This window comes from Phaenicophaeus curvirostris, chromosome 1, assembly GCF_032191515.1.
Source record: "Phaenicophaeus curvirostris isolate KB17595 chromosome 1, BPBGC_Pcur_1.0, whole genome shotgun sequence".
Lineage (NCBI taxonomy): Eukaryota > Metazoa > Chordata > Aves > Cuculiformes > Cuculidae > Phaenicophaeus > Phaenicophaeus curvirostris.
Window position 1 is genome coordinate 17,154,944 of NC_091392.1, and position 72,089 is coordinate 17,227,032.

Consider the following 72,089-nt stretch of genomic DNA (forward strand, 5'->3'; position numbering starts at 1 on the left):
CTGATTTTTAGATATTTCTTAGTCTTTCTTGTCAACTTTTGCTGTCATCGTGTGTTGACAAAGCAAACGAATGTACATCTGATTGCCTTTAATATTACTTTTTGTACATTTCTGCTCATTTACCTTCCATAAATAGGAAAAGTTTAGATTTCATTAAGCTAGATTCTTAAGATTCTAACCAGCACCTGGAGATGCTTAGTTTGGAGCTGATGTAATGTTTCTTTAATGTTTTCTGCCCACAATTTCTTCTTTATTCTTTCAGTTTTAACATCACTTTAAACTAATTTTTCTAAGTGCAGTCCCTTCTGTTTGCTAATTACTGAAAAAGTCCCAGTACCCAGTTACTCAAGAAAAAAACTTGCAGGTGATGCATATATACAGTGTTTCTAATAAGGCCATAAATAATACGAACCAGATTACATATTACCTTAACTCAAAATTCACTGCTACTCTGGATTAATTAAAAAATTGTGTGGCATTGAGGCTTTACAATAACCACTGTCAGATACTATTCAAAGCCTAATTTTGAAATCGCCCACTTGCAGTTACTACCTTTTTATATAGGCTGTGTGAAAGGACAGTCCTCAAATTATGGTATCTCTGCACTCTATGGACTTTCATTTTGATCCTAACTCTTACACATCTTAGTTTCCAACAGTCTGTTCAGTTCTGGACATGACTGGCTGAATATTTTCAAATTAGTGTTATTTAAAGCTTTGTTTGAACCATTGCCCTTGTCCTTCTAGTGGATTATGCAGTTATAACAATTAAAAAGCCCAGTAGAAATCTTAACTAACGTTTACTGCACAGCATTTCATCATTAGTTTGAAGAAATTGGAAGAATCTCTTCTATTTTATTCTTTTAAGTATTTGTGGAAATGAAAAATTACTTGCATAATAGATTTCATCAATGACCCAGTTAACAACAACTTCACTTGTAGAAAACCTCAGCTAAGATTTCAACTGAGGAAAATTCATCAGTTTCTCAAAAGAAGTGGAAAGTTTGACAACAGGGCATCTTATCTTTGCCAACATCCTGAAACTATACTTCAAGTGAAATTTGAATTTTAATTTTACACTGTAGTGGAACCTATAACACAAAGTGGCCTCAGAGTCTCCAAATACGCCATTGCCTTTTGCAATGTTCTTTAAACTACAACATATTCGAGTCACTGACTTTTTACTTTTTAAATGTTATGTCTTGTCAAAAGCTCTGCTTGTATTCTAGTGGAGCTAATAAATGATAATTTCACAAATCTCTTCTAATGCCATGCATTTATTTCTGATTAGAAATGAATGTAGTATTAATAAGAAAGTTTTAAATGGAAAACCATCATGGTTTAAATGTGAAGGAAACAAAGCTTAACACTTTTGCATGATGCAAGTGTACTGCGTCTGCTTCCTAAAGGTGATTAAATATTTGCAGTGCAGCCTTTGAATGTTGCTTAGATTCTGAAAATATAAGAAGTGTTAAGCCTCACCTACAGTTCACCTTCTTTTGCTGATTCTTATTACAGTAAATGGCATTTTCACACATCTTAGTAATTTTCAAAGGTCATTTTATTGGCTCAAAATATATGCATTACAGAAATACATTATGTAATCCATTTGCATTTGTTCTGTAGTTAATAACAGTCCCATCTACTTACACTTTACTTAAAATGCATATGTATGGCATAGCAAATGATTAGGCCAAGATCTTCAATTAGGGGTGTATGAAATATGGCACATTGCCAAAGTCTATTAGGATTTTTTGTGGCAGCTTGTTAAATGGTGACAGAGAGATGAAAAATGTGGCAGCAACAACACTGAGAAAAAAAGAATAAATAATTTGCAATACAATTTCTTTTCTCTTACATAGGTGAGATGTTATTAAATACTCTGCAATTTCCAGCTACTGACTCACAGCAGCATTAGTCCTTGTGCTAAAACATTCCACTTTAAGGTTTTTGGCTTAATAAATACTAGAATAAGCACTTAGAATGAAATAATCCTAAGGAAAAGAATATATATCATAAGAATCTAAGGAAATTCTTCAGAAAAAGAACACTTATATTTAAACCCGTAATAAAATGACAAGAGCAAAGAGAATAAAAACGCAAGCTAACATTTTTTTCTTTGCTTTGTAAACTTTTCCCTGTTAGAGGGCTTGGCTTTTCATTTTCCAAGTGGAAGTGCATTCATTATTTATTACTATAAAATCTCACTAAAAAAACCTAGATACTTGATGCTAGTTGTCATTTGTTAATGTAGGAAAATAACAGAGCGTAAAATATCCATGATTTGTAGTAAACTAAAGCAGGTACAGGAGGAACATTAAATTCTTGTATTTTCTGTGGACAGCAAAGCTTGTGCTTTGTGTAAATATTCCTTGAGTCAGGTTTTACTTAAAGATGCCATCTTTTGATTAATGGAAGTTCTTAATCAGAGACTTAATTTCATTTTTTTTTTTTGCGTTAGTCCATTGTTGTCTAAAGGCAGATATGAGCATATGCTCAATTACTGTAATGTACTGGAATCTTACTTGTGTTTCATGCTGCGAAGTGGAAGAAATCATATGAGATTAGTGGATGTAACTGACTAATGTTTAAATTGCAATAGATATTTTTTAATGAGAAGTTGAGCTGGAACACTGTTTTTCTTTGCTTCAAGATGCTTTTCAAAATCTCAGAGGACTGCTTGTTGTTAGCATTCCTCATTTGTATTGTAATTCTAGCGGCTACCAAAGGCACTTTGACTCTTTTTGTGTCTTTTCCTTGAGCAGTTTTTGAACACTACTGAAACAGAAAATGTAAAATAAGCCAGAATTTTCCGTAAGTTCTGACTGAGCTCTGTGCTATGTTTTCACTCTATCTTAAAAAGAAAACAGGGGGGAGGGGAGAAGGATGAAATAGACCCATGTAAAGAAGGTCACTTTTAGGGTATAATAGCTACATATTTTTTTAAGTTCCCACTGGGAAAGTTCAGAAACTAGAAACACAACAAGTCCAGCTTGGACTCATTCATGTTTAATGGGACAAACTTCAGAATGGTTGATGAAGCATTCATGTAAACCCCTCAGGCAGTTCATAATTGGCTATGTTAAGTGAATCTGAATATATTTTGAAGAGACAATAAACACTCAATGCCTTGAAAAAAATCTGGCTGAACTTCTAAAAATTCACCAGGGTATTTTTGAAAGTTTGTGTTTCTGCAGAATGATTGCTATAAAACCTTAGCATAATTATAGTGAAAATCACTGCTATGAACAGTGAAACTCATTCAGCTGAGCTATAAGCTGTGCGGAAGTGAGCTAAGACCTATACAACAAGATACAGTCATTTGCTTCCTGAACTGTTTAAATGTTTTTATTTAGAAAATATTATTAAAATATCAGTAACCAAGAGAGGAGAATCTAAGACCAGAATCTAAGATTTGTCTCTGATGAGTATCTAATGAGTAGATTAAATTCACGTTTCTTGCTCTTTGCTCTTGACTGCCCAATCGATAGACTAAATCATCCATTCCTTTATGTTCACATTTCTTGCACTTCTGACTACCAAACTGGGCAGCTTTAACATGAGGAGAAAAGGCATGGAATATTTGCCAAAGCCTACAGCCTGATGGCTACAGCTCCTGCCCAAGATACCACAGTCACGGCAATGCATGCTAATTGCGAGGCTACAAAGCATTGTTTGTCCTCAGCTCTCAAAAAATAAAAGGCCTTGCCCATCCGGTCATCAATACACGGAACAGAGGTCTCAGCTTTTGGAGAAGGGAATACACAGTGTGTGTTTCATTTCAACTAACTTCTGAAGAACCTGAGTTCAGATGTTTGCATCTAAATGCATCTTCTCAAGGTTCTTGGCAGATGGTGGAAAAAGAACAGGCAAAATCATCATGGGTGAGTCACACCCATTTGTGCCATTTTCACTTCCTTAATTGTAAAAGCAGCTTCTGTGATTTTAACTCAGATATATCTACACTGTAGATTTGACCAATTTTTTACTACTGTTACGGGCTGTCTTCAATGTCTTAACTTCCAGAGAAGTATTTAAGTGTTGGACAGCCAAACTTTCTGCCTGCCTTTCCAGAAATGCGTAAGTCATTATTGGCAATGAAAGAACCCTAAATACCCAGCTTGTGTGCTGTGGTGCACCTATGGGATCTGGGCACTTGAACATGGAGTTTAATTCTAGTACCAGTAATTGGAACTGTAAGAAGATAGTCTGAATAATTCCTCCTATTGTTGTACTTTACTGTCTGATTGGAAAAGTTGGCAGAAACAAAGGGTATAGATAGTCTGCAGTGTCTTAAAGGATTATTTGATCAAGTTTAGTCAATATTTTACTGCATGAGCAGTTGTACTATGGTTCTCCTAAAGAGTTGATGGGGCAGTATTTGAAACACACTTTTCCCCATCAGCTGTTTCAAGTCAGCAGAATTCTATCCATGGATGCAGAGAGTATTTCCCAAACCCTGGAAGAGAAGGGAAGCAGCATTTCCAAACTATTCTGGCATTGCATACAAATAAAAACTAGTGGAATTAGATCAGAGCTTTTGTACTTGGTGTGAGTCTAAGTTATTTGAAAAGTTCCATGGGGTATTGCAGCTCTTACTCTGATGGTCATCTAAATAATTATAGTACCATCATATAAGTAAAATTTAAGGGAAAGTTTTACCAGTAGACAATGCTGTTTTAATAATGTAGAACAACATAGATTAACCAATTGTTTGTGGTTTAAAGAATGGGTAAATATGTGCATTTTAGGGAATATTTGATGAAAGTTTATTATGCTTACCTTCAAATTATGAACAATATCACCACTTTGTTGTAACAGCTCCACATTCTGAGTTTTGCCTTCCCAGGTTTAGTTCTTGATTTTCTGACTACAGGATATCGTCAGTGTGCTAAGTGCAATGCAGTGGGGAAGCACAAGGTTAACTTTAATATTTGAAATATTTACCACACTATGGTGAAACAGCAGGAGCAGGGAAAGTTTGTTTTGGTAATTGGAGAATATATAGATAATTAACAAGATACTGTAATGATCTGATCTAATGATTGCAATCAGTCATGTGTGTTGTATTTGCTCTCATTTTCAATATCTTTAAAATTTGTGCCGTTGATTTTGACCATTCGCTCCATTTAAGAGGAATGCTGCATGGTCCTATTCATGAACTAAACAGTAATTGTCATCCAGTGTCCAGGAGAAGAAAAAAAAAGTAAACTCCTACTTATGCAGTTTATGAAATAGTTTGAGTTGCTGCAAAATAGTTATTCTCTGATTAATGTAGCTGCTGAAGCAGAGTAGATATAGATGATTATGAACTTCATGCATTAAATAATTATCCAGTTTTTCAGTGTGAATCAGGTCTTAATATGATATATGAATAAAAATAGTTCAAGAGAATCGGCATAAGCTTGGATTGTGCATTGAGTCTGCTGCTGTTTAAGAGCTCTGTCATTGATTTTAAGAGGTGTTAATGGGTGATGCAAACTTGCCATATATTTCTGGCAGTCTTCTCTTGATCTTGCTGGACTGCCAGGCCTGGGCTCAATGGCAGGAGTTTCCCATATAACTAACTGCCCTCTCCAATTATTTCAGTGGAAGACCACTTAAGATCATTTATATTTTTGCTTCATGTGTTAGCCTTCATAATTTCAGCTAAGCTCAGTAAAGGGTTTTAGGTGCTAAAGGAGCTCTTACACTGAAATAAGAAAAACTCAGTACCGTATTCCAGAAAACATTCAACTTGATTACCTTCCAAATGCAGCTTTGCCTAAAGTGCTATGTATTAATTTTTTCTCATATCAGTTCCATAGGCTCTAACAATCTGCCTTGATTTTTTTTTCACAGAAATGTGCCAGTTTTAACATAGTGCTGAACTGTTAATCAGTATCACCCACTGTGGGGATTCAGAATTTGTAAGTTATCCACCTTTATTACCAGAAAGGTTCAATTCAGCTGGTTTGCTCTGATCAGATTGCTATTGCTGCCTTCCTCCTAAAAATATACCAAAGAGCTGCCACCTCGCTTTTAGAAGTAACTTAGCAATTAAAGAAAAAAGCAGAAAAAAGGGCCCTGAATTTAAATTCTGCCTCTGCCTGGAGTGATTAAAACCCATAATATTGACCTTCAAGAATATCATTCTCCCCCCAAACCAAGATTAGACTGCATTGTTCCTTACCCTTTCTTTGATGTCTGTCCACATTCAAAGCAGAGTTAAAATACTAATAGGTTTAGAAAGAGTCTGTAAGAGTGAGAGTCTCTGGCTTAGTGATTAGGATACAGACTGGACAGCAGAGAATCAAAGAGAATTGGTATGCATTTATTTCAGACTACTCTTGAACAGAGCACATACAAAGGTGTGCTGTATATCATCCTATTTAATTCTTCTGCTTCCTTTGTACCCCAGTGAATTCTGAGGTGCTCTGTGTATCTTGGACCACTTATAAAAGAAGGAATAGAGACTACAGATTAACATAGCATTGGAGGAATTAGGTGGAGAAAGGATATTAAAGACCTTGTGTAATGGTTACTAGGGAAGACAAACATTGTAACTCAAAATGTCCCTGCTTCCTTCTTCCACTAGCTTTTATTTGCTGCGAATGACATCATATGGTATGGAATATCCCTATGGTCAGTAGGGATCAGTTTTCTCAATTGTGTTGAGTCCCATCCCATCACCCTCCCCTTCCCAGCTTCTTATGCAGCCACAGCCTATTCACTGGTGGAATCATGTGAGAGGCAGAAAAGCCCTTGACTCTGTGTAAGCAGGGCTCAGCAGTAACAAAAATATCCCTGTGTTATCACACTGTTTCCAGCACAAATCCAAAACGTAGCACCATAATAGCTACTATGACAAAAATTAACTCTATCCTGGTCAAAACTAGCGGAGAGAGTTAGATGATTTGAATTTGTAATTGAAACATATTAATGCAGGCTTATATACTGAATACATAAAACTCTCCACTGAAAAAAGGTGGTTTTGGTAAGGATCCAATGATATCCTTATCATTAGAATCAGACAACAGGGAAAAGGTTCTCTTAATGCTACTAAGTATTTAGCTTTATGGAAATTTAGGCAGAAAAAATTTAGGCTTCAGCAGTTTGCTTAGTATAAGTACACTACTGATGTCTAGTTTTTGGTACTGAGTTTTATGCAGAAGAGGCTCTGGTTAATTAGGGAATAAGCATAAGATACAGTAATGATTTTGGTTGGAACTTTGGGATTAGATGCTACTGTTATCTTGTAATCAGCTATTTTGGTTAACAGCCTGTAACATTAAATTGCAATAAGAACACAACCATGGTGAAGATGCTGTACACAGCTGATGCAGATTTAAATGAATGTTTTGTATAGCCAGCAAGGAGAGATTCATTAAAGCGTTAATTGATATTATTTGAAAATGACTGTAAAATGAAAGTATAAATTAGAAAAAAAACAGTGGTTTAAAACGCATATTAAAAGGGTAGCACTTTGGAGCATGGTATTACTTGAGGCCAGAATATTGTCTTAATTGGGCTAAGTAAACAAGGTCTGAGCATGGAACAAGACAGAAAGCTGCTGACAGATTTTTCTTTGTGAAAGTGCTTAATTTTAATATTATCCATAGAAGAACAGAGTGCGTTTGTCAGATTCTGCTGAAATAAACTTCCAGCTTCTTAGAATAAATTCAGAGTGACTAGACAGAGTCAAACCCAGCCACAGTCAGATGTGTTGAACAGGTCTTATCTAATCTACTCATCAGCACAGGCTCAGCATTTCAGGGAAATATCACACACTTCTGTTTACAGTCCTTGCTTCAGGGGGAAAAAAAACATTTAATTTGTGTATTTTAAAACAAGCCAAGATCAAAATGCTTTATTGGGTTATAAGCGACACGCTATTAACTGGCAATCAGTGGACTACAGATTCTGGATCAGTATCAGTAACATAACAGATAGACTCCAAATATGAATCACAAATGTTGATAAACTCATTCATGTTTTGGAAAGTGCTTTCAATTGCTAACCCTGTAGGGTTCTAGTACATGTACACACACACGTACACACACAGAGTCGCATGCACCCACTCTCCCTCAGACCCCATGCCCCCGGGCTGAGGCAGGAACTCCAGCTCCAGGGGCACCCCTGTGGTCCCCCTACCACCTCGGAGGAGGCAGCGCTTACCCCCTGCCCATTACAGATCTTCAGAGTTTTCATACCACTTTTCAAGTTTACTCCTTTATTCAAGTTGTCTTGGTAATCTCCTGGTAACTGCTTAAACCATTTGATGATTATCATCATCTTCTTCTTTAGCATTATTAATTTTGGTTAAATGCCACCCAAAACATTTAAGTGTATCATTTCAACATTCCTATACATGTTAAGTCATAATGTTAATACATGAACAGCGGCTGCTACCCAGGCCATTTTGCCAAGGGTGGTCTATGGAAGCAACTCATGGCCCTGAGCAGTGCTCGTCACAGGTGGAAAGCGTTATAAGAATTGGGTCAGTAGCAATACAGTATAAGTACTGCTAGTACTAGTTCCTTAGCCAGGCAGTAGGTTTTAAAGAGCAATAAGCCTTTCTGAGTCATAGATGCTAGGGCTGGATAAAATTGAATAAATCTTCTAAGCCATTCCTCTACTAGCACTGAAATGATCCCCAGAGTACACTATGTTGTATTTTCTAAGACTTTGACCAGCATACCTTTAATGCATCATGCAGTGTGCCCTCTTGTCTGTATTTTGTTTATTTTTTATATTTATTTTGTATTCACGTCCTAACACGAAAAGAAGACAATAGTTGATTTTTGAAAATTCCTGGTAAAGCCTGCTGTTCTCAGGTGTCCTCTTGACATGACTACAGAACACAATCCAACAGTAAAACAAATGCCACGAATAATGTTTCATCTAAGGTGCAACCCTGGCATAAGATGAAAGAAAATGCCTGCTGGCAATAGACTGTTAGTACAGGGACAACATCTGAAGAATCTTGAGCAGAACACCTGTAACAGTTAAATATTTCCCCAGTATGATATATGAAAACCATTTCTAGGAATTTAGAATTCTTTAGAATTATCTACCTGAAAGAGACTGAGAGACAAATAAAAAAATATAATAATATAGCAGTCAACAAGTAGAAATTCAAACATTGAAGAAATTGTTCTTGTGACTGCATGTGCAGCTTTTCTAACTGCACACGAAATGTGGATAGATGCCCAAATGGAAGTGCTGTGTATACTCTAAGTCTCCTCTGGGCACTGCTCTACCTTTGGACAGGGAGACTCTGGCTTTTATCTTCTCATTCTCACCTACTGCACAATCAAATATTCTGTACTTGACACAGCATGGCTTTGAATCGGAAGAGCCTGCTCCAGCTGAGGCTAGCAGAAGACCAGCTTGGGATTTCAAAGACAGCAGGGTAAGTTCACAAAAAGATAAGAGACTTGAGTGTATACAATTTTGGCATCAAGTGTGCTGATTTGTTGTGAGATTTGGTGCTACGAGTGTTAGGATATATAGCAGAGGACAAATAATTACATATGGAAAGTCCTGCAATCCACATACTTGTTGATTTGGATTTTTTTTTTTCTGGAAAGTAAATGCTTCTCCTATTATCTTCTTTTATTCATGAGGAGTGATTTCAGTTCCCTTCTCTATTAAAAAATCAGCAGGGTATCACTACGATTTCTGAGTTGATTCAGAAATAAATGCTATTTTTCTGTGAGGAAAGGAATATTCTCTGAGTATTTGACTCAAGATTATGTTACTAAAAAGTGAAATAAAATGAAAAGCCAGTGTAATTCTTTGTCTCTCTTTTTCTTTCTCTTTTTTTTCCTTCCTCCAAGGAAGAAAGCTTAAGAAAAACATACAGTTTGATTTAAAAAAAAATACTGTTGCTTTTCTAACCTCTTGGAAATAGTGCATTTATTTTGAAAAAAAAAACCCTGCAACTTGAAATCCAAATGGAGCATACCCAGGTCTCCCATCTCCCCTAGCCCAAAGTCCCCCACCAAGCCACAGAGGAAGGCATAAAGGGTGCAGTCAGTACAGCACTTCTTTCATGGACTTTATCAATTGACAAAATCAAAGTGGAACTATCCCTTTGGACACATACCATCATCACTTGAGTATTTTTCACTTGTTCAGTGTGTGAAATCTCAGGCCACATGGGAAGAATGAAGCAAGTTCCTATGCCAGGCATTCAAAATGAAAACTGAAAAGGACAATTTTCCATGTTATATAAGTTCCCAGCTGCTTAGAAATCCAGATGCTAGATTCTACTTTTCAACACCAAACTTCCTGCACTGATTTGTCTCATACCTGGAGGAATAAAAAAAGGAGTAAAGTTAAGTCCAATAAATATGAAATACAAATAACATAAAATTCTGCTATAGGAATATATTCTGCTATAGGAATGATACTAAAAATAAGTTTAAATATCCAAATTTCAAACCCAAAATTACAGCATAAATAATGAGATAATGTTGTAGTGTAAATACAAAGATTATCAGTTAACACAAATAATGTAATCCTCAATTATTACTTATGTAAAGATTTTATGTTTGATACCAGTAGGCTTTCTTCTGTCATTCCTTGTTCAGGTAAGCAAGGCAGTTCTGCAATCTGAGAGCATGGGAGAAACTGTGCAGGGTCAGACCACAGGTTTACCTCGTACAATAGCTAGTCTGTAGCAGTAGTAACCAGAAAAATCTTATAGAAAGATTAAGGGTAAATTGAAAATATTATAAAGCAATTTTCCTTTTATATCCTATCAGTTCCTAACAATCATGAGGATTAAGAACTTCCAAGCTGCAGGTTAGGCACAAGACTCATTTTTAATAGTTGCTGATGGGCTTTTCCCCATATACCAAACTAATCCCTTTTTCAATTCAACAAAACATTTTGTGTCATTCTTTCATCTGAGTTGAGCCTGTTGTCAAATAATTTGACTGGTTATGGCCAGGTTTCTGTGGCATGGGAAATAGTGAACAATCATACCCTATTTTTCTTTCTTACCATACATAAGGCAGTCATGTCCTTTCTCAACAGTCTCTTTTCAAATAAGGACACAGTATTTCCTATATGGAAATATTTTTTGAATCTCTGTAGGAAGATTAAAACCACATGCAGTTTTCAAGAGTTTGAATTAATCTTTCTTAGGGAAGATGGCATATTTGTTTATGAGTAAGGTATTTAAGTAATGGAGAAACACTGGCATCTCTAAAATTGTATCACTTGGATATTTTTGGATGAGAGAACTTATTGTATTTACTTTTGAACTACTTTTGGTTTTGTAGCAAAAGTTGAACAAAATAAATTACATCCTAGAGTACATGTACAACATATTTATGCAATGACAAATAATTTCTGGTTTGTTTTGAGTGGTTTTACTAATACTATCTACATTTGCCTTGTCTTTTGGCAGCTACTGTTGAGCAGTTTCCAACAAAATGAGTAACAAATTTAAATAATATATTTTTGTTAAAATTTTGTTTTGTTGACCTGAAATAAACAACAAATTAGTGCGGTCTCAGATAGAATTAGTCTGTAACAGTAAACTGAAAACAAGATGCCATAGAATCATAAAATCACAGAATCATTTATGTTAGAAAAGACCTCTGAGATCAAGTCCAATCATCAGTGCAACACCACCATGCCTACTAAAACATGTCCAAATCAGGGAGCTGAATACCCTGGGGACAACTGGCCTTACTATTTCAGACTGAAGTAAAAAAAGCATTAAGCATCTCAGTCTTTTCCTCATCCTTGGTAGCAATGACCCCTCTATATCCAATAAAGGGTGGAAATTCTCCTTGGCTCTCTTTTTGTTGTTAGTATATTTATAGAAATATTTTTGTCATCTCTTACAACAGTGGCCATATTGAGTTCTGGCTGGGCTTTTGCCTTCTAGTTTTGTCTCTGTATGACATAACGAGATCCCTGTACTCTTCTTGAGTTTCCTGCCCCTTCTTCGAAAAGTGGCAAACTCTTTTTTTTTTCCTGAGTCCCAGCAAAATCTCCCTGTTCAGCCAAGCTGACCACCTTCCCTGCCAGTTCATCTCACGGCACATGGGGACAGTCTGCTCCTATATCTCTAAGACTTCCTTCTTGAAGAAATTCCAGCGTAAAGTTTGGATTCCTTTGCCCTCCAGGACTTTCTCCCAAGGGCCTCTCTCAACCAGTGCCTTGAACAGGCCATTATCTGCCCTCTGGAAATCCGTGGTAGCATTTTTTTTGTTAAGTTCTATACAACTGAAACCCTCCCTGACATACAGAGCCACCCCACCACCTCTCCTTCCTTATCTGTCTCTTTGGATTACATTTCAGGTGTTAGTTCATCGAATTTATTCTCACAAATTAAAATATTTTTATGGGCAGATGGGTTTAGGGCTGAATGAGTCTAGACACAGAATACACAATTCTCATAATTTTGTTGTTAATATTGTTTTAAAAAGAAAGAACAAGAATTATACTGAATATTGATGAAACAAATGAGGGACAAAATGAAACAAGCACATCATTAATGTACTAATGTAGAGAACTAAATGTATTTTTTAAAATTTTGAAGTTTCTGTATATAAACATTTCAAGATGACAGGTTTTTTAAGATCAGTCTAACCACAGTGGGTCAAAAGTAGATTTTGATTTTCATAGCCTTGTTTCTGACAAAGCTATTTCTGATAAGGTTTCTATTTTGCAGTTGTAAAATAATAAAGGAAAAAGATAACAGATTATACCTCTTATGAAATGAGATGACTCAAATACAGCTTTCCTCTTCTGTAGGAGACTGGAGTCCAGTCCCTTTTCAAAGAGTGTTTAGGTCTTCAACAAATGAAGAGAATAGAAAGTTATGAAAAGAGTATGTTATACCTTTAGAGGCAGTTGAAAACCAGTTCTGGTCTTTGGGTATGAACTGGAGAAGTATTGATTATTAACTTCCAGTCTGCAAGACATTTTACGAAGCAAAAAGTTGAAATATCTCCAAAGAAGACAGTGTTAAGATCAAAAGCCAGAGAGATGGCAAACACATTCAAGGAGACAAGACTTCTTGCTTTCTGAGGCAACATTAGAATAAGTGAAGTTTTAAAGAACTCTGAAAAGTTCTGTACAGACTTAAACTACTTTACTAAATGTTGGTCACTTATTCAATAGCATACAATTATAACATTTCCCTCTTTCAGTTCAAGGATCCCCAGCTTCACAGTAAAAAGTTTTTCGGATTACTACAAACGCTCTACAAAACATCTACCTGGTAAGTGTGTAACAGCTTCCTGTGCCCTCTCTGGTGACTCTTTTGGAGTTACATGTGCAAAATGCTTATGTAAATTTGGAAGTCAAGGGTGGCATCCATGGTATTTCAAGCTGCAAACACTTACTGTGCAATCTGCACCACCCCTGACCCTGTCAAAGTTTCTGAATATATTTCCAACGTTGTTTATGATTTTGATCATGGATTGAAGTCAATTAGAGTGGAACACCTTGGCAGAACTCCAGGCTCCTTGAAGCATGATACTAACAATGAGCAGTTACTTATGTGTTGCAAGGAATAAAAATCTCTTAGCATGTTTACTATGATTTTCTCACTTATCTGACTTGAGATATGCTTATTCCACTCTTATGTTAAATAAGGCAGCATCTTTTGTCCTAACTATTTCTTAATCCTGAGTTCCTTACATGAATGTTCAGTTATGGAAAAATTTTGTCTTTGCACACTTGAACTGGAAAAATAAAATTTAAAACTTTTTTTTCTTTTATTGTAGATATTAACTGTCTTTACAAAACGAATAGAGGAGATATCATAAATATCTATATCTTTTAGAAAGATATAGAACTGTCTACAGAAAAAAACCTGCTACATGGTATCTCTACAATTTACAGATGACTGTTATGTTTACTTACTGGTAGTAAATTGCAGGAGAATTGAAAACAGGTTTGCTTCTAAGTGTTAAACCCATGCTTATATGTTCTGATTTTTTTCCATTTTTCTGGATTTTTTTTTTTCTGTTTCATAAAGCACCATTTATTTAATGGGTTGATACAAAATAACTCAGATATCCATTGACCAGCTTTGATAATCTTTCACAACATGTAGTCTAGAGGTTTGAAAATGGCTTTAGTCTTTGGGATAAACAACATAAACAAATAAGTCATCAAGCTATTGACTAAGAATCTACTCTTGCTTCTTCTGATGTCAATATATATTGGCATGCATATATTTCCTAGCTTTGGGTTATTATAGGGAATATGATATGTCTTATCTAGATAATACAGAAAATAGGTACATACCATCTTTGAGGTCTAGATTCAGGAAAAAAGAAGTGCACCTTACATTGCTCAAGAGAGTACTGCTACACTAAGTGCAGTATAATTAAATTAACAGATATATTAGATATATTAATAGGATTAAAACATTTGTCAGACATCCTTGTATCTTGTATAATTATTGTGAGAGACTCAAATTTCTGTAGTAATCTACTGGGACAAGAGAAAACAAACAAAATAGCTCTGTAGAGAAAATGGAAGAGTCACTATAGTTTGTCACTATGTAGCACACTTGAGGAGGATTTATTCAACAAAGATGGTACTTTGAGTTTAAGTAATTCTCAAATATGGTTATACTCGCAAAAAACAGTAAATATTGTCCAGTACTAAACTACATGCATGTACTTACCGTATGCAACCCTATGTCATAGAAATCTGCTGCATAGGTATCTACACCAGTTAGACACCCAGATTTCCTCTATCACTTTAAAACTGCAGCCTATCCAACCTATTTTAGAAGCTTACTTCAAGAAGGGATGAAGTTATTTGTACACGGATCTATTTGATTGCACAGACTACAAGGGATTTGTGCTGAAGACATCTACATGGTAGATGTCCAGGTTTAATTAACTGATTGTTGCTGGTTTTTTTTAATTCTACACATTTATTATGTTATTAAATAAAATATTATTTTCTTCAGATTCTTTTTCATTCTTTACTTCTCAATCTTCTAATAACCTTATATTGTCTCTTATTATGTTATTAAATTAAGTTTTTTGTTCAGATTCTTTTTTATGGAAGTATTTATTTCTCAGTCTTCTGATATTCTGATAATCTGATATTCTAATCACCTCTCCAGCTGACTGTTTCATATGTTTTAAAAATATAGGAGTACATTGCAATTACCTATTTTAGAAAGAATATACTCTGGCCAGGTTTTTCAGAGTTTTTCCCAGTAATTCCCATATCACGCTCATACTCTTCACTAAGTCTAGAAAATTGGGGGTGTGGAGGGATTGGACACAAGGGGAGAGATAGAAGGATTGCAACCTGTATTTCCCAGATCCCTCGAAAACTGTTCACATGAATAACCGCTATCACTATTACATGCATTTCACTTAATTTCAGGTCTGAAATTACCTAGCTTCAGTTTCTTCCCCTTGGAGATTTTCTTTTCCCTTCTCACAGTACAATCCTATTGCAAAACGTGTGATATAAAGTAGCTGCAGCTATAACAGATTGTGTCTGAAGATTTCATTGAATGTTAGTCTTGAATCAGTAAGTTCTAGCTACAGTCACAATCAAAATTAGTTTTACACAATTTAAAATTCTTATATTAAAAATAGAGTTGGGTTCACTTATTATTTTGCTAGTAATCTCGATCATTTAACTATTGCATGGAAAGACAGAACATGTTTTAAAAACCTTTTAAACTTGTACTATCAGAAAATACTTCTCTTTATTGTAAAAAGTACAGCTTACTGAGAATAAGAAAAACATGTAATATTTATATTTGTCTCCTGTCAGAAATGCTAATGATCAAATTTTAATGTTTCTGGATTCAGGAACAGAACAAAAATGATCCTTCCTGTCTGGAAAAATAAGCATTTTAATAGAACTATGAGAAACATGAGAGAGGTAAAATCATTTTATCATATGTACTTTTCCAGTTCTTGTGTATCTAGTAAACCCTTGATTGTCTTTCTTGCGACATTTATTGAAATAGCATGAAGCAGGGAATTTGAGTAAAAATTGCTAAAATACTGTGCTTGTTTACTTAATCAAGAAGAAAATACACAATGAAAATTATACAAAGTGAATGTATCAAATGTTACAGTATGCATGGAGATAGGTATCAAACCCCATGCTCTTGGAATAAAACCCTTATGAACATTATTGATTTTAAAAGAAATCAAACTCAATATGCTTATACATATGTATACTTAGCATTTCTATGTGAAGTAAGGGTTTATATTTCATATGTGATGGCTGGATCACATAACTCTCCTGCTTCTGATCATTCAATCTTGTTCAAAGCAGAGAACTTGACTTTGTCTCCTCCATGTCAGTAGCTTTTTTTAGGGATTAAATGTAAAGAAAACCTTTGTAAGTCTATTTGATGGAACAGTTCTTACTTGGCAACAATTAATCCACTCATGAAAGAATGGATCTGTGTGTGTGAGAGATAGATAAAGAGAGAAAAAAATGAGAGAGAGAGAGAAAGAAAAGATACATACTCTGGTTATTACGGTACTTTGCCCAAACATTGAACACTACCTGTCTAGCTTCAGGAGGTGGTTGATTGCTTTATCATTTTTTTGATGTTGGATCTGAGAAACTCCTTATGAGAGCTACGTTAACAGTAGCTTGTTTGATAGATTTTATTTCTAGAAGTCTCTTTCCCATTGAAACAACTACTTGGGAATATTTTACCCAGTTGATTATCTAATTTCTAGTAAACTATAGTTGCCTATACAGACTTTATTGAATTACACTGAATTTACTGTGCATTTTCAAATATAGTATATGTGTTTACTTCAGTCCCAGCTAAGAATTTTGAATTATCACTAGACTCTCTCTAAAGTGCACCAAATATTAGTCATTTAGGAACTAGGACTAATGCTTTCAACTTTTGAGTGTTGAAGCAAATGAAGAATCTGAATTTGCAGTGTAGCACTAGGAAGATCAGCAAAAAATAAGAAGGTTTCAGTGTTAATGGAATTAGTAGAATATAACGTATGTGTTAATATTGGATGCAGCAGAAGGAATGGCAGTGTAAAAGAAGTTGTAAAAAGGAGATAATATTAATTTAAAATACCTCTTTTGGAGTTGTTTGCCAAGTCTAAGACTCCCATATACAGAAATGACACTGGAGTTGCTTAGACTAAAATCCTGACTTGTTTAAAGTGAACATAAATCAGTGACTGGTAGAGGGATTGCAACTGTTGATCATCGTGGAGAAAGCTCATTAATTTTCATGCCACTGAATTGCCAGCCTGTATCACTTTGCTTTCTTGCAGAGATTTAATAGCAGATCAAAGCAGCAGGGAGCCTCATATTACTAATGCTTCATTATTTAAATTGCATTTGTGAACATAATGAAAATATTATCTTAAACACTTCAAATTAGGCTACAGGTGTCAGACTAAAAAGACCACATTTTTCTTATGCCATTTCCCTGACTTCTTTTTTTTCTCATGTCTGTATATCACAGAATCATTGAATCACCTGGTCCAACCATATGATTTTAAACTGGCTGTAACTCTTTGTTACATTCAAACTTTATATTTTTCTCCTCCTCTTTAAATTAGCTAAAGCCTTTCATTCATATCCACTCTCTTCCTCTTGTATCCCATAATGCCCATATGGAATTACACTAGTGTGGAACTGGAGCTAGAGAGCACAAATTGAGACTATGTTTCCTTTAAAAGGATGCTGTACATTGTAATGTCATACTAGCCTTTGACAGATGTTGTAATCTATAAAATAACTATCTGTCACCAGAAAATTCTGCACTCTTAGTAGTGCATTGTGCACCACAGCTAACTAGATCTTTCATCCCTAACCCTGTTACTTTCACTGCAGTGTTTTATCACTTTTCTTGTTTAAAACATTACTGTGTTTTAGGCCTGTTTTCATGTACTTCACTTAGACAAATCAAGAATTAATTCTTATTAGTTATTAATTAAAATATTGAGGGAAAGCTACACAGTTTCAGTACTTACACGTCTACCTGAATTTTAAATGTTTCTTCTCATCCTATGACTTGTTACCTGGGAGAAGAGACCAACATCCATCTTTACTACAATCTCCTTTCAGGTAGTTGTAGAGAACAATAAGATCTCCCCTCAGTCTTCTTTTCTCCAGACTAAACAATCCCAGTTCTCTCATCTCCTCGTAAGACTTATGCTCTAGCCCCTTCACCACCTTTGCTGCCCTTATTTGCACACACTCCAGGAGCTTTATGTCTTTCTTGTAGTGAGGGGCCCAAAACTGAACACAGTATTCAAGGTGCAGCCTAAGAAAGAAGACTATGCTGGCTGTGAACGCAAGGACACATCACTGAATTTGTTTATTTGTAGAGTAAAACACAAAGTTTTAGAGAAACTGATGCTGAAACTGTTAGTGTACCATAAATCGCTGGTGAACAGGATAAAGCATTATTTTTTTTTTATCTGTTTCTCCTTGGATGAAATTGACAACATATAAAGAGAACAACTTAGCAGAGTACAGAGGACAAAAGTAAAATCTGAAGCTTTCTCCTACCTCTCCTGATGTCTGCTACTTTGAAAATACTCATATTTGAAAGACATTAACTCATAAAATCATATTCTTATTTTTATTTTAGTTTATAGTTTTCTGTTATTTTTGTCAGAATTCCTTTGGATAGGCAGAATGTACAGCAGCCTGCTTTAATTATGTGCTCAATTATTAGATCATAATGTGTGAAGAATGCTATTTCTCAGTCACAAAGTAGCTCAGTGATTTTTAATTTATATAAACCAGTCTGCTGAACAGCAGCAATGTGCTAGATGGCTACCCTGCGGAACTGCGTAACGTTTTTTTTTTTCCACTGGATAGTTCTATGAAGTGGTAATAATAAAGCTATTCCAGAAAGTAGAGGTATTGCATATAGCATTTCTCCCTCTCCTGTGGGGTTTTGACCATTACTGTTGCTGTGGTGTTCTGCAGTTCACCTGTGTAAATGATCATCTTGTGACAGCTATACTTCCCCTCTTGTACACTTTGCTTAATCTTGCAAGTGAGCAACTAAGTATATCAAGTTCATTTGAGGTAATCTCTGAGCTGTCTAGTTGCACAATATCCCATTATTAGTGCTCACTGCCTCATTTAGTAGTTCTTCTCTGTGGATTTGAAATACACAATGCAGAAATTACATACATTATTTCTAAATATATCTTCCATTTAACTATAATTTTCTGAGTCAATATGATTATTAGTACTCTCAGGAGTGAAACCTAAATGCTCCCCTAATTCTGATAAATTAACAAACAGTACTTGTTTCACCATTTATTATGGTGTGTTTTTAGCCTAACAACAATGTACTATAGGTGGTACTTAAAATTTTTAGAGCAATTTGAGTATTTCAAGTAGTGCCCCTGTGACCTGGCGAGTATTAGTCTCACTACAGGAGTTGTCTTGAGCTCTTTGTGTTTTGTTTTTAAGGACAACTCCCTTTTACAATATTAAGATGTTTTCAAGGCCAAGGCTATTTACTATGAAGTTGTGGTAACTTGAGATACTAATAGATGAATATAAGGAAAATATAAAAGAATGTCAAAATTAGATGTGAGGAACTCCTGCCTCCCAGATTTCTGTCCTACATGGCAGCAAATCTCCCTTTGGAGCACTACAATTCTGAAATGGATTCATTAGCAGAAGTTCGCTGTTCATCATGAGAGAGGGAAAGAGATATAGGAGCTGGTGAAATATTTGAGAACAGAATATTAGTCTGGCAAATGACTCATGGAGCAGTGAAGCAATGCTTGGTGTTATTGCTGACGGCTTCATGGACTGTCTTCATGATCACTGACTGAATTGTTTTACCAGCAATTGCTGTCAGTGGACATAAAAAAGTTTGGGGCAACTGGCATTTTCAGAGACAGGTAATGTGTATAGGCTGAGCAATGTGTTGAGAAAACAATGGGAGAGGTCGTACAAATATACGTCTTATTACCTTTGCATTGTATGTTTAAATAAGATCTAGCTTTGCAGCTACTAACAGGAGTAAGATTAAAACAAAGATTTTTGCAGATTGTCTAAATACATTAAATATTTAGGTCATACTCATTTGATTTCACTGAGCATTGAAAAGAAGACATTTGTTATTGAGTGGAAGATGTTACTACTCACAGTGATTAGACAGGAAAGATCTGCTGACAGACAGGCTGCTGTTCGTTCTTCTGTTCTGCAATTGAGAATATTTCTGAAACTCTGAAAATGAGGTGGCCCAGAAGACTTGAAAAATAATGCATTCAGGAACTGAAAATCTCCATGAACACAATGGTGGGTATTTGGATCATCATAATGATTACCAAGACCATAGCAATGAAATTGGTTATTATAACACATTTCTAGTTTCAAGGCTCTGGCCTTTTTACAACTACGTTGCAAGCTTATGACAACTTTGCCTAACAAGAGAAGTATTTCAAACCTGTGATTAACCTTTCAAGATTGTGTTTGAGCAATTTACTAGAATGTTTAACTTCCAATGAGAGTGCCCATTAAAACGCTAGTAGGGTAACGTATGGTTGATTTATGAGCTTGAGTTCGAGGCTTAATTGAAACTTGGGGAAAAAAGAAGTGGAATATTTAAAATTGCAGTCAAAATATGAGTAACCGGAATTTTTACACTTTTAAAGTGCAAAATCACTTCTTTGTTATATCTGATCACTTTTGTCAGTTGAAGACAGCTTAAACATAACTCACTTTGGAGTGGATATCCACGTTCAATTCACCAGCAAATAACGAACAGCAGTCTGTACCATGCTTTGGAGATATCCTTCAAACTAAATTATTGCTCAAATAGACAGAGAAAGCAGAATAAATCCTCTCAAAGCAGGAAGATGAATAAGCAAAATCACATTTTAGTTAAAGTATTCCTTATAACAATTAAATTCTGATTGAAAATAATTTGAGAGGAAAATCAGCTTCCATCTTTGACTTTGAGTGGGAAGACTTTGGCCTGTTTAGGAGCCAAGCTGGCTCACTCAACAATTAGGAAGTTAGGAAGTTGTCTTTGACACTCCCCAGAAACCTCCTAGATTGTTTCCTCTCTGCTGTATTATACTTCCAACAGACATCTGGTAAGTTGAGGTCTCCTACAAGTGCAATGACCCATAGCCAGCTGAATAAGAACCTGCAGTGTGCCCAGGAGACTATGAAGGCCAATAGCATCCTAGCTTGTAGGAGAAATAGTGTGGCCAGCAGGAGTAAGAAAGTAATCATCTTCCTGTACTTGGCACTAGTGAGGCTGGACCTCAAATACAGTGTTCAGTTTTGGGCCCCTCACTACAAGAAAGACATAAAGCTCCTGGAGTGTGTGCAAATAATGGTGATGAAGATAACAAAGGGTCTGGAGCACAGTGCTTATGAGGGAACTAGGGTTGTTTATTCTGGAGAGAAGGAGGCTAAGGGGAGATCTTATCAATCTTATCCCTCCCTACAACTGCCTGGATGTTGGTCTCTTCTCCCAGGTAACAAGTGATAGGATGAGAAGTGGCCTCAGGTTGTGCCAGGGGAGGTTTAGACTGGATTTTAGGAAAAATTTCTTCACTGAAAGCATTGTCAAGCATTGGAATGGGCTTCCCAGGAGAGTGGTTGAATCACCATTCCTGAGCATATATGAAAGACACGTAGATGTGGTTCTTAGGAACATGGTTTAACAGTGGAATTGGCAGTGCTAGGTTAAGGGTTGGAATTTGTGATCTTAAAGGTTTTTCCAACCCAAAGGCTTCTATGATTTTGTGCTTCTAATAAAATGCATGCACAGTGCTCAATTCAATAAGATTCTTATCGCAGCCAGAACCTCTCTGTTTTATGCACTTATGAGCCTGGATAGTCCATCTTAGAAATGCATATCAGAGTGCAAAGCAAAGCCATGTGAAAAAATGGAGTAGTCAGCACCTGTACTACTGCTTCTGAGTCTGCAGTGTGCATAACCATATAGCCCCTGAAGGCTACGCTCTCTGCTCGTGGTCTTCAGCACAATGCCAGAGCAAGACCTGAACTCTTAGCTCTGAATATACAGCAAATCTGTTTATTGGCTTGGCTGAAATGTCTATCCATAAAGCTGCTGCAAAGTGAGTAATAAATAACTAATTATTTCTGGAATTGTATTCTGTGGATAAGGATAATTCCTGGAATGATACTGTTGTTAAAGCTGGGCTGCTCTGTATTTGCAGGCTCATACAAAAATGAGCAACCTATAGCAAAGCCCTTTCTATGACCTTTGAATTTCTATCAGAATAAAGACACCCTTTTCCTTTAAGTGATGTGAGGACAATGAAAAGGACCTGAATGTTCCTGCTTCTGGCAAGAAAGAAAATACAAGAAGTAGGATTTTGTGATGGTTTTTGGCCCTACTTTGTTTATGAACTTCTGTGCATTTGAACTTACTCTTGTCTTTTTCCTGCTTGGTGTCTGGCATCACCTCTGCAGGTATCCTAGAAAAGAAAGAAAAAAAAATAAATCCATCATAACTGAATACGTATCTCAAGGAAAAAGTCTCAAGGTTTTGGTAAGGAAATGAGTATGAAGTTGAATTTGTATGTACCTCAGACTATTTCTGGTGTGAAATGGGATTTAAAAGCCCTTGCAACTAGCTCCTCTGCACCCACTTGTGTGTAAGACCTCCTAAATTCTTTTGGTTTTAATGTATTATAAAAGTTCCTTGGCAAAATAGAGCTAAAGATGGAATTTATTATCTAATAAAAGTCACTTAACTATTAGCAGTATCTTGGTGCTCTCTCTAGGTTGGGAATCTATTGGGACTAACTTACTGAAGCCCTATTATTAAGGTATTAATCCTATCAGACTTCCAGCCATGTCTGTCAACTGCTCAAAATAATTGTAACGTTATCCTTTTTCACATACAATGTTTCCAACTTTCCAATTGTCAGATAAGAAAGGAAAAAATGATGCTGTGCTCATTTGAAATTCAAATCTAATACCACATTCATTCTTAATTTAGTATGTTTAACACATTATGAACTTGATTCTCTGTGAGTGTAAATTAGTGCAGCTGCACTTATACCAATAGCAGGCTGCTGACTAATGTCAGCTGAGAAGACCTACAGGGTACACACAGGTAACAATCACAAATCTGGAGAAAAGCATGATCCTTTCACATCCTTGCCTTCATTTGTGAGCTGCACATTAGAGATCCTTACTACTCTAGCACTGATTATTTTTTAATGAAATCTAAATTTTCCGCTTAACCTCATGAAGGATAAAAAAAGTGAAAAGAGGAAGATGATGAAACACTTTAGAAATATAATTACAGCTGGAAAGAAAACATACAAACAAAAGTAGATTTTCTAGGTAAGAGAAGTCTATCATTTTTGGAAGCTTTTCACATAGTGAGAGTTTGCCTACAATTGTTTTTTTTCTATTTACAAAGAAATCAGATTAGAAACATTGAATTTATATTTGAATATCTTATTTCTTAACATAGAAGATTCTCTCTTTTCCTCTAAAATGTTTCAGAAAACACTTCAGAACAGAAAAGAACTCAGCTCTCAGGCCTGCAGATGGAAGAGATATGCTCAAATCACAACACTCAGATTTGAGTTATGAGTGCTTCTAAAATTTAGGAAAACATTAATTGACAGCTGGTAACACTATTTAACTGCCAAAAGATTTTCCTGCCTCTGACTCCTTCTTAACTGGTATAATCACTTCCCAAAAATTTTTTTCACTTTTGCCATTTGCAGAAGTTCTCTGACAAAAGACTGCAAATCTTTCCTCAAATAAATAAATCACCCCATCTCCAACCTGCTTGCTTTTTTTCCTATCTGTCACACTCATCTCTAATTCTCATGATTGCTATTGCTAGTGTAGTCCACCCCCATTCAGCATAGCACTGGATAACACACCAGTCATGTGATATCTATTTACATAGGCTGATATGTCTGCTCATTTTTTTATAAGGGTGCAAAATCCTGGAGTAGAAGCTCCATACTTGCATCCTGTTGGTGATGCCTATGCAAGCTTGCTGTTATGTGGTACTTTCCTGTTACCACACATTAAAGTACTCAGGTCCTATTACAAGACAGTGTTTCAGAAGTTTTTCTCCTCATTGAACTAAGATCAAAAAATTTTTGTCTTCCAGGAAAATCATGTCTCCCTTCTACTAAATTTTTCCTCCAAGAGACAGAAGGCAACATTTTAACTGCAGACTACTTCAACCCAGATCGCTATGTGCCAAAATTGTTTTACTACATGAAGCAGCTGTACTTCTACTCCACTATCACTCAACTTTCTCATTTCCCATATAAAAGATAAAGTTCTTGTTCAAAGGTTGCTGCTAAGTTAAGCAGCCATTTTCAAGTTTGAAATCAGCCCAGTGCCTTAGGCTATATTGACAATGTATGTCTGAGTTCAGCCTGGCTTTCTGAACCAAATACAATCTCATCAGCCAGCTACCTAGCTTGGATTCACATTTTGACAGGGCTTTGTGTCAGGCTGAGACCTACAGCTCATATTAGATCATCAGCATCCAGGTATGTGACATCATCAGATGTATCTAGCATCCGCAATTAGATGGCAAAGTAGGATTTCCTTGTTATGGTTTCTCTGGCTATTCAGGGCCAAAAATTACATTTGTTTAATGATGCTCACCCAAAAGCATCTATGGCTGTGAAGGTGATACAGTTATCACTACAACTTACACTTGGTGAGCAGCTCTGCCCAACTTTGTAAGTATATATATAGAGTACATAGTGCCTTACTGTAGATCCACCTGGCCTGTCCTTTCTGTAGCCAGGAAGAGGAAAGAAAGTTTATGTGGATATCTCCAAACTTGTAGCAAGATGTATCATATGCATAAGTCCCAACTTTGTAGGCTAGACTTCCATAGCTACAAACTTAATCACCCACTACCGTTTCTTCACCCATATCCTTGTATTCCTTCTCCCACAGTCAATCATTCTTGCTTTCCTCTCCCTCTATTCATTCAACCAGTGGTTACACCACTTTTCTTCAGCCTCCTATTTCCCCTCCATTTAGTGCTAAGCATGTCCTGTGATGCGAGTGCTTTCATTTTCTGGGATCAGGCTTATCTTGGAGAACTCATTTTTTTTAATCCTAAAAATCGCATTCATATTTGCTTTACAGTTCTTTTCCCCTTTATTCTTCTCCCTTCCCCCCTCTTTAATAAGCACTTACCATGTCCCTCTGAGAAGCATTTTACATTGCCTATAAAGTCTTTCTTGTCAGCACCCTGCTGTTCTTCCTTTTTAGGCAGCTGATCATGCTGCCATACCAAAAGATTTAACAACGTGAACGCACTCATTTTTTTCAGTGACAGTTGAAAAAAACCCAAGAAAAACACGAAAAGGAAATCCAGATGCTGCTGGCACATCACACACGACATGGAAAAGCAGAACAGCAAGATACAGATGGTAGAGGTTGGCCAAGCCCAAGGAAGTATGAGCAAGCCCTGTTGAGCCAGTCAACCACTTGTTGCATCCAGACAGCCTAAAGAATTGGGACTTGAATACAAGGCAGCCTCTGCTGCTCTCTCTAGACAGCATCTCTCTAGACAGTCTAAGGGTCCGGTCTCTTTGTTCTGCAGTTGAGCAAAAGTGTGAGCCAACAAGCAGTCAGTCTGGGCAACTGGGCTTGAGCATGAACTTGAAAGTGAGCTAACATGATGTCAGAAACATGAGAAGACACGTGATGAGGGAAAATTCTTAAAGGACATGTGTGTCCCTATTCTTTTCTTCTGATGGGAGTGGTAGCGTAACAAGTCCAATGATGAAAATGGTAAGACTTTACAGTTCTTGTTTTTTCACCCAAATACTAGAAAATAAAGGTAAGCTAATATAAATAAAAGATAGAATGGGTGAACTTGATATCACTTTTCAATCAGAAAATTGTACACTTTCGAAATGTTGTGACATGACAGCCTTCATTTGCATATAAAAGCTAAATAATCTCTTAAGGTATACACAAGTCTGAAATTCACAAAGACACTGAAAATGAAAACCATAGAACATACGAGCAAAAGCATGAAAAAAGGAAAATTGCTTATTAATATTTTGATTGCCCATCTTAATGTTTCTTACATTTCTATTGTGAACGTAGAATTTTGTCTTAGAGCACTTATTTTAAAATGCTGCTGTTGTTGTGTAGTCTTTGTCATCAATGACTAAGAAAATCATATATAAGAAAAGGGCAGCAAGACTAATTAGGAGGGGAAAAATATTTATTCTATATTAAAAGTAATAAAATGGTATTTACTTAGTTTACTATTTTTCACTCCTACAGCTTAACTTAATGTATTTAACATGTAACTGTATAATTTGTCTACAAGTAGTTTGGTGGTCTGTTAATGATTCTCAATGGATACATATGAATGTATTCCTTCTAAACCGCAACATTTACTCCTGCCTTCTCACTAAAATTTCTCTCTTTCATTTGACTAATTTTTATTGAAGATAAAAAGAATGACCTCTGTCATTCTCAATACTCCTTTTATTGAAGCAGCTGAGTACTTTGTTAATATTTTCTGTCTCCATTATACCTAGTAAACTGATTTAAAAAATATATCATGTTTTAATTAGAGCTGTGTACATTTGTGCAGTGGAAGATAATAATAACTGCATTACAGTAGAACCTTGTTAATTTGCATTAATTGTAGGAATAGCTATGGTGAATTAAAGTATTTTGCAAATTTTTACTCAAGTGAATAAATAATGAAAACCAGAGGGTAGTTAATCCACAAATGTTTCATAAACTTATTTTAACAGTTGTAGTTTTGCTACAATTACCTGTGATTTTGTTACTATTTAGTTAAGTGCTAGCAAAACATCTGATATATGCTATAATGCTAAAAATGATTTCTGTCCTGGGAAGTTTACAATCAAGAGGACACCTACAGAAAAAAAGGAATCACACTGCAAAACACACAAGTGAGCACAACCTGTCATTCTTCCTCCTCATTATCCACCTCTCTTTGCTTGGGTTTTCCAGCAGTGAGTGTGATAGTGTGCATCCGTATTCTGGAACACAGCCCGTAAAAATGAAGTCTTTTTATTATGACATCTTCTGTAATTTTCTATATTCAGTCTTTAAACGAGAGACTGGAAGAAGGGAGTTTTGGGCTGCTCATATAATGCACAAGTAATTGGCGTGCAGATTAGTGAGGTTTGATGTATGTTGCCATCGAAGTGAAACTTAGCAAAGAATAATTTTTCCCATTAGCTTAAACTGCATGGGAAATTTAGGTAGGATTTTGTAGTCTGTGAATTTACCTTTTAATACTTTTGCAAATAGGTCCTGAGATCTTAAACACTATAGCAGCTTGTGTTCTGACTACCAAAGGTGATATTTCATGCTGACTTTTAACAACAATAATCGTAGAGAGGAAAAAGTGACAGGATTGATTTTGGTTTTATCTGAATGTAAAAATTATGGCAGTAACACTGCAACAAATTCCCTCTTACACTGCTTCATCTATATTGGCAGCAGACATTCAGTCAGGACCTTGCTTGTATCTGCCCCAGAAATGACAGCTACATTTTCTAGTTGTCTGCATGATGTGTCTAAACTAGAAGTGATTGAGGGTTTTTTCACTTTCCGTGAAAATTCTGACCCAAATATTATGCTGGGTCACAGCAGGTCACAGTAGTACAGATGGTGTTGACCACCCTAGCATACAAATAGCATTGTAAGTAGCTCTACCTTGCTTTCAGCTTGCCAAGTACTCACCACCATTCTGCAACTGCCAATCGTTTCATTAAACCTTCTTCTTCCTGAATGTGGGTTATTAGAGCACAATTCAATTGCAAGGAAGCATGGAGGATGTGAGAAAGGCACAGACATCTGATTAGGTGCATTCCTGTTTTGCTAAATGATCTAGTTCTGGATTCATTCGTAGACCTAGTCTCTTGGTCATCTACTTCTCATACTCGTTAACTAAGACTCAGGCTCTCCTAAACTATCTATGTCCTTCTGAGAAAAATATATGGAATAGTTTAAGGGATATTTAACTCGGGAATTCTGCTCCTATAAGTAGGATAGACAAGACTATTGGTAACACTTTTTCTAGGGAAATAGATCTTAGGTAATCACTACACAGATATGAAGTATTGGCATAAACTTTACTTGACCTGAGTTTTTGTGTGCGCATTTTTTCAAAAAAATGATGGGCACATGTAAATCAGAAAAGTTCTCAAGGTGCTTCAAGTCCGCATTATCTTAATTCTAGCTACCCTTTCAGCCAGCTTTGTCACATTTGAATAAACTGCAGTGTTCATTAAGTATAAACTTTCACTACAGTGCTATTAGGTACTTCATTGGTTGGCACCATATTGGTTACTCATTCACCTATGGAAATCCAATCTGTCAGATTTTTAGTAATAAATATAGCCCATTTTATTGGAATTTGGGCTTGTAAGTCCTAGTCTGGGAGGCAGATGAATGTTTCCAGTGATTCTATGAGCATATACCTCCACACATACAAGTTCTGTTGATAAAACTGACCTTCATTTGTTTGGATGTTGATGTGGTTGTTCTCATTGTAATAACTACTGTGCAGAAGAATTGTCGGGTGGTGAATAAGGAAGCCATGAGACTATGTGTGGTCTGGTGGCTTTTACTCTGCCATCTGCTACACAGAGTGATTCAGGGCACTTCCACTGCAACCCATGATCCAGTGAGAAACACAGTAAGGACCCCAAGGACAGATTATAAAAACCCCGGTGTCACACTTAAGTAGCCACAATATTGCTTTAGTTGCAACAGTATAGATAAGTAGTGTGACTGGTCTTGCAGAGTGCAGAAACATCCTGGAGTATGTGTGCAAGTCGTCGGTAGCTGGGGAGAAAACGCACATGTGAAGCAGCAGTATCTATGCTGATGTTACCCTTACTGAAAGAGCATTAGTTGAATAGCACAGATCATGGAAATGAGATAGTACAAAGCTGAGTGGTTGGGAAGAATGAAGGAATAATCAGAAAATGAAAAATACCCGTAATACAGGAAAAAGGAGACACAAAAGTGTATTTTGACTCCAGGTGAATAGGTATGAAAGGAAGAGCATGACAGAATTTATTCTAGGTGGGTTTGGTTCAAGAAGTATTCTCCCTAGTAAGATTTTTTTTCACAAAAGGTATCAAGGGTCCTCAGTCTCCTGTTAAACCAAATAGCAGTCAGAAATTACAGCAGATGCATCAAACTATTAAAAATGGAGATTATTTTGATATCGATTTTTCTTGCTACTTTAGTGTGACACTTAATAAAAACCTTAATGTGGGAAACACTATAAATATGTCAGTCATCATAAAGCTGCTTGAAACAATAAGAATGTAGAGACACAGCAGCATGACTGTTGCCACTGAAATAACATATACAGTAATTCTGCTCTTTCACCCAAGAGCTGAAGAAAATGAAGTTGTAGTAAGATTACAATAGCTGCAATCACTTTTATTTTATTCATGCTCCACTGAAGCTGGATGCACATGCTCCTGCCTGTACTACGCATTTCTGTTAGACAACAAGTAGCATTTTAGTAAAGTGGAACTCAGGATTAAAGCACCCTTTCTTCTCTCAATGCTATCTCTATTTCAAACCTTCTCATGTCCACTCATGCCACAGCATGATGTAGCTTTCATTTTAGTAATTATGTTTTTCACTGTTAGCCTGTTTGTTTTCTCAGTACTTTCATAAGGTTTTGCCTTTGATATCTTATTTCAATTTGCTTGTCCCATTTTATCTCTGTTATTTTCACTTGAGTCTCTGGCACAGAGCTGTTTTGTTTCTGCATGTCCTCTCCCTTCACTCTTCCCTTTCTACTATTTTCTTTCTCTGCCTCTTGTTTTCCTCCTTCTTCTCTCCAGTTCTTCTGCAGTTCCCTTTTCCCTTTCTTTCCTCCCCTCTCAGCCCTTTATCGATATTTCTTTTACTTATTGAGTAATTTATCTTTTCTCTCTTGCTTCATTTGCTTTTTTTTCTTTAGTTCTTCAGTCTGACTTTTCTCATTTGTGGTTGTTTTTGTTTTCAGCATCTTTATTTGTTTGTCTTTATATCTATTGGTATATCCTCAAGTGTACCAGAATGTCTGCACCTGTAGTGTTGTGTCAGTTAAAGAAAACAGTGAAAGGAAAACAGTCTAATATGGGAAGTAGTGACCCCCCCACTGCCAGCTTGCATGAATGGCTCAACAGGTACTGCCAGATGTTCTTCTGAGTTTCATATCTCAGGCACAGGATGCTTCTGTCATACAAAGATCATATTTTGATGTTTCTGATGACTCATGACTTCTTTGAAGGAGAAATCATAAGAAAATGGTGGAGAAATGGATTAGGGAGAAAGAGACAAAGGATAAAGCATGGAATAAGAAAGGGTGGTGGTTTAGGGGAAAGTTGGTCCATCTGGCTCCATCACAAAATATGAAAATTACCATATCTTACTTCCTGAGAATGAAGTCTGCATCTTATGTGTGAAGGAGGTGGATGACTCTACCTGAGAAGCAGGGATCAATGGTGCAAGCTCCCTAACAAAGAGGAGATATTTGATTCTCCTATTTTTATTCTTAAGCTACTCATGACACCTTGAATTTTCTTCTTAAACAGTTTTTTTCCTGCAGTGCAGTGTTGTGATCAAATACAGTGTCTGTTGGTGTTTTGTCAAAATGTCATTCCGGAAAATACGTTGGTGGATAGAAAGGTTCTGTTAAACCTGACATGTGGTATCATCCACGTTGACTTATTATTAAACACTATCGTGAGGTTTACATAGACTTTCCATATAATACCTATTATATAATAGTGATCTCATACACCACGGCATTTCAGGAGCTGGTACAATTGCTAAGTGTAGCCCAATTAGTGCAGAAACTTGTGTAACAGTACAAATACTGCAGAAATCTCTGATGGAATTCCTGTGAGGGTGAGCAAGGGCAAGTAAGCAGGCATAATGTATTGCTATTAACCAGTAAACATTATAATGCTAATACAACATCTCCTCAAGTAGCCCTAGTACAACATATGCTGCATTAGGAGCAGATGTCACAAATTTTGAAGCTTTACGTAATGTGCTATCTCTTAAGAAAAAAAAATCCCTTTCATGAGGAAAGTATCTCTATATCTTAGAATTTTCTGTACCATTATTGTATATCTTCAATCACTGGTATTGTACTTTATTGAGGAGACCGTCCGCAGGTCTGATAAGGAATATAGTTTAGGTGTAAGGTTGATAATAGATCTAGTATATTGCATTGTGTAGGAAGTAATTTTTCTGCATGCATTAATTTTGCATTGTGGAGCAGTATATTTGAGTGGGAGCAAGAGGCATTACAGACAGGGAGTAGATGGGAGCTGTGAGGATGATGGTGAGAATATGCGTAACAGTATTCTCTTCACATTAGATGTGAAAATCATTCTTTGGAGGAATAGCATTGATATTGCACCTGTAGAGACTCTGTGTTTAGCTTGTGTTAATGAAAGCCAGATGGATAATATGATTGAAGTCAGGTTTCTTTTATGATGCCACTTTTACAATATGTGTGAAAAAAATGGATGAGAAGCTGTCGGCATTTACTCTGTGACTATGCAGCTGTTTGAAGCTATATGAGTAATTTTTTTGTTTTGAGTTGATTTTCAGGTTAAGATTCTGACGTGTATTTTGTAATTAGCTGTAGTCACTTAAGATGTCTCTAGCTTTAAATGCTCTTTAAAAATTATGGTCTAAATAAGACCTACAGAAGGCTAGCATGTGAGGATTGGATCTCAGACAAATAAAAATGCACTGGACTATATTGAATGAAACTGGTCGGGGATAGTACCTCTTTATACAGCATTACTGAAATCTCTACTGGAATATATATGTTCAAGGTTTTGCCAATATGTTTGGCTTGGGAAAATATAAAAAACCATTTCAACCATGAGATGAGCTAAGAAACCTTCCATTGGTTCCACCCTATAGTGATTTTTGGAGAGTTAAGGAGCTTAATGTATTTAGTAAAATTAAGAGCATAAGCCCATGATATTGTTCTGATATTTCTTCCATGAAAGATGGTAAACTTTACTTTGTATTACTGTAATAAAACTGTAAAAATAAATATTTACCCTGCAAAAATATATTTGTACATAACCAGACCAAAACAGAAGAAAGAGACTGATCATAGTTTATAGACATGCTTAGGGCTAGCAGATTTCTAATACTAGAGAACTTCTCAGTCTAGTTCAGGAATGCAAATTGTAGATTTTGCTCTAGGTGAAAGAAATCCAGGCAAAACTTTAGTTTTAAAAGTAAAATAATATGCATCCTGTTCTCTCTCGAAGGCGTAAAGATCATGTCTAGCTGACTCTACTTCCATATGTTACAGTCAAGTTTGCCTATAGTTCTGCCTACTGAGATTGACTCATTCAGCTGGAGACAGATTGGAATATACAGATAGTGGATATCAGTATGCTTGTAATAAAGGCACGGATGCTGTGAAGAGTATATTGCAGCATGAGTGAGCTCCCATAAACTCACTAGTAGAATAATTTGAACTGTGACTGAAAGCAGAGGTTCAGTTGCAGCACATAGAAGAGCTCAGCCAATGCTGTCCGGACCTGCCTAAGGGCTCCATTTTCCTTTGGGATGCCCAATGCAAGATTGTGCACTCTCTGTGGTGGGTATCTAGACTGAAACAGAACATCAGCAGCAAACTGCTTCTGACTACCTGAGATGCTTTCTGAAAGAGGGAGTAGTTATGCTGAGTGGAAGTGAGACTTCAGGCCAGTAGTTGTTATTTGGAATTTCTTTGAAATATTTTTATTCATATCAAGAGTTTCTTCCTCCTTTTATTTGCTTTTCTCCTTTTCTGTAGGCAAAAATACACTTGGTGTTTATAGGACAGTGAGTGCAACTGATTTGGCAAAGACTTCCTGAATGTTGCTGGGGAAGAAAGTATTTTTAGGAAGTAGGAAAATGCGTTGATAGGCGGAGCCACAGTTATATTTATTTGCAAAAATTGGAGTCTTTTATGAAGGAACTGCATGTAAAAAAGCTGATCCCAATTCTTTTCACTGCCAATACTATACACATTCTGCTGAAAGTTAAAATGTTTCCATTAATCAGTAACTGTGAAGAAAGCTAACCATCATCTTCTAAATCAAAATACGTTTAAACATGGAAAAAACCGAACTATTCAGAAGTTTTCCCAAAGCTTGTTAAGGAGACCCCTGAGTCACAGCTTTTACTTTTTAAGCAGTCTTAGAATGAAATAACAGCCACAGAAGACTGGAAAAATATTATGTCAATTTTGATAGGGAAAATCTTCAAGATTCAGATATGAGGAGGTCATTGCTTCTGACATCACTCTTGGACAGAGTCTCCTGTTGGATTGTACAGTATTCCCTTATATAAATACAAAAAATTGATACATGGTAACATTAATATCAATTAACTTCATTTAAACATACTTTATTTAAGAACTGAACTGAAAACTTATGCTGACAAAGCAAATTGCATTGGCAGAAGAACCTCCTGAGATATGTGTCTTTGTAACTCTGTGATTCATGCTTGAAATAATACTATACAAAATCAACATGATGAGTGTTATATGAAATAAAGGCAAGCTAAGATATGCATGGCAAAAGATATGGCTAATGGAAAATCTTCTGAATAAAATGAAAATTTTCTTCCATGTGGGTTAATGAAGGTTATTTGTCTTGGCCTAATGCCATTCAGTGTCTTTATCAATGTTCTAAAAAAAAGTGAAAGATCAGCCAAATCTTGTAACCATGAATACTGGGAAAAAAAAATGGTCAGGGCAACTGTTTTGGTAAGCCATATACATTTAAACAAACTTATTGCAATGTATCCAAATTCAAAGTCTTTGATCAAAATTCAAAGAAGTCTCACGGATGTACAGCAAATGTCTTTGCTTGCATGGTTGTGTAACTATTCTAGGAAAGCTGAGACCTTTCAGACACTATAGAAAGATAAGTTGAGTTCATTCTTGCCCTGCACCCATCTCTTCTGATGACTAATGATGACAGATAGTGTCTTTCTTAAAGAAATATAGTAGGAAGCAAACACAAGCCTTATGGATTAAGAGGGATTCTGTTATACTCTTTAATCTTGATTTTTCCATCTAATTATGTATGTCTTCTTTGCCCTTTTCTAGTGAAATGCAAGAATTCTTTCTGTCTAAGGGGTTCCAGCTTCTGTCTAAATAACTGTTTAAAAATCAGTTTCCACAAATTCACCACCTTCAAAGGAAGTGTCACAATTAGATTATTAAGTGCTGAAATTGTGTTCTTCCCTGTGGGTGAGATAGAAGAAAACAAATCCTGCCACCTGCATCTTAGAGTCAAGAAATCTACTCCAAGAATTCACTTGGCACCTTCCATGAGGTTTTGAACTTTCAGCTGTCTGAGACTTCATGAGTAATTTCACAACATCCTGAAGTAAAGAAAACTCTAAGGGGGAAATTTTGTTTGTAATGTACTTAGCTAAAGAGCATCAGCTGCATTTTATTAAGTAGTTTCTTTTTGCTTAAGGAATCAGTCAATGTCTTCCCATACAATCTTGTAGAATCAAACTCCAATGAATAAAATATTGCACTCCATCATAAAATATGATATTTGTTAAATGCACATAAAAAAAAATTACTGGCTACATGCAGAGCTTGTTGTGAATACCTGAAATGCCATTAGGTAGGACTGGATTAATCTGCCTGACTCTAGTGGAGTTTACTTGTAGAATATATCTTATTACACTGGCATAAGTTATGCTATACTGGCACCTCATCCCAGGATTTTATTGTGACGATTACAGCTTTCAGTAGTCAAGCGAGGAACTCCATAAAAGTACTCTGAAATTGCATTTTTGAAATTCCAACCCTGCCTACAACTATAAACTCAGAAGAACTGAAATTTCAATAAAATAACTCAGGAGTATTTAATTTTCCTCTACTCTGGATCTGTTGCATTATTATACCTATTCTGCCAGCTACTAAATGTTCAGTCCTGTAAAGCCTGCACATGATCTTCAAAATATGCCAAGAATATGACTAGAAAAAACATGAAAGAGCAGAGGAACAGAATGCTACTGACTTTGTTGTGGTAGTTCAAATGAGAATGCACAATCCTACTCTCTTTCTGTGTTTACAGTAAGGGGAGGAAGAGAGGAAGGAATAGAGCTGATGCAGCCATAAATAAATTTTCAGTCCAGGACAAAGAAGCCATTGCATAAAAACTACACGATTTTCTGGTACAACCAACCATGCAGAGAAGGGGCTTGTCATTGCATTATGACATAAAATCAATATCTTGCAAAAGTCAGAAACGAGAGCATGAAAGAGCAAGCTGTTATATCTACAAAGGTTACGTATATCTAGTTTGGTATTTAGGATATCAAACTTAACAAAGAAAAAAGGCAAAACTCTTTCTCGTTCAGATGTGCGTGTAACGATGCATGACAAAACAGGCTATTTAGTAAGCTTCTGTTCATGTACTTATCAAGATGGACGTAGATGGGTTTGAAGACATGCACACTCTACAATAATCACTCCAATAAGGTGCTTAGAAAATCATGTTTCAGTAATATTTTTGTTATGACAGTAATTGACAAAATGAAGAAAACTGGAGACTCTTTGTAGATATTTACAGGACAATATTTATTGTACATCAAAAACATTTTCTAGGGTAGTACCTGCACAAACCTGACCCTGGCAAAGAAGACATGGTTATCCACTCCCTTGGACTACACTGAGGAAAAAAAGAACATCTTAGTGATTATTTATTTGTTACAGCTTTTGGAAGATTTATGTAATGATAACTTAAACTGGTAAAAACTATATTGATGTGACAGAGAATTTACTGTATTATACCATCATACTAGGTATTATACCATAGCATCATAAAAAGTTCATTAAATCAGATGTTTGAGCAGTGCAGTGGATTTTTTGTATGTAAATTTTTATCGTATATGTCGGACCTTTAATTAATAATATTAATGTAACCTATCTGCATTCAGTTCCTCTGCACTGGTGTAACTCAAAGTGAAATTTGGCCATGCAGTGCTGGTTGACATGGCAATTACTTCATTTTATAATAATTGGTACAGGAAGCAGACTCAATCTCATTAAATTCTTCCAAATGGTATCTACTTCTATGGTCATTCTAGCTATAAGACATATAGTTCTCTGCATTTCTGACTAGCTATGTCATAAAACAGAGCAATATATAAAAAATCAGGTTTGCCTTCCTCCTTTTCTCAGTACATTCATATTCAGTATTAGTGTGAAATGGGGACTTTTAGAATCAAAGAACTGTGCTACAGTAACAGTGATGAGGAGGCTCATCTGGATGCTAGGCTGAGCTGATGGAGCAAGAATTTGAACATGTCCCAGATGAATGTTGAAATCACTGAAATAGTGGTTATTCAGAAAGTGAGTACAGAGCTCTTGTTCTCACCCTGGGTTTGAGCAATTATTTCCTGGACTCAAGAATCCTTTACTATCAAAATTCCTTTTGTAAGGCAGTTAATATTTTGTATGAATATTTCTTGGTTAATGGGAGTACATAGCCAATGATACAGAGGATGCTCTCAGTTCCATGTCTAGGAGCTATTTTGTTGTTTTCCTATGGCAGTACTGCTATGTCCACTTAAAAATTATTTCAGTTTGCCTTGTTTTGGAACATTAACTCTCAGTTTAGCTTTACAATGAAAATGGAAGAAAATATAATGGCTTCTTTAAGATATTGATTTGCAATGGAAAAAATATGTGGTATGCATGTTTAATGGAATAAGGATATAAACTAGGCACTGTACATGTATACCTAAAAGATTGCATAAGAAATACAATTCAGAGCAAGAACATTGTGACAACAACTCCAAGAAAATGGAGAAGATTGTGTGTAAGACACAATAAAATGATCTGAAACTATGGTTATATCGAAACTATTATCAAAATCTAAGAGGTATAATAAAAGGAAACAGAAAGACAGAAGACAAAAAAAACCCCAAAAACCAAAAACAAACCAAAAAACATTATATGGACAAATTTGCAGGTGTCTACTTTGTGTCACAATTTGCTCTTACAATGTTGTAATTCAGCAGCAAGCCATCAAGTTTTTTCCCTGGGAGAGAATGGCTCCTGTTGCTCCACTCAGTCCCAGCAGAAAGATTTGTGTGTGTTGAAGAGCACCGCTACAAATAAATTTTCATCTGGTCTGAGGTCTATTCACAGATATTGCTGAATCAGATTTAAAATAATATATATCCTTGTGAGATTAAAACTGTAGCATGAATTTGTGCATGTCATATGATATTGAGGACATGTGCATAATCAATATAAATGGAGAGGATAAAGAGTAGCTAAAACCCCTAAATCTCCATAAGGTATACAGACTTCTACATAAAACATTCCAATGCATATTTATTAAAATTATTCAAATCTACATTGCTGTCTATCCCCCAGCAACTAAAATTAGATTGACTGCTACTGTCCAGCTGACTTCTTTCTGTCAACTTCCCTTTGACTACCTGTATCATGAAGAATTTTACAATCTACATGTGTAAATAGAATAGGTTTATAGAAAAAATGGTAAATTAAAAATTCTGATCCATTTCATAAGATGAATCACTGAAAACAAGTGATAAATGAAACATGGAGGCAAGAAATCAGAAAGTCTTGCTAAGAAGAAGTAAAACCCCACTCTAACCATTTAAAGCAGTGATGGGCAATACATTGATATCAGCACTGCAATTGAAACTGAAGGCAGCACAATAAGGGTCAGATCGTGCTGTAGTACCACTGGACCCGTGACACAGCTCTGCTCTGCTCCCCGTCCTGCTGTGTTCCTGCCTGCCTCAGGGCTTTTACTCATTACAGTTTTGAAGCAACATTGCCGTGGGACAGATTTGGATCAGAGGCAATGTGGCTTCAACAGAAGCTATAAATAATTCATTCCTATTTTTTTCTTGGGGTTTAAGGTTTTTTCTTTTTTTTTTATATCTTGACTAGTAGATTTCTTATTTAAGGTGACGTTCTGTGATTTATAATTACCTCTGATTATTATATTAGAATGAAAGTCTTACACAAGGACCTTCTAATATCAGTAATGAGAGACCTACAAAATGTTCTCTCAAGCTGAAACTGTCCTTTGCTGAAAAAGACAGGGAAAAGCCTTGCCTCCTTCATGCTTCCTGCATTTGGATGATGTCAGAGAGAGGAGAGTGATTGCACTGAAAGACAGCTATCCCCAGGTGCGTGACACAGAATTCTCTTTATCTCAGAATTGCTAAGTATAAGGTAGGGGAGAAGAGGAAAAGTACATAGTTTCCCAAAGCTACAAATCTATGGTTTCCAATGTATGGCAAAGGGGTACTGGTATAATAACGTTTTTTCTGTTGCATAATTACAGGTTATAAATCTGAGAATATGATATAACTTGTTTTCCCTGTAACATTTTTGGTTATTTATAGATGTAGCCTCTGGAAGCAAACAACAGTTTGAAAGTAGCTATTTTTATCTTTTAATTTTTTTTAAATGATGTATCAGAGGGAAACAAAAGCCCCATATTGAGTAACAGAAGATAATCACAAGATATTCACAATTTTTTAAGACTGATGTGCCGATAATGAGGGCATATAACTTCATGTTTATGTTATGTCGAGCCTTGCCTTGTCTCAGTAATAGTATAATATTGGATTAGACAGACGACATCTCTGGTTCAGAGTAACAATACCTATATTCCTCCTGAATTTATTACTGACATTATTCCCGAAGAACTGATCGCTGATATTTCCCATTAAAATCTAGTTTTCAGATTGTCTTGTTATTTATTCCTCGACGACTATGACAGCAAGTAAGGATTAAAGACATCAGATTCCTCACTGATTGAACTCTTTTCAGACCTCCAAAGTTAGCCGGTTCTCACATGCTTAACTAGACACCATGTCTTTTTAGTTTCTTATAAGCTCCCTCACTAAGTTTCCCTGTTTTGTACACTAATGATTCATCACATGAAAGAACTTAATATGCATTCTTGAAAGGGATGATTGCTTTCAAAAACACTTTGGAAATCTGCTACTTCTAAAGCTTTATGGAATGATAAAGATTTGGATATGAAAGAGGTCTGGTGAGAAACAGTAAGCAAATAGCAAAATAGCATGATGCAAAGTTGGAAAGGTTCTGTTCAGGAAGGCATATGGTATCTGAAAGGTAGGAACTTCTTTAACAAAAAGTGATCCTTACTGAAAAAGGCTTCTGTCAGTAACCCATTTCTTGCCATTCTCTTCGTGTCTGCGCTGCCTCATTCAGCTCATCTTGTGCCATGACTTTTGAGTTCAAAATATAGAAATCTGCAGATAACATCATGTAATAATTTGTAGGAAGGACTTCAGCAATAACAATGTTGGATTCCTGCTTTTGGCTGTCCTTAATGATCATGAAGTGATCATCTTTTACTGACACTCCCTAGTCTGGCACAGAGATAAAGGGAGGTAAGAGGAACAATATCTCTGCTTGCCTTTTGGCTTCATTTCATTATCGGAACACACAACCTCATAATATTTAAATATTGTCCATTGTCTCAGATAAGGCTTTTTACTAGCTCACCTCTATATTTGCAATGTTCAGGTTATTTTTACTATGTTGGTATGGAAATACCAGGCAAGGTCTATGCAGATAAAGCAAAGTAAACTTTTCAATCTATAATTGTCATTACATTTGGCAGAATTTACAGTATCATTTTTATCCTGAGGTCTAAACAACCTGTAATTTAAAATCCCAGCACAAAACTTCAACCAAAGTCTTTAGGTTTTCAAATTACCAAAAAGAATTTCTTAATAAATCCTTCTTTCTCAAAGATAATGAATTGATAATACGTTTGGAATTGGTGGGTAAGTTGAAGGACACAAATCTAAAATCTACATTTCCACATGTGAGGTTTCATTGTCTGTTTTGTGCATGCATATTTTTAAAGCTGAATTCAAGTGCAACAGTGGTCATTTTGAGAAAACTTCTAGCATATCTGATGAATTGAGAATGAATGTTTAACCAGGTGATCAGGCCCTGTCAGCATGGGTTTAGGAAAGGCAGGTCCTATTGACTAACATGATCTCCTTGTAAATTCTCTCAAATGCCTACATGTCACAATTTAGTCCTCCCAGCCTGGTCTTCAGCTAAACACAGGCCTTTTTGGTCAGCGCAGTGAAGGCATGGGAATGATCTTAGGGTGGACTCAGTAGCAGATAGGAGTTGGACTCAGGAACAGGATTCATGAACACACAGATCTGGTATCAGGGGGCAGAAGGATGTAAAAGGGCCTCACTAGACTGGCTATTGAAGAAAAGCTTGACCCTCATGATCCCTCAGTTTCATATGAAGTATATGGAATGGAATTCTCAGTCAGTTTTAGGTCACCTGTCTTGTCTGCTCATCCCTACGTGTGTGAACTTTTTATGACCCTTTGGCTTAAGCATCCCACCAGTTCAAGGATGGCCTTGGTTTCTGTAGGAATAAATATAAGCAATGGCTTTTCTGCATAGAAATGTCCTGTTACTTTTGTAATAACTATAAATTTTAAGTGTTATCACTTGTTGAGAGAGACACTGTCTGAAAATCTTGCGATTAATTTTCAGAAAATGAAGTTATTTAGACAAAGCTTAGTGGAAAAGCTAGAAAATTGGTTCTGCTGTAGCTCAAACCAGAATATCACCTTATGTACAATGTCACTTAGATGACCTATTTTTAGCTCTAAGCGCCAGTTCTAAATACCTCCAGAATCCATTTCAAATTATTTGATCAGGACAAATGTTCTTCATTAGAATTAATTACAATTTAAATTTATAAAGGCTGTCTCAAACCACAGTAACAATGCATTTAATGTTATTTTATGTACTTTTATTTAAAGTTTGAAATTAACTGTTTAATTAACTGTGTTGTCTGCAACATATGTGAATTCTCTGAGCTGTAGTCAGCAGCTAGTAGCTGCTTCATTCACAAATAACTTCTTCTGTGATTAACATATAAGAAGAGAAAATGAAAGGATGTGAAGCTAAAAGAATTTTGCAGCTTCCAAAAGAAAAGGAAGTGACTGTGCAAGCTGTGTTTTATTCTACAGTTGTTGGGATTTAAATATCTATTTGTATTCTGTATCACAACAAAACTCCAACCTTTTCTGATCATTTTGAAATATCTGTCTTTGTGAGTCTGTTCCTCACTGAAAACAGTGAGAGTCTACCTTGGATCCAAAAAACATTTGTTAAAATCAATGCAAGTCCATCAAATGCTTCAACTTTAACTGTAAGTTGTACTGAAAATGAGCTAAAAATACTTCTACCATTTTCAATGCCTGTTGTACCTCCATACCTATGTTTCCACTAGGATCCCAAATGTATGTATGAAATAAAATGTGTATAGCTTTAAAGAGGTGTATGTAGTAAGGAGTAGTTGACCTTCATAAAAAATGAAGTATAAAAGCCTATACACAGCACTGCAGCAATGTCTTCAAACATCTCACAGTTAGGAAATGTGTTTTATCCATTGTGAGATTAGTTTGTGTTTGTGACACTCTGGAAGTGAAATGTTCACATAAAATAAGCAGTGTCATTTTTAAGTTGTTCTGTGTCATTTTTCAAGAATATTATATTATTCATGAGGAGAAGATTTTAGGAAAATCATATATACATGTATGTATACACACACATACACACACACACATTTGTTTGCAAACTGCACTGTCACACGTAGTTTTTGTGAACTCTGGAAGAAAAATTTTGAAATTGGATAGACAGCTACAGTGTATGTGACAAATATTTGCACAAACCATGGTGGAACCATAAGGCTCCTGAATATTGATACTTCCAAACAAAATGAATTCAGATTTTGTAATTTTGCATAAGTGCCACAGGGGTTTTGGAGGTGCCTTTTTCTTGTTGTTGTATTTTAATTAATTCAACACTTCTAATTAGATGATTTGAATGCAGGTACTACGACAAGTAGCACATAAGAAAATTAGATACAATCTAAATAAGTATAATTCCAGCTTCATAAAGCTAATACAACATTCTGTCATTCTCACTACAAAAAACAATGTGGTTAACCATGTGAAAATAATGGAGCTTTCTTCTAGGAAGTGTGACAGCAATCTTAATTGCATAGAAATTGGATGGGAAAAAATGCTGTTTCTTCAGCATCAGACTTGAACTGCTTCTGCAAGAAATGTCAGATGTGGACTAGAGCTTTGTGTTTGCTGTAAGGATGTTTTTGCCATAGTTTGCATCATTTTTTTCAATTGAGGAAAAAATTTAACTATGTAAACATTAAGCCCAGTGAGTATTCTCTCTTTATCTCTCTGGTTCCTTTATGCTGCCTTTCATCCTAATACCTACACAATGACATGCAGGATAGTTTTTAGCAAATACAACTGACAGATGACAGAAAACAGACAATTGTTTCACACAGTATCTATCATGACCCTAAGTAGCTCTGTTTTGAAAATTTTCTTGAGAGCTGTGGTGCAGACTTAGCTCAGAACTTAGCTCAGAATGCTATAGTTTTGTGTGTTTATAGCAGAAAACTTTTTGCAGTCTTGCACAACCTAAGGTTTCTAGGTCTGCAAATGGTTTCCCTGATATGTGGTCAGAATCATTTCCAAATACTTGCAACTGTTTTCAGGAACTAGTAGCAGAACACCAGTACATTGGGGCTTTAAGGACTACTTCTTGAGTCAGAAGACCAAAGGAATATGGGGAATGATTCATTATAGAAAGACAGCTACTTTAGGATTTTCTTATATAAGTCATAGAATGGTTTGGATTGGAAGGGGCCTTTAAGATCATCCAGTTCCAAGCCCCTTCCATGGGCAGGGAAACCTTCCAGTAGATCAGTTTGCTCAAAGCCTCATCCAGCCTGGCCTTAAACACCTCCACGGATGAGGTGTCTATAACAGTCAGCAAGTTCCAGTGCCTCACCACCCTCATAGTACAGAATTTCTTTCTAATATCTAATCTAAATCTCTCCTCTTTCAGCTTAAAACCATTACCCCTAGTCCTATCATTATGTTCCCTGATAAAGAGCCTCTCCCCATCTTTCTTGTAGGCCCTGTTTAAGTACTGGAAGGTCTCTCTGGAGCCTTGTCTTCTCTAGACTAAAAAAGCCCAACACACTCAGCCTGTCCTTGTATGGGAGGTGCTCCAGCTTTCTGAACATCTTCACGGCCCTCCTCTGGACTCACTGTAACAGATCTATGTCCTTCCTGTGCTGAGGACTCAGAATTGAACACAGTACTCTAGGCGAGGTCTCATGAGAGTGGAGTACAGGGGGAGAGTCACCACTCTCGACCTGCTTGTCACACTTCTTTTGATGCAGTCCAGCATATGGTTGGCTTTTTGTGCTGTAAGCACACATTACTGGCTCATGTTGAGCTTCTTATCCACCAGCATCCCAAAATATTTCTCTTCAGGGCTTCTATCCATCCATTTTCCATTCAGCTTGTATTTATTCTTGGAATTACCCTGACCTGGGTGCAAGACCTGGCACTTGGCCCTGTGAACTTCGTGAGATTCGCACAGGCCCACTTCTCAAGTCTGTCAAGGTCCCTTTGGATGGCATCCCTTCCCTCCAGCATGTTGATCATGCCACACAACTCGATGTCATTGGCAAACTTTCTGAGACTGCCCTCAATCCCACTGTCCATGTCTCCAACAAAAATATTAATAAACACCAGTTCCAATAAAGACTTCTGCAGAATGTCACTCCTCACTAGCCACCACCTCGATACTGAGCCATGTGCCACAACCCTTTAAGGATGACCATCCAGCCAATTCCTTATCCTTTGAATGGTCTTCCATCAAATCCATCTCTCTCCAATTTAGAGACCAGAATGTCATGTGCTACAGTGTCAAATGCTTCATTAAAGGCCAGGTTGATGATGACTTACTCTTCCCTTATCCACCAGTGCTGTAAGCCCCATTGTAGAAGGCCACCAAATTTGTCAAGCATGATTTTCCCTTAGTGAAGTCATGTTGGCTGTCACCAGTCACTTCCTTATTTTTCTTGTGTTTCAGAATAGTTTCCAGGAGGATGTGCTCCACAATTTTGCCAGGCACAGAGGCGAGACTGACCAGCCTGTAATTACCCAGGACTTCCTTTTTGCCTTATTTAAAGGAAAAAAATCTCCCTTTTCCAGTCAGTGGGAATGTCACTGGACTGCCATGACTTCTCAAATATGATGATGTGTTCTGTGCCTTGTCTTTACAAAGAACTAGAAGCTACAAAAGATAAAATGAATGGAAATACAATTGCTGGGAGAATCTGGTTTGGAATCAGGTGCCCAGAGACAGACAGCAGCTGGCTAATGAGATTAGTGCTGAACCCTAGGAAGAGCAGGACTGGTTAGAAGACGGGAGAAGGGGCTAATGAAATGAAACAGGAAGACAAAGACACATGGAGTGTAATTTTCACAAAGAGTTAAAACATATGGAAAAGCAGATTATCTAGAGAAATGGACTGAGTCCAAGAACTGGGGAAGAAGGATGAGAAAAACCATACATTGGAATCATGTGAGGCAAATTTCAGTGGAAGAAAAGCAAAGAAATGTGGAATGTAGAAGAGGATATAGAGACAAACTTAAAATGATAGACCAAAGGGATTGAATAAAAAGCTGATTTCAGGTGGAATGGTGGGAGGGACTCTAACAAAGGGGTTAGGGCAGGCTGGGACTGAAATGGGAGCCTAAACCAGCAAAAATAGAATTTTCTGGGCAAAGTTGTTTGGATTGTGATGAGAAGTATACAAGAACATTCTCAAGCAACAGTGACATTAGCTGGCAAACCTTGGAGGGGGAAAAAATAGATCCAAAAATAAAAAATGTATCAGAACGATCAAACCTGACACCAAACCAAAACAGAGTCCATAGTTTGGAGTGACTTTGTTCTTTGTCTATCAGCGAATATTTGTGAAACATGTCTGTCAGGAACCTCATGGCTGATCAGTATAGGGACATACAGAGGGTAATGCACTACTTTAGTTTTTCTATTGGAACAGGTGAGAAAAATGTGCATGGGTGAGCTAAAATTTTCAAAATTGTAGGTAGGGTATGCAAAGGAGGTGGAAATCTACTTTAATAATGTAAATAATTAATATATTGCATTTTTTGTTATTAGATATAAGTTCATTTTTGTTATTAGGTAGAAGTTAATTTAAGTGAAAAAAAAAACCATGAGTAGTGCAGACTTCAACATGTAAAAAGAAAGGAATACCATAATGCATCATATTGCTGTGCGACCTCAATCAATTTCCTTTCTAAAATGTTTTTTCTTGGCATGAGTGAATGATTCTTATGCATCAGAATCTTTCTCTTTTATACACAGGGCTGTCTCTGTGGATGATCTGAGTACAAATGCGCTCTTAATAGGTTGCTAAACAGAATATCAATCCCATCCAAAAATTCATGTATGGAAACCAAAACGTCATAGCAAGTAAGGAATGAAAACCATTGAAAATGTTCTCATGGACTCTACCTTCCTGTTCAGAGAGCAGTTACCTGTCTCCCAATTAATTGGGTCCATGATACAAATGATTCTCCTGCTTCCTCTCATAGCTTTCAGTTTCTAGGCTGGCGTGTGGAGAGGACAGCTGGGATGCTAGTTCTGCAAACAGGTGGTCTCTGTGGAAGATTAGTAGCCCAGAAAGGTAAGTGCCCAGGAAGACAAGGCAGCTAGAAACTCCAGAGCCAGCCAGCCAGCCAGCCAGCCTGGGGTTGGCAATGGGCAATATGGCCATTTACCAGCTGAGCAGCCTGTGAAGAATAGGAGAGAGCTATCAGGAAACCATCCAAGGAGGAAACACAGGCATCTTGCCAATGCAATGAGCCTGCGAATGTGAAAGACTTAAGGAATCAGATGACATTGTACATGATACCGTGGCAGAAAGCTCAATGATGCAGCTGTCCCTTCTGATTAGTATTTTTTATTGAAGGCTCTGACCAGTCATTGGGATTTGTTTCATAGTCGTATCACTAAGAGTATTGTGGATAGTCTCGTTAGCTACTCTGAGATCTGTCAAACACATAGCAAGGTCAGACTGCTTAATACAATGTAGTTCTTGATAATGTTACAAAAAGTAGAGTTTCCTTGGCAAGATGAACAAGAATTTTGAGGCATTCTACTCTCATGACCATCAATAAACCAAACACTTTTTGGAAATATTACCATAAACATCTCTTTTATAGGTATTTCAACTTCTTACAGTAATGTATGGTGTTCTGAGAAGAAGCCTGCAAGTCAGTTTATTGCAGTTCTTTCAATCCATTTTGCATATGTATGTTTTTCTTCTCTCAGTCATTTACTGATCTCATAAACAATTTTATGTAACAGGCTGAACCAGCATTGAGATTGTGAGCTGACATTTGTTACTTTGGACAACTTAGCACACAGGCTTTTGCACAATCTGTTTCTACAAGGAGAATGAACTTTTTAAGTGCATCAGCTGTAACAACTGATATATGGGCAAATGATCAAGTAGATGACTCCAGGGCAGTCACAGTTCACTGAACATCTTTCATTCCTTCTGCAGACTCATCTAAGTCATCTTCTTCCCCATCACTCCCCTCTAAAATTCCAGTCCCACAGACATTTTTATAGAAGGGCTGCCCTTCCCAGCATTTATTTGAGGAAAACAAAATATGGCAAAACAAACAATCAAAACCCTATTGGAATTATCAGGGGAAAGAAATTATTCATCTCAGATGGCTTTTGTTATGACAAGTTAATTTCCATATCATGCAACTGCCAGTCTGGAAGTTAAAACTTGAAGCCACACTCTGTTTTGAATATTCAGACTGAGTGGTTAATCCCCAACAAACACTGTCTAACATGAAACAGAATAAAAAGTATCTTTTATTTCTCTGTCTCACCTTTCCAGTTGTGATTTTTGTCTCTTATCTGAGGTGGTATATTTCTGAAGCTTGCAGCAACTTGACTCTGCTCTCTCCATGAGCAACTGTTTCAAAATAATATTTTCTGCTTTAATGACTAGATTTTCCATTTCAGTGCTATGTGTCTGCCTATGTATTTGTCCCTTCTGTGCATGCCTTGTCAATATGATCAAGCATTACAAATGTCCCTTACAATAGATGCTGGATGAAAATACCCCCAGCAGCAGTGCCAGATGCAATCCTCCAGCTCATATCACTGTAGTTAACAGTGATATGTTAACAGGACTTTTCAGCAACTGGCACAATTGAACGTATCACTCCTCTCATTCACCATGCTGCATGCAAATTCTTTGTTTCCTTTGGCCAGCTTTGATGCTCTTTCTTCTCACATGAATCTTCTTTTTCAATAGCAAGTACTACCGCATTCTCTTCCCTTTCTGTCTGACATCAGATCATATGTCCAGAAACAGTCCTTTCCATGAAGGCAGTTAACAACTTACAGAAATGAATGAGATGCAAACACAGAGGTACCCAGACAGTAAGGAAACTGAGATGTCAAGAAAGTGGAAAATGGAAACTGTCACCTGTGTTGGACTAGACAGGACTTTCTCAATGCTGATTTAAAACTTTAATTAGGTGATGGTTAGATTTTCATAGTGTGGTGCAATTTTGTGTTTCCCTTTTAGAAGACTGAAGTAGCTTTGGTAGCTAGGCTGTCCATGATATCTACAGATTCTTTCCCTGCCCCCCTCCGCCCCAAGGCAGAATAACTAGCCTAAAGTCTACATACTTAGAGAGATTGGGACACAAAACCCAGCAACATCTGCTGCTGGTAGTTGTGACAATTTTTGGTTGGTGACATGTGTTTGTGTATTTTATACCTGAGATATGAGCTTAGATCTAAACTCAATGCACAATTTCTGTTTTTTTTTTTTTTTTAATTTCTCTTTCTCATGTGCTTCTTATCTGAAGCAATCATATTTAAGTGATGAGAGAAAATAATTGATCAAATACCCCATTCAGATAGATGATATTCTGTGCTTCAAATCAATTGTAAAAAGAAAGTGTTTCTCACTAACACTTTTATGTAGCTAAGAAAAAAATATTGCTGAAATGGAGAATATAGAGGAGTGGAAAATACATGTATTCTCATGTAATAGTTCTTGGATATAATCTTGAGAAAAGACAGGGTTTAATATTTTAAATCTTTTATTTCATGATCTGTCTCTTGATCTAACTATTCAATTGCTAAAAACTGTGTATCCTTCTGCTAAAGAAGATGTCAGTGTTACTTTGTGGAATTGTCCTGGGTCAGAGGGTTTTTCTCTTGAGAAGACAGTATAGCAGCTTCTGACCAGCTTGTACTGTTTAGGAGTTCTCCTGATATGAATAACTTTTTTTCTGTGACAATTATTTTGAGAAGGGGTAGTAATTTCCCTAAACGCAGACTAAAACTGCACTGCAGGTGTCAATTGCTTGTGGAAGATAACTTCACACCTGCAGACACTTAGAGAGGCATCTGCCTAAATCCAACCCAAGAAGAGCAAAGACAACTTTTAGGCTCAAATGCTTTAACTGTATAAAACTTTGTATGTTCAATTATTAAAATAACATAGCATGAGTAAGGAGGAGGAAGTAAGGGGTGTCCTGAGTAAATAAGGGATCTCATGAAGTAGCAAGCTCTGCCGTTTCTAGAGTGTGCACGTCACTCAGTCACCACTCTTTGAAAGGAATGATTTACAAATGAGACTAAGTTAGTTAAAAATCTGTTCCTTCTACCCTAGCCCTTCTGCACTATGTCAGATTTGTGTTTCATCAGGTACCATCTTCTACAAAAACAGATACAGATATTAAGAAATCATTCATGCTTTTAGGCCAATATTTCTTTGTCTAGAATCTGCAAGTTCACATGGGCTTCCTTCTCAGGTCTATCTGGTCATGGATTCTCCTTTTCACTTTCCTTATTGGCTGTGACTTTAAAGAAATAATTCAATTTTGGGGTAGAAATTGTCAAGTTTGTGATCGTCCGTAGTTTCAGGATAGCTCCATGTTTCTGAGAGAACACCTGTGTTTGCTTTGGCTCTATATACAACTACAGCGTGTAAGAGGACTTTGAGTGGAATACTCTATCCATGCTTTTGGTATAACCTGCTTATCCCTTAGTGGTGCACTAAGTGAGAAGTAGGTATACTAAGGCTGGGAGTGCCCTCTGTATAGGGCAATCATGGAGAAGGTGTAGCTACATGCTGGCTCACCTGTGAACCTGGAGCATCCTGAAGGTAAGGCATGTATGAGTGAACCTGCCCCAGAAGTTGAAGCTGAGCTAAGCTTCGCCTTGATTTTTTTACATTTCAGTCTGCTTTTTTGAATTAGTGTGTTCTAATAAGCTATTTTTAGGCATGAATTTTTTTCCCTACATGGTTGCATGAAAACCTCTTTCATTCTATGCAGGCAAGCTGTGAAGATCACAAACTCATGTGAAGATCATGAAGTAATGAAACATACGTAATCAATTTACTCAATTAAAGAATCTATTTTCCTTTTGTTTATAGAAAGGTCCTGCAAGGATAACAACTAAAGGGAAGAGGGCAGGGGAAGGGGAGATTTCTTGTGAGATTTGTATTTACCTCTGGGGGCAAATAGTAGCTTTAAATAAATTAAAGCAGCAAACTAAGTCAGTTCATTTAAGCAAACTAGCAAGTCTTTTTCATTAGCAACATTTGCATCATGAGTCACAATCTGTGTCACAACCCAGGAGAGAGCAATACTCTATACTTTGCTGTCTCTCTCTTGCCCGTTATTGTTTCAACAATGCTCCATGCCTATGTTTTGCTAAAATAAAATGTTGGGCACAATAAAATATGTCTCAATAAAATTCTTCTGGCAAACTATGTGAAGAGCAAATTTTATTTGTAAAAAGACCCCTAAGCTATGTTAGTGAACAGAAGGAAAGTAAAACATATCTTGATATAACTTACTATGATTTAGCAAATAAGTTTCAATAATGCGTAGAAGGGTTTTTGACTTTCCATTTTAACAAAATCCTTCAATGTCTAGGACATTTAATAGTGAAAGATTTTGGTATAGGATATCTTTTAAACTCAGAAGGGTTTGTGTGTGTATGCATTTAAATAGTTTTGATGCAATTTACAGCTAGCTCTGTTGATGCTCTTGAGGGGTCTATTCTACCTCTCTCTGTTTCTGCCAATTTTAGGTCATTTTCTTCCTTAGGTTTTCTGCAATTTGATTTTTCATCCATCTTTTCTTCTAAGCTTATCTGCAGCGTCAGTTGGAGAACAGCACGAAAAGACATGATTATATTAGAATAAATTTGTCTGATTTTTATTGTGATGACAGATGTGAAACTTATTTGTCCCTTGGAGGTAATGATTAAATGTCTCCTTGCTTTTGCACTGAGGAAACCGAGACTGAAGTTGAACAGCTTTATTGATTTTTTTCCCGTGGGTATATTTAACTTGATAGTTTAAACTCAAGATCACAAAAATTATCAGTCTATGATAAAAATATGTCCTGCAATTTTTATTTTTTTAATTTTAATTTTTATTGTTTACAAACATATGAAATTTAAAATAAAAATACAAATACTTTCCTTTTAAATTTATAAAGTAAGTTGCTTTTCTGTATTTCTCTATATAAAGTTAATTTTTCACACAACTAATTATTACTATGTATGCCTTTTGATATTTTGCAGTAACAAATGCATAAAGGCAAAAAAATGTCAGGTTTTGCAGATTTTCGGACCACAAATAGTGTCTACTTTCAAATCTCTTCACAGACTAAAAGCATCATCCATCAGCAGCTAATCTCCTGGAATAAATCTAGCAGTAGAATGTACTAGATAACTGTGGTTATGCTGTGCTGGTTTAAGTTAGAAATCTCTCTTTTCTTTTCCCAGAGCCCATGGTAGACATCACAGTGCTGATCAGTCGATACAGGATGTTGGTAGTTACTGTGGATGAACACAAAGAGATCTAAAAATGAAAATTGCTCCATGCCTCTTCAGACAGACCACATGGTCTGGGGTTGTACTTGTTCTTGCAGAGTGGATAGCAGTGAAATTATCCCTCCTGTGCTGTCCTGAAAGAAGGTGAAAGAGGCAAATCGTTGTTTCTCATTTTAGTTAAAAATTGAATCATTTTTCTAAATTTCCCCTAGTAACAGAAATTAAACTACTTCAGCAGAACATGATTAACACCAGATACAACTTGTACCCTTTTCAGACTGTAGCTACATAGGAAATTTTATAAAAACTAGTGCTTTTCTAATTAATTACCATATTACCATACCATTAAGCTATGACACAGCTTACAGGGGTGACAATCATGGTGGCGATAAAATGCAAAGGAAATACAGTTTTTCATTGCAGATAAAAAATTCCTGGTAATGAATTAAATGTTTTATGTTTGTAATATTGAGATCACTAATAGCCCTTGGAATTGAAAGATCTGTCATTTTATTGTATCAAATTAGTTTTCATTGTAGCCTTCATACGTCTTGCAGAATGGCGGATGTTATGAACAATTTCAGCCTACTATCTGTACTAGGAAGATACTTAGTTCTGTCAATGTAAACATTGATATTTATTCAACGCAAAAAGCAGGTCCAATAATATGCAGTCTGAAACGTAGTATAAATTTTGATATTTTTTGGAACATGAAAGTGGTGTGTCTTGAACAACCCCTCAACAAATATTTAAAAATATCTCTATGATTCATTAATATTTTGAGAAGAAGACAATAAAACTGAAATTGTGGGAGACTGACCCCTAGGCTTGATGTGCCTCAGTACTGGGCAGCCATGGGGCACATCACTGAAAAGAAGTAGTCAGCTGTTGGCTGCTCAGGTCATCTATCTGTGTGTCACCGACATGCTCGTTGCTGTAACATCTGAATAAAGACTGGGGGAAGCAACTAGTTAATCAGAAAACCTGGGCTGATAAAAAGTTTCTTAAAAATGTTGGCAGATTTAGAGGCAGAAGAGCTGAAATGTAGCTTGTGAAAGCTGAAGTCACATTAGATAGGATGGAAGTTTCTACTTTCCATGATACTATGTTGTATGAGCATAACTGCATTTATAAAAATTGTGGTATGAAATAATTTCTTTATTATTTCAGGTTACTGTTAGTAGAACCACTACGCTGTAACCCTTTCCAAGGGATGCTGTTGGCAGGTGCTGTAGTATGGACAGCTGTTGACTCTACATTGACACCCTGGAGGAGCCTTATGGTTCTTGCAACCTTCCATTTCTACATGGAAAAGAGCATGAAGGCTGTCCTCCATGGGCCATGAGATGCCCCCACCAAGACATCCTTGGTTGTTTAGGCATGATTTATAGTCATGGACTATTATACACCCATCATGGTGTTTCTAGGTTGCTAGACATTACTCAGGCATGCTAACCACTCAGCCTAGTGTGGGGAACTAACAGCAGATGTGCTGCTTGCAGACACAGTGACAATTATGAGGTTCTTGAGATGATGGTGGCCAGGAGCATGCACTGTCCATAGTCTGTGTGAGGTACCCTCACATCTGCCTTCAAGACCATGGTGACCTCAAGACAGCAAGCCTTGCTATGCCATCTAGGGTATTGCCATGCTCCATTGGGTGCTCAAACAGCAACAAATACTGTGAATATTTGTTGTTGGTGAATGTGGTCTTCAGGTGTCCTCAGGGTGAGTCAACAACACAATGTAAATGCAAATGCAGACAACTGGAGTGCAGGCATGTCCCTGTGGGACACCGTTATCTTTATTTATCATTTAGATACTTAACACATTGCATATTCCTAGCAAAGCAGTCAACCTTATACAGCGCTGGAGCTTGCTGGCTCATCAGGTGAATGTTTTTAAAAATCCAGGATATGAATTTATATACCGGCATATAATGTTACATAATGTTTCCTTGCTGCCAGCTGCTTTTGGGGCCTGGACACTATTTTACATTTACTTACATACCATGAAAGAGCCCTAGTCTTATGATGAATATAGAACAATATATGGGCTATTTGGTAGCACAATAATTTTTGCTGGGAAGCTATGAGGCTATATTTTCTGAATTTTGGGCCAGAGTGACTTTTACTTCCATGGTCTACAGGATCCATGTCTTATGTTTTGCAAATCCAATATAGATTAAGCTTGTGTTTTCAGATTAGGTCACTGGAAATGGAAGGGAAAGGGAGAAAGGAAGGAAGGAAACCTTAAAATCTATTTCTGACAGCCTATAATTAGTGTAAACTTTCCAAATTTACAAATAAAGTTAATAGGACTGGAAATTATATTAGGCATACTTGTATATTTCTGTCACTTTCTGTCCATTTTTATTTTATAGGTGTGTTTTATTGCTTATTGAGATTATGATTGTGATGTTCTATCTTTATTGCTTGGTGGTCTAACCTTTGAAGTCGATAGAGCTTTCACAGATTAAACAATAAATTTTGGTATAACAACCTCATTTAATTCCTCTATAAAACTGATGTTTCCTGGTGCTTGTTCACTGACGTGTAGTATAAATACGGTACCCATAAATTTTAGAATTTAGTCCCATGTGGTCCATACAAAACAATAATAAAAGCCTATACAGTGGGAAGGAGTAATAGGAAAGGATTCACTGTGTCAGTACTTCTGTTCCACAAATAAAATATATCATTCAAAAATGTCTTGAAACGCGTAATTTCCCAAAATTGCATTTGCAATATGACTGATTGCTAAATTACTTCTTTAGCTGTTACTTATGGATCAGACTCTTACTGGAAGAACATACAGATGGAGGGAATGATAATGAGGAACAAGACCTCTGTCAGTACATGTGAGTTATGGAGCTGTGAGTGAAGCAGTAAACAATTACTTATCCTCCTCTCAGAGCAAGCAGGTAGAGATGGTCATGTCTCCCTCCACTGACAATGAATGCAGCCCTGCCACAGGCATCTGTAATTAATGGATGGCACAGTCCAGTGTGGATCAAGGAAGAAAAAAAGAAAAGCATTTTTTTTCTGGAAAAAAACCACTCTATATTACAAACACTTGCCAGCTTTTCTCAGGTATTGGACCTAAATAATGACCTAGGATTGACTTTCATTTTTTTTATAGTCTATTGCTTTCCTCTAGCTTCCAGATGTGAACTTCTAATAATAATAATGACAAAAGTACAGCTTCTGATTAACACTAATGATGCGATCGTTGACAGGTGCTGCGGCAATACCAAAGTCTTTGGACTACTTCAGCTTTTTAACTCAGACATAGCCCTGATCTGGCTCCACCTGAGCCATTCAAGCAGTGACCTCCTCTTTCTAGCTTCCTTGTGGGATTTATGTAGCTTTTTTCCCCTTTTTCTTCTTTTGTTTTCTCTTGGGCTGTGCTGAATAGTGCTCTCTGTACCAATAGGTCACTTTTTTTGAACAATCAGTGGCCAGAATAGCATTGTCTTTGAAGGAGAAATATTGAAAGGGGGAAGGACAATAACCTATATCTAATGAGTCAATGGGAGATGAAGTCTAAAATTACAAACAAAGAGAAAAAAAAAACAAAACCAAAAAAAATGTGGCAACTTTTACAGCTGATTATCTTCTATCTTCATATTTCAACCATTTCAGGTTTGTTACTTGTATGGTTGACACATAAATTTTCCCAGAAAATTTTTAATAATTTAATAATTCATAATTTCAAGTTTGGCAAGAAGGTCTAGGTACAAAAGACAGTGATAAGACTCAGTTTCAACAGGAAAAACTGTCTGCATTTTTTTTTCAGCAACTATGCTACTTATTTTGCATGTGTTTGCTAAAAGTTCTTCATTTAGTCTTTTTAAACCTGTAAAAGTTCTTATAATTTTAAACAGCAGATTACTCACAAGATGGAAAGATTAAGATAAAAAAGTCCAAGAAGGCAAATGTGTCTTTTAAAATAGAATCAAATCTTCCTCTATAAATATGTAATTGCCTGCATGATGTCATTGTACAAAATTATGGTGAAAGTTAGAATCCCAGAGAGCAGTTTATAGCCCCACTAAAAAATGTAAGCTTGAGGATTCAGGAAGTTAAATCAGCTAAAATTAGACATACCTCAGAACAGGTTTACATCAATATTCACTGCAATTTATTCTAGGTGCTCAAATATCCTAGCATTGAAAGGTGCAAAACGTGGATGGTTGAACTGACAGATACGTATATGAAAAATCAGAATAAATTAAGCATGACAAACATAGCACAAACCCACATTATTTATTTAGTTCATTTACTTTATTTTTTATTATAAAAAAATCTCATTTAAAGCAGAATGCAAGATCATGAAGTTTTCAGTGAAAACGAATGCAGAGCTGCAAGTATACACACATTCTGCTTGCAGGATTAGGGTTTAATTCCATAGAATATCATTGTTTAAGAAAGTTTTGTATAACCAGGCTACCAAACTGAGTTAATTAACTGACTTAACAGTAATCATTTCAGACTAGATGATCTCTCTAGATACAGAATGTAGTATGTTTAGAAGAATCTAAGGATGAATTGAAGACTACATTGGAACTAGTATACTTCTGTTTTTTAAAAAATCAATATGAACCCTTACTCAATTCTGAAAATGTCCAATTAAATCTTGCATTACTGTTCTAGTATTTTTTGTGATGTGATAATACTGCATTATTCAGATTGGGATAGGAGAACTTTGTATTATCTGCTTCAAGATAAGATGGATTCCCAGATAAACTCCTCTTTTAAAAACAACAAAATTCAGAAACAAAAAATCTAATTATACCATTCACTGTGCTATAAAAGTATCAATTCTTATGTTTGAACTGTGATCTTGTGCCAGCTTGTTCATAGAATTTCATAACATATAAAGGAAGTTTTATTAGGCTTACAACTGTTGCAGATAGATTAAATTTGAACAGGATGACAAGCTGAAGAGAATAAAATTATTTATTATACTCATTGCTTGACCATGTCTGTACAGATGGAAGATGTTTACCCTAGCTTTGTAAAAAGGGGAAGTATAATTTTGGGGTTTTTGTTCTTGGTCTTTTCTTTTGGAATTCTTCATGTTTCTGATTTAATATGTATTTCTTTAACCATTGATTTAGTATTACCGTTCATCAATGGGTCTAAGATTCCTGAGGTTCCTTTATTTTTTTAATAATTCCAAGTGGGCCTTTGTGTTGGATTTTGCAGTCTGTAGCTCGATACACAATGAAGCATTCTGGACCTAGAAGTAGTCCCAGAGATAATTCTAGGGAATGGGATCTTTGTAAAGATATGAGATGCTCCAAGCCTTTCAAGTTCTAAGGGATCTTACAAATTTCTGCTTACTCTTCCTTGTACTCATGAGTTTAAAAACTAGATATAAAGCTCCATTCTGTTTTTCTGTCTTTCAGTGTCAGGTATTTCCTTCAGCTTTTTTGGGTGTTGCAAATCTGTCTATTTTTTTCCTTATTCCTTTTTTTTTTCCTGTTCTTGGCCAATTCAGTAATTGTTTTTTTCCTTTGCTGATTTAATGCTATTTAATCATAATCATTTCTTTCAGCTTTCTCTAGGGATTTTTCTCTGCTTCTTTCTAATCTGCTACTTGTTACATATACATTAGCTTTCCTATTGTCAGCTTCTTCCAGTTTAATGGCTGTTTATGGTCCTTCATGCTGTTATACCAAGTGACAATCTGTTCTTAAGAAGTCTAAATATTCTTAATGGCTATAAGTCTGTAGCAAGTTCATCTCTCCAGTTCATTGTCTGGTATTGTCCTCAGCATACACCAGTCGCAGGAAACTTCTCTTTTACTAGCAACACAATGTTTCTTACAGATAAATTGCAGAAAGCTTTCCCCTTCTGCTGTAGCCATCTCCATTCATATATCTAGCGTTTCCATTCCTACCAATCATTGTTGTCCAGTTTGTTTTCTCCTGTGGCTTTTTAAAACTATTTTTCTTCTTTAGATTTTTGATAGTACAGGGACCTTCACACCCAAGAATATAGAGATATGAAGGTGCATATTATTTTCTTTGGCTTCATAGGTGACTCTGCCAAAAAATTCTTTGCATCCATGAGTCAGGCTGTAGAAATTTTTCTGATGAAGACACCTTGGATTATGTAGCTTCAGTTTTGTCCTACAGAATATTCATGCTTTCTGCAGTGAAGAGCAAGACGCTGGAAATCAAGGATTACACAATTTGCTATCACCTGTGGAATGCTGCTTATTACATTTTATTACTTCAGTAAATAGCTGTTCTTATATATTGCATTTATCTTCCTGGTAAGTCTGAGCAGTGTCATAAGAAAACCACTTACAACAGTTAGAAGCTATATGCACAAAGAAGAAAAATAAAATCTCTGTTTTCAACTTTAGCTTATGCATCATTTCATGTCTCCTTCCTACTGTGCTTTCGAAGTAAGGAATACCTAATAGAATGCACAGTACATAATACGCAAGAGACCTGATATTTCTACATGTATGCCGATTACTTTGTCATGCCATGAACGGTACAAATTCTGTTGCAACAGAATACTTTTTTTTAACATTCCCCTTCCAGTCTGAAAGAAATCTTGGGATGCCAGAAACTCTATTTGTGAACAGGTACCTAAATTAACCCAAATGTAGATATCTTTGTTCATGTTTAAAAGATTCTGTGTAGATAATGGAATAAAATAAATAATAAAATTATAAGATATATATTTCAAGCCATTTTTAACAGAGAAAATTCCTGCTGTTTGCTTAAGGCTGGATAAACTTCTGATCATTTGTGTGTAATTCAGACAAAATGCATTAAAACACATAAGCCAAAACATGATCTTCTGAAGATTTTGCATATTAAATCATACTGGAAATACTGTTGTGCATATCAGAGGTTAGGAGATGACATCTACATATGAAGATTTGTCCACTCCACCTAAGTGAATGCGTATATACATACGTATCCCGAAACACAAAAAGTTTGTTCTTGATCTTGTTTGATATTCTGTCATCAAAGATTTTTATCTCCTCTTCTGTCTGCCAGGACAATCAAGTGTCAATAACTCTAGATACAACTATTCAATGAAAGAGCAAGCTTAGTAGCTTCCCAGCTTTTGAAGATCTAATTAAATATGCTAATAATTTTCACTTCTTTTTTGGCCTAGTTAAGTTTTTTGTCGAGGGAAAGACAAGCAGCTGTTCTCTACATGTTTCATTTTTCTCCTCTTTTTATCCCCTCCTGATTTTGGCTGCTTAAGTATTTTGGAGGTTAATAGACTGATTCAACTGTTTATAGTCCTATGAATTCATGGGTATTGTAACCTGCGCAATAAAAACTGAAACAAGAGGTTGGAAATACCTCTATGATAAGTAAAGTATGAAAGTAAATCCCAGAAGAAAACAGATGCTGGTTAGATATCTTCTGGTAAATTATTTCTAAAGAGCTTAGACAGTTAGCAGTAAAAATGTGGGCACCAAAATCTTTTAATTCATGCAGGCAAAACATACACTTCAATAACTTAGCTCACACCATCCAATGACGTTAATTTTTAAATCAAATTTGAAGCATACAATTTAATTATTTTGATTCTTTAAAGTGATCAGCAGAGATACGGAATGTTATATGTTGTTAATTGAAATCTAACAAAATTCTAGGCAGCACCACATACTGTGATTGCCATTAAAAGACCGGCATTGACACTAAGCAGAATATCTCTTGGAAGCTAGGATATTTTTGGTAAACATAGGTTCTGTCAGATAATTAATAGGCATGACTCTTATTTTCAGCAGTAAAAAACAGTGGTGAAAATACAGATAATTCATAATGAATATGTTATATATATATATATACACACACACACACTTTGGCCTAAATAGACTGTCAATCATACTTTAGGTTCTATACAGAGAGTAGGACATAGTTTTTGAAAGTTCCTATTTATGTATTGTAATCTGTCAAATCACAATTCACTGATCTTAAGCCTTGACCCCTTTTTGATCTGCTACAAGTCTTTACAAGAGCTGGTAATTTGACAAGTAACTTTTGTAGTACTACAAAAGAAATGGCTTGTATTAAATACCTCAAGAGCTCAAAAAAACCCAGTAAGGCAGACTTAGGTTGATGGAGAACCCCCCCCCCCCACAAACAAATCCAAATGCATGAACGAAGAAATCTGTAGAGAATTTAACAGTTCTTGTTCTTACGAATCTTCCTGTCAAATTTTAGCCATGATAAGGTTTGGCGTATAGAATTACTTTTTTGCCAGAGCTACTTCTCTAACAACTGGAAAAAGACCAGCACTTTTGTTAAATATATAATTCCAACTAACTTAGAAGCCTCCCCTAATAAAGCCTGATGAAATGCAACTTTAAACCTAGATTTTCTGCCTCACTTACAAAGCAGGCTATTCAACATGTTTAATCAATTTCTAAAATGCTTCAAATGAAAAGAATAACTTCACAAAAAGCAATTTGATCAATATGGAGTAGGTATACCAAATCACTTACTTGTTTCTACTTTCAATCAGTAGAGATATGGCAAGTAGGTTTTCTTTACATTCACTGAAAATTTTCTCCATATTTCAGAATGTTGATAGTGATTAGGTATCAATAAACCGGGAGAACCATTCAGGAATGAAAATATTATCCTATCTAGCAATTCCTCTTTATTTAGATCAGTATATATGTTTGAGATAGGCTAGCAGCAGAAAGCACTACTACTGTCCTACAACAATATCCAAATTACGTTTCAAATATTTCCCTCAAAAATACTGAAAAAACTCAATTACCTGACAGTCTGTTCTGAAGCGCTCAATATGAAACAAACACAAATCTTCAAAAGATGTTAAATACCTTTCACTTCACAGAATCACAGAATAACTAGGTTGGAAAAGTCCTCCAGGATCATTGAGTCCAACCATTCCTATCCACCACTATACCATGTGCCCAAACAAAACTTCATTCTTGCTAGGTGCCAACATTACTGTTGATGGATAGTTTATTGAGATTTCTTACTAAAACTGAAATAACATGTTCAGAATTCACATTCCAAAAACAACTTTAAAAATTTTGAGATTTGAGTTAAAGGCTTTTGGTGGAAGACAAGTTGATTTAATATTAAAAGAGGTTACAGCTGACCTCTATGTTAAAGTATAAATAATAGCTCCATATTATTGTGATTAATATTGCTAAACAACATACCTTAGACACTGAACAGCAATAGCTCTTTCTGGCAGCTATGGTATCATCTGCCCAACAGATTGTTATAGGCTGAAGTGACCTCTGAAGATATATACTGGATTCTTTAGTCAGAGTAACCTGTAAACTCCTGACTGCAGCAACTCAGGCTCATGATGTGAATCTGTGACTTAGTCTTAATTAACATTGCAAATTAATCCACATTATCAGCTGCCTTTTCCATTAAAGAAGGAACATACCTATCCACACAGTCAACAAAAGGTCAATATGTACTCCAGGAGATTTACTCTAACCCATTGTGTGCTCTATCATAACTGGTATTTTCTGGATCCTAGAAACATGAACATGCAAGAAATTTTCAAATACAGCTAATTGCAACCAAAAAGCAAAATCCACATTAAATGTTGACTACATGAGAAAGAAATGTAATTTATATTTTTAATAAAACATTGTTAATGACATTTGTAGGTACTGAAAGAATCCTGCAAACAAAACTGAAGGTAAAGATTGATGTTATGACAGCAATAAACTCTTGTTGACCACGGCAGACCTTGAAGTACTTCTTTTACCTCTTCTGGATAACATAAGCTGTATTTTTCAAACTAAATGCTCATATGTTACCCTGTACTACTTGATTAAGTATGCAGGTGATGTTATTTACTGTCATTAGAAGAGACCTTATTATTACTTCCATGTTGTGCCATGGAGGATAAGAAATGAACAAATACATGACAAGTGTGGCCAATAAAAATGGAGGAAGGAGAGAAAGAAAATCAGACATGGCCTTCTTCATTTTTAAAATCACAGAATCATAGAACAGCCCAGGTTGGAAGAGACCTTGAACGATCAGCTGGTCCAACCTTTCACAGGAAAGGAAGCCTAGATAAGGTTACCTAGCACCCTGTCCAATTGCATCTTGAAAACCCTCGAGTGATGAACATTCTACCATGTTCCAGTGATTGATTTTTCTCAACGTAAAAAATTTCTGTCTGCTATCAAGATGAAACCCTTCCCAGTACAACAGGTGCCCTTTGCCCCTCATCTTTGCCATGTGGCTCCTAGTGAAGAGTGAAGATAACCTTCATCCTCTTCAAGTACCACGATAATGTCCTCCGTGAGCCTTCTCTTCTCCAGGGAGAAGAGCCTTAAGTTCTTCAGTCTTTCCTCACAAGGCAGGTTCTCCAGCCCTTTTCATTATCTTTGTGGTCCTGCTTTGGGCACTCCCCAGATGGTTCGCATCTTCTTTAAATTATCGGGACTAGAACTGGACATTATACTAGAGGTGTGACCTGACAAGCTTGGAGTAGGACGTCTTTTACATGTCTGTCTCTGCTGGTAATGGCCCTACTGGTGTAGTCCAAGATCCTTTACTTTCTCTTTATTGCTATTCCAGTTGTCAATTCACTTCCAATTATAACTACTAGGCCTCAAGAAGTCCCTTTCTGCATATTCATAAGAGACTATTCTTGCCTTCAAGAGTGCACAGTATACAAAGATTAAACTAATGAAAGGCAGAATTAAAAAAACAGGGATGAGGTAACATGTCCAAATATGCATGACACATGAATAGAGAACTTAAAAATAGCATCCCAGACTTATTGTAGTTGGCTAGACACTTCTTCAGAGATTCTGCAGGCAGAACTGTTTACTCTTCTTCAGGGTTGTTTCCAGGCAAACCGAGATATCTGAAAAAACAAGTTGTTGTCAGTGTCAAATATACCGCGTTATTTAATTTGATGAGAGTAGACAACTAGGTCGGTACTATTCAGCTGTGGCTACCTAAACATTAAATAACATCTGGTGGTGGAATAGGATATATATGCCTTATAACATTCTGTGGGGCCAAAGATATAATCTTTGTAGAAAGACAAATAAAATCCTCTTAAGCGTAAAAAAGAAATAGTTGAAATTAGTTTCCTCAGCTTTGTTCAAACGATTGGAATATTTACAGCATATTGTCAAATGCTGAAACTTCAGTTACCAGTTTCTATGAGTTGAAAACATCTTTTACTGGTAAAAGAAAGTGCTTTCTATGCAGGCGCACTCTTTGTTTCCTATCCAAGGAACAATGTGAAATGCTATTTCTTCGATCTCATTAAAATCTCCTAAATTCACAAAAGACTGTATCTTGCACACTCTTGCACACATGAGCATGTTCATATCTGTGTCAGTGACTGGAATGAGCCATAAGTATCTGTCAGTCCAGCATCTCCTGCTACGAATGTAATATGCTTCTTCCCACCAGGAGAAAATATGAGGTAAGAGGCTACTCTGAGGTATCCCAATGATGTTATAAATGAAAATATGTTTTATGCTTTTTTACACTTTGCACAACAAACAGTAACTAGCCCTAATTAATTGTTAGACATCATCAACTTTATTCACATACTTTATATAATTTTGCATATTTCAAATATGGGGGAAGGAGAGGCTGGCCTCTTCTTCCAAGTGACATGGGACAGGACAAGGGGCAATGGCCTCAAGCTCCGCCAGGGGAGGTTTAGGCTAGACGTTAGGAAAAAATTCTTTACAGAAAGGGTCATTGGGCACTGGAACAGGCTGCCCAGGGAGGTGGTTGAGTCACCTTCCTTGGAGGTGTTTAAAGCACGGATGGATGAGGTGCTGAGGGATATGGTTTAGTGTTTGATAGGAATGGTTGGACTCGATGATCCGGTGGGTCTCTTCCAACCTGGTTATTCTGTGATTCTGTGATTCTGTGAAAAGCAAAAATCGCCTTAATTTATACACACCATGTTCTTTTCTGATTTGTGAGATAATTCACTCACAGTGAAATGGAACTCTTTGATTTGGTACAACTTGTTCCCAAGCAGAGTTCACCACTCCATAAAACACTTATCAAAATTCACATCCTGAAGCTCTTCTGGTGCATCATTTTATATCGGTAAGTTGTATATAAAAATAATTTTAGAGTAATGGAAGGTAAAATTGTGTTTTCATAGGAACTCAGGGTATATAATTACCAATTGAGCTATGTATGTTGAAATCTGTGTTACAGTAATAGTAAGAGCTTAACTGAATGGTACACACTGAGCTGTGTTTGTACTGGCTTTTGCTCAAAAAGTAGGAAGACAAGCCTGTTTTAACTCATTGGATGCTTATTGTTGAGCTTTCCATGGTCCTTTTGCTACTGATTTCCCTTAGAGACTGCAAAATAAGAGCCATCTGAATAGTTATGAAAAACTCTTTGCCAAAAATGTGAAGAAACAGGTTATGGATAAGTTTTAAGACTGGGTTTATGTCTGTGTCTAATGGATGGGTAGCCATAAGAACTTTATTAGCAACCACGACTTTCTGTAATATTGATAACATATTATTAAAATTAATTTTTCCTCTAGATTTTAAGGCTATGGAATTCAAAAGGCTAGATAGCCTGAGGACTAAGGATGAAGAAAGAGATCCCTTTAATTTGTAAATGAGTGTTCATATCTTGAAAAGACCCATATCATTTATCGGGGTAATTAAGAGGGAATTTAGGCTGGGTGTAACTCTACTGACTTAGAGTTAATTATTCAGATTTGTGTTTCAAATCACTTTAAAAGCAAATATCAACTCTTTAATGGGATATTGCCATTGTTAACTTTTGTCTTGCATGATGTCATTTATTCAGTAACCTGATTCAGCAAGTGTGTAATGAGGTCAGTTGGCCTGACTAGAAAATTAAAAGAACCCAACAAAGACAACAGTTTTAACTGAAGTAAAAAAGAGCAGGAAAAAGAAAACGACCTTCAACATTTTGTATGTGAAATTACCCATCTGACGACTATGGAATTGAACATACAAACACAAAAGCATGCTTCTATCAGTATATTAATAATAAACTGCTTGCTTCATATCTTTTCTTTCTATGGCTTTATGCAGGCATAATACTCTTAATCATGAAGATGTACTTAGCAGTACAACTTTGCATGGCATTTCACTGTGATAAAAATAAGAAGTATCTTGTTGCCTTCTTAAATATTTTGTTATCAAATATACAAATGAGGCATGAGGGAAAGGCTGTGGATGTGGTCTTCCTGGACTTCAGTAAAGCCTTTGACACAGTTTCTCACAGCATTCTGCTTCGGAAACTGTCAGCCTCTGGCCTGGGCAGGCGCAACTCTCCTGGGTGGAAAACTGGTTGGATGGCCGGGCCCAGAGAGTGGTGGGAAATGGTGTGAAATCCAGCTGGAGGCCAGCGACAAGTGGGGTTCCCCAGGGCTCAGTGCTGGGTCCAGCCCTGTTCAATGTCTTCATCAATGACCTGGATGAAGGCATCGAGTGCACCCTTAGCAAGTTTGCGGACGACACTAAGCTGGGTGGAAGTGTTGATCTGCTGGAGGGTAGGGAGGCTCTGCAAAGGGATCTGAACAGGCTGGACCGCTGGGCAGAGTCCAATGGCATGAGGTTTAACAAGGCCAGATGCCGGGTCCTGCACTTGGGGCACAACAACCCTATGCAGTGCTACAGACTAGGAGAAGTCTGTCTAGAAAGCTGCCTGGAGGAGAGGGACCTGGGCGTGTTGGTTGACAGCGACTGAACATGAGCCAGCAGTGTGCCCAGGTGGCCAAGAAGGCCAATGGCATCTTGGCTTGCATCAGAAACGGCGTGACCAGCAGGTCCAGGGAGGTTATCCTCCCTCTGTACTCGGCACTGGTGAGACTGCTCCTCGAATACTGTGTTCAGTTCTGGGCCCCTCACCACAAGAAGGATGTTGAGGCTCTGGAATGTGTCCAGAGAAGAGCAACAAAGCTGGTGACGGGGCTGGAGAGCAGGTCTTACGAGGAACGGCTGAGAGAGCTGGGGTTGTTTAGCCTGGAGAAGAGGAGGCTGAGGGGAGACCTCATTGATCTCTATAACTACCTGAAAGGAAGTTGTAGAGAGGAGGGTGCTGGCCTCTTCTCCCAAGTGACAGGGGACAGGACAAGAGGGAATGGCCTCAAGCTCCGCCAGGGGAGATTTAGGCTGGACATTAGGAAAAAAATTCTTTACAGAAAGGGTCATTGGGCACTGGAACAGGCTGCCCAGAGAGGTGGTTGATTCACCTTCCCTGGAGGTGTTTAAGGGACAGGTGGATGAGGCGCTGAGGGGCATGGTTTAGTGTTTGATAGGAATGATTGGACTCGATGATCCGGTGGGTCTCTTCCAATCTAGTTATTCTATGATTCTATGATTCTATGATACACTAGATACTAGAAGGTATCACTTCATCACTTTGCTTCTGTAGGTGGTTAGTGCTCTGGGATCTTTCTCTTTATTATGTCTCACCATAAAAACAAACATTATTTAGTGGGATAATAGTAAAGGAAATATTAGAGAATATAATGTTGAGAGTTGATACAAAAGAAGATAATGAAAGTTGTATTATACCAATAAGTCACGCTGTTCTGAAAATGTTCTACTCAATACTTTTGATAACACTTGAATACTAATGTGATGCATTCCATGCCTCATTTATTATTATTTTTACTGCACTATTTTGTCTTAAAATCTGAGCTGCAAATTTTGAAAACTTCTTCTGTGAAAGTTAAATCTGTAGATCTCTTTAAACCCACGGGACAATAATACTATTTTTTCACTTTTATTTTTCGTTCTCAAAGAACTGACATTTTGTGACTTGGCATGAACACTTTAGGTCAGTGCTGCTAGAGTTGCTGCCTTGAAACTGTTGCCTTATTCTTACTTTTTTTTTTTAAGCTGTTTCAAAAAGGCAGAAAAATTCTGCTGAAATATGATACAGAAGCATAACATTTGCCTTTCATCCTATAGTTAAGTGCTTAGGTCAGATACCAACATGGATTAATACCAACAAGGAAGAAAAACCATGAAATGATGGTGTTATTGATATCTGCAGAAGATGGGCACATATCAAGGAATAATTTTTTTTTTAATCTTCAGTATTTGAGTTAGGAAAAAGAATGTTCCTCCCAGAAGAAAAAGAAAATAAACAAGATGAGCCTAACAGACTTGCCACAGCAATATTGCAAGGGAATTGTAGGAATAATGAGAAAAAGATTCCCTAGGGGATTAAATCGGAGTCAAAAGGGTGTGATCTCACTTTCAGTTAGTTATTTGCATGTATCATTTTTATGAGTTTCCAAGAAAGCTTGTATAGTATGTTCATGAAGTCAGAGTCCTCAGCGCTATATCCATATACACACTGAAGAAACAGATGGAAATGCCCATGGTTTGAAAGGACCTGTATCTTTAGAGCTTTGCTGATATCATTTTCAAGTAGTCAGGCTGAAAGCCCTGAGTCATAGGGTGGCCATGAGGAGAGAAATCATTTTGTTCCCAGCAGACCTGGACCCAGATTATTTCAGTAGATTCCTTTGTAAGATATCAGCATGTCTCGTCTCTTCTTGATCCTATCTTCTGAATCCTTCATAGTTTAGGACACAGCAAAAGAGAGGTGTAACGCTCTCACAGTATCATTTAATATTTGGGAGAATAATGGAGGAATTTATCATGCAGAAGGTCTTCAGGTGAGCATTTTCTTTTTTCAGACTTAAAGACAATTTGTCTAGAAAAAGAAAGAAAGAAAAAAAGAGGACACTTCTGTAAGAATAGTCATGTGAAAATAACTACAGATAGCCCAGAGGAAAGGAGTTGTTAAGCTATTAAGTCATTGCTATTATCTAAGTATAATACTATAGGTTAGAACAATACACCTTGTATTTCCATTTCAGCACTGAGAAAAGCACTTTGGGGAAAATAATGTAGGTCAATATGTCAACAAAACATCACTCATCATTAAAAAAGGATCTATGAGAGTTGTCACTATATTTTAAAACCCTGTGCACATGAAAGAAAGGTACAGGGCTGTTATTCAATGTTAGATAAACTGAATAACAGCCTTTTTTACTTAATGAATTCTGATATTTTAAGGTGCTTGGGCTTCACTTAAATATAATATATGACTTTAGTTTCCTAGTCATTTAAATCTGCTTTTTTTCTGATTTGAGATTCAATAATGTGTTATAGTAATGGCCCAAATTAGGAAAATAATTCAATAGCTACATTGTAGACACAGAACTTTACACTTAGTGTATTTATTTCTTGCCTTGCTTGTTTGATTGCTCAGGTAGCTCATCTAACTCGGCATCAGATTCCCCATCTCAAATATGGACTTAATGTAAGGATATATCCTCATCAAAGACTTATGTTTTTATGTGAACCATTAATATTTCCCATAGAATTAATATAGTTAATTTTTACAAATAAGTAGCCTAAAATTGACCATGGGACAACTCAAAATATACCACTCTGATCTTTTTCTTTATCAAGATTTTACTGTATTTCTGTGACTTGCCTACAACTAGTTAAGATTCTAGACAGGAGCACATAAAAAGAGTTCTCATAAAATGCCACTGAGTAGTGTTTTAGAAAAACTACTGCTTTTAATAGCCTTACTGATGGCAAGTGGAAAGCTAAATATGTTTGAGAATTCACGTGAAGTGTTCAGCAAGAGGATGCTACCACTCTAAGACTTCTAACAACTTTACTGCCATGGTTTAAATTCTGATTGTTATCATCAAGAAAGAGTAGAAGTCATCCCATTAGACTCATGTGTAGTAAGTCATATGATTTCAAATCTGGGATTTAAATCTGTAAGTTAATATTTTACACATCACATCCTGTGACATTGTTAACACCAGCACCATCAAGTCAGTAAAGTTTCATCTTTAATTGTGATTTGTCTGGCTCTTGTTTTAAATTGAAACATTCACAATGCTTCTACGTGGGTATTTTCATACTCCATCAGAATATTTCATTCTTCTAAGGATTATTTTCTTGTTTAACCCTCAGTATCATAATGAAAATACTATTTGTGATTCATTGTCTATGAACTGCCAAGATTTCAATATATGAGGTCATTTTACAAAGATGTGCGGGGAACTGATATATTTTTTCCCCCTTCTACTATCAGTATTTATGCTATTTTTATAAACCCACCTTAAGTACAAACCACATCATATTTTTGCACAGTAATATCCCTTACTGCATATGCACAACAATCTATGATAATTATAGAATATTTATTCTAGATGTAATTATAACCAAAATATGCTGATATTTTTGCAAACAATAGAAAGGAAATGATGTTTGAAGTTTATAAAAAGCAAAATCTCTTAAGAGGATAAGTTTTGCTTTTTAAGGGTGCTGTTTTTCTAAAGATTGCTGGCTACATCTTGAAGAAGAATTACTCACATGAATTTTTATATCACTTCATTTCAAGGAAAAGACACTGTCTGCATTCCTTTAAAAACGGCAGCCAGACCCGCTGACTGAGCTGAGATGTTCAAAGTGAAGGGTAATTGTTTTGGAGCACACCAAACATGCTGACTAGTTTAAAAATATGCTGCTTCAGATTTATGCTTTGCAATAGGCATAGATATCAGACAAGACATTAAAGAAAAACAATCAATTTTAAACTGTAGAGCTAGAGCAGCAGGCTATCTGTACTTGTTATTTATTTATTTCTCTGTAAGAAGCATTGCAATGAAATGTTAGATTCATGGTTAGACTCTTTTTTTCTTCTGCAGAATCTGAAAACCAATTGCCTAAAGTCTGTGTACCAAGGCAAAGTAGTACGCTCGTCTTCAGTGTTTACAATCAGTAACTGGTTTGGTGGAGCCTGTTTCTCTCCATTAATCTTACAGTGTTGACCTAAGCGTCATCTAGGACACTGTAACTGATTCAGTCAAAAGATGCCAGGTAATGTACAAACACAGAATGGAGCTTCCTCTTAGGTCTTCTACTTCAGGCAAAATTTCTGTGCAAACTAGCATTACCAGGCTTTTCAGTGAATGTTACGATACCTTATAGAAATTGTTGATTGAATACATTATAAGCTACCCTGTATAGTTGAAATATTTTAGCCTAATTATTTCAAAAAAGAGTGGTCAAAAGGGTAACAATGTAAAATCTTTATATGTAAGAAACTGCAGGAGTAATTTTTTTTGCCTCTGGCAGTAGACCATCTACAGAGTGAAAGTGACACTGAAGCTGGATCTTGTCTTCCTGCAGATTAGTTAAGGAAATCAGGTATAGCTACTTCTCTGTCTTTATAAATACTCTTCTGAATTAGGATTTGCAGACTAACAACAGCTTTGCCCTATGACAGCACTTTGTTGGCGCTGGTTTCATGTAGGTAAGGTGTTTTCCACCTGCTGTTGGAACTTCTGAGACTCCATGAGGCTCCTTACAGGTCTTTCGCACAACCACCCTAATTTCCACAAAAGTCTAATCCCATTCCAGTGCTGACCTTACATCCAAATCCCTGGGTGAGGGAAGAGATTGCAGACCTGGCTGGTACACTAAGGGCCTTGACATAACATTTTCCAGTATCTTAAAACTTCTATCTTCAGTGATTCTGTTCAGTTTATTAAACTATTTCTATCTATATGTATTTCTTTTATCTAATGTTTATATTACATTGATTTTTGTTTATATGCTGTATTCTGTATTAATATTTTCCAGTAACATTCTCCTTAAATCACTGCTTTGGAGCTTTTCAGGAAACAGGTGGAACTTGAATTTCTCTTGCTTCAGAGCGCTCTGAGGATTAACAATAAAGAGTAAAAGTACCAAGTGTAGGTCCCTGAAGTTAGATCTTTGTCATTAGTCAGGGAAAGGAAGTATTTTTTTCCTACCAGCTCTTCTTGTTGAGAATAAAGAAAGTCAGAAGCAGGCCCTACTTTAAAGCTGAAATAGAAATTTGTGTGAAACCCTGCATTGTGACTGAACATTTTCAAAATGAAGGAATCTTTTTGTTGAAGATCTATTGCCCACAGCAGTTGGTCTCCTGTTCTATAATAATATAGAGCAAAAATACTGTTATCCAGATCTGAGGCACAAACAGTGCTTGAACGTTCCAGGAGAAACATGTGGTCCATGTGATGTTTTAAAGCTTCATTGAAAACATATTGAAAATCTTCAGTACGTCACACCTAGACCAGACGGTGATAGTGTGATAATCAAACCCCTTCATCAGACATGGAATTGTAGATCGGTGCTACCTGATAAATAAATGTGTTACTTTCAATTCTTTTACAGTAGCAATGAAAATGTGTCACATTAGTTTAGCATTGATTCATTGCACGCCTAAGAGGAACACTGGCAGATTGCTTTAATTGACAGAGGTACAAGGGCTGCTGATGTTTTCAAAATGAAATTTCCTTGCCTCTTGCTGTGTAGTATCTGACTGTCATTCTTAGGTGGCAGATTGACAGGATATCAGAGGAACAGCTCTAGAAGCTTTTCCTTTTCAGAACTCTGTCTAAATATCTGTGTTAACAATATGTCCCTGTTCACAAGCACTTTTTATTCTGTAGTCTTGAGGGAAAAAAAAAAAAGTAGAAACTTCCTATCAAAAAATATCATAAGTTGGATCTCTTGACTTTTTCTGTAAGATGAAGTAGATGGATTCTCTATGATATTCTTTTGTTAAAACATTTTTTTTTTCATCTAAACAAACAGATGTTTAGACAAATGCATTACAAATCTTCTGCAGAATTCTTTCCTGATCTCACCTTGGAAAAAAAACGGTATGAATCATAGAATGACCTGAATTGGAAGGGACCCAGAAGGATCATCTAGTCCAACTCCTGTCCTTGCAAAGGACAGCCTCAAAGTTCACACCCTGTTCCTGAAGGCATTGTCCAAATGCTTCTTGAATATCTTCAGGCTTGGCATCATGACTACTTCCCTGGGAAGCCTGTTCAAGTGCTTCATCACCCTCTAAGTGAAAAGCCTTTTCCTAATATTTAACTTAATCATCCGGCATATCTTCCTGTCATTCCCTCGCATCCTATCTGTTTACCAGAGAGAAGAGATCAGCACTTGCTCCTCCTCCTTTCCTTTTGAGGAAGCAATAAACCACAATGAGGTCTCCCCATAGTCTCCTCATTTCCAGGCTGAACAGACCAAGTAACTTCAGCAGCAGCTCCTCATACGACTTCCCCTCTAGACCCTTCACCATCTTTGTAGCCCTCTTCTGGATGCTCTCCATTAGCTTGATATGTTTTTTTGTAGTGTGGTGCTTAAAACTGTACACGGCGCTAGAGGTGGGGCTGCACCAGTGCGGAGAAGAACAGGACAATCAACTCCCTTGACCAACTAGCAATGTTGTGCTTCATACACTTCAGGATACGGCTGGCCCCCTTGGTTTCCAGGGCACACTGTAGGCTCATGTTCAACTTGCCATCAACCATCTATTCCAATCTAAAAAAGGTATCTGCCTTAAACTCAAATTATAGGTGTCTCATAAAGCATTCCTACAAAGAAAGTTCCTTAAATATTAATAGATACATCATGAGATGCCTTTCAAGCATTCACAAGAAAAATCTAGTTCACTTAAGTTTAAGTGCTTGAATTAGGCAGACAGAACATCCTTCACCGGGACTTCAAAAGTCACCTTGGTGCTAGTGCTGAAACTCCAAGTCCTTATGTAGCTCATCTTTTGTACAGAAATTTTGACATCTGGACTTAGATATTAGATTCAGTTCAAATTCTGTTTAGAAGTTAAAATTAAGAGATACACTTGTTGTGTACGTCTGTACTTGCATCTACATATCTGTGGGAAGGGGAGAAAGGAAACTTTCCTCAGCTTATAAAAGACTTCAAAAGATGAGGTAATAACATCTCCTTTAGGCTAGCTGTTGTGAGAGCGTTGTCATTTGGGGGAAAAAACAGAAGCAGGGAGGCCTGCAAATTGTATTGTGTGCTGCATGCTCATTGTTGAGGTTGAAAGCAAGTGACCTAAGACAGCTGTAGATGAGGTGATGTTCAAGAGCAGCTATGCCACAGACTACATCATACATGAGATGAATGCTTTGGACCAGATACAGTGAAACTTCAAAAAAAGTATTATCCTATTTCATATTGCGTGTCAGAGCTGTTTTCAAGTCCAAAGCCTTCAAAAAGACAGTTTTAGATTTTTGTGTTCCTCTGTTTCACTCATCTATCTGTTTGTCTACTGAAGGCTTGAAGTCTACAATCCAATGTGGCTGCTGCTGAGGACACAGTTTGCAGGGACAATATGCCGAGCTATCAGTGAACAAGAGGGTAATCTAATCC